At 41.1% G+C, this 72,089-nt stretch overlaps 3 protein-coding genes across 4 annotated transcripts in view; all 3 read right to left on the bottom strand.

Annotated features, from left to right (window-relative positions):
• Nucleotides 1-20,253: 20,253 nt before the first annotated feature.
• PPP1R36 (protein phosphatase 1 regulatory subunit 36) lies at nucleotides 20,254-46,526 on the bottom strand. Its single transcript, XM_069465053.1, has 10 exons — nucleotides 46,473-46,526; nucleotides 40,350-40,436; nucleotides 39,731-39,828; nucleotides 39,565-39,631; nucleotides 37,300-37,398; nucleotides 32,090-32,224; nucleotides 21,740-21,782; nucleotides 21,240-21,418; nucleotides 20,962-21,153; nucleotides 20,254-20,437 (listed from the first exon to the last, which is right to left on the bottom strand). The coding sequence occupies exons 1-10, from the start codon at nucleotides 46,514-46,516 to the stop codon at nucleotides 20,254-20,256; spliced, it is 1,128 nt and encodes a 375-aa protein (XP_069321154.1). The 5' UTR covers nucleotides 46,517-46,526.
• Nucleotides 46,527-53,002: 6,476 nt separating this feature from the next.
• On the bottom strand, nucleotides 53,003-55,526 carry HSPA2 (heat shock protein family A (Hsp70) member 2). Its single transcript, XM_069465052.1, has one exon. It carries the CDS (start codon nucleotides 55,416-55,418, stop codon nucleotides 53,496-53,498), a length of 1,923 nt encoding a protein of 640 aa, XP_069321153.1. The 5' UTR covers nucleotides 55,419-55,526; the 3' UTR covers nucleotides 53,003-53,495.
• Nucleotides 55,527-63,640: 8,114 nt separating this feature from the next.
• ZBTB1 (zinc finger and BTB domain containing 1) overlaps nucleotides 63,641-72,089 on the bottom strand; it is a 23,345-nt gene continuing 14,896 nt past the window's right edge. Inside the window, exons 2-3 of one of the 2 annotated variants that reach the window (XM_069465051.1) lie at nucleotides 70,576-72,089; nucleotides 63,641-63,677 (exon numbers count right to left, since the gene is read on the bottom strand). The exon at nucleotides 70,576-72,089 is cut by the window's right edge and continues 401 nt beyond it. In XM_069465051.1, the coding sequence (XP_069321152.1) occupies nucleotides 63,641-63,677; nucleotides 70,576-72,089 (1,551 nt within the window). Of the gene's footprint in view, nucleotides 63,678-70,272 lie in introns of those variants that run through there. The other variant, XM_069465050.1, reaches the window with a different exon arrangement.

The raw sequence follows: 72,089 nt of genomic DNA, 5'->3' as shown, positions 1-72,089 counted from the left end.
GGGCTGAGTCCTTGGGCTGCTCTCTTTGCATAGTAACAGGTGTAAAAATAGCAGGTGATAAGTGCCAGGCAAAAATGTCTCAGGGACCACAGCATTTATAGTTTGGGGGTGTGGGGGCTGACCTGGGCTTATATCCAGCTCTATGGTTTACCAACTATGTGGCCTTGGGCAAGGATGATGTTTCTAGGCCTTCATTTTCTCACCTGCACAGTACGGAAACAAGAGAGATTATCAAAAGTTGAATGAGTAAAACATAGAGACTTAAGTATTATTAATATATATTAATGATATTAAGTGTTATTAATATATATTAATATATGTTATGTAACATATTATATTAATATATATTATTAATGTATATACAGTTGTCCCTTGGTATCCATGGGAGATTGGTTCCAGGACCACCCCCTCCCCCGTGGATGCCAAAATCCATTGGTGCTCAAGTCCCTGATATAAAATTGGGCAGCGTTTGCATATGACCTATGCATATCATCCTTTATACTTTAAATCATCTCTAGATTACTTATAATACCTAATACAATGTAAATGCTATGTAAATAGTTACTATACCATATTGTTTAGGGAATAATGACAAGAAAAATAAGTGTATACATGTTCAGTACAGATGCCATCTTTTTTCTCACATATTTTCCAATCCGTGGTTGGTTGAATCCACGGATGTGGAACCCATGGATACAGAGGGCCAACTGAGTTCAAAGTTACAGTGTTAACCAATGCAATGGAGGGAAAAATAGTAATTTAACTATAAAGAAATGTGAGGAGGGTGGTCACAGTGATGGTGACATATCTAAATCCTTGTCTATAAGAGAACAACAGAAGTTAAGCATATTATTTAGAGATAGGAGGTAGCTCCCAGAAGCAGTAAAAACAGAACAAGTAAAAGTATCTACCCTTAGGGTTTGGGACGTAAGGTGGGGAGAGAAGCAGCTGTTGGTTTTCAATACTAGACTTTCCAAATATTTTACTTTTTGATCCTATTCATATATTGCCTTGATTCATTTGTTTTAAAAAAGAAAATAGCTATGCATTATATTAGCTAGATTTCTAAACTCTCTTAAAAAGTTAGTTGGTTTTGTTCTTTTCTCTGAATTTGAGTTTACATGCCTTGCCATGGGGACATTGCAAATAGTTTATTTTTATAGCTCTTGTGTCTCTGTAAGTTTCTGTAGCTCCTGTTAAGTCTGTTTTGTGTGTCTCTTGATTTATAAGATGCTGGCGAATCATTCCAAATAAAGCCTTCTTTCTTGCAAAAATATGTAAAGAAATAGCAACGGATGATTCAGCGTTTGAAGTGAGTACATTCATCTCTGAAGTACTAAGCTCTGAGCTGGGCAGCAAGCAGTGGCGGCCGCCCCGACCGGCACATTGCCTGTGTTCAGCTGAGCCTGGCCCTGACCCAGAACCAGTCTGCCTCCTGCTTGGTCCTCCCCAGGAACCCACCTTCCTCCTCCGTTCCCATCTCCAGGCCAAACTGGAAATCTTGGACCCATGAACCTCAAGTTCACAGGCCTGCAATGGGCCTATGGACAGGCTGCAGGGGACCCAGTTTTACACTTGCAGCTCCGAGTTTTTCTGGGAAGAATGTTCACACAGTCATCAGATTTGCAGTCTCCAGGACCCTAGAACTGAAAAGGTTTAGCTGTACATAGGTCTCCAATACTCCTGACAAAACACTTGAAGTGGTTTTTACACCACAGAAACAGTAAAGACTGTGATTCTCTATCCCTTATCACGCCCCTAACGTAGCATGCTGACTAGGAGCCCCACCTCGGGACTAGACTGCCTTCATCATTTCCTAGCTGTGTGACCTCATGCAAACTGCCTAACCTCTCTGTGCCTTTGTTTTCCCAATTATGAAATGGAGTAAATAATAGTACCTACCTCATTGGCTTGTTGCAAGGTTTAAATGAGTTAATATAGGTAAAGTGCTCAGAACAGAGCCTTGCACCAAGGTGGTTTTTGACCCTTCTCTCATGCAGACGGACAACTCACAAATGGTCATCCTCAATTGCTAACTGGGTGGGCATCTTCTGTGTGCTTAGGATGTACCTGAAGCACGGCCTAGGGGCAGTGCAGTGCCTTGGGAAGGCTCTAAATGCATAGATGACGCCACAGGGGTCCCATGGAGAAGAGCAGGAACCTCCAAAGGTTGTGTAATCTGTGTGGGGGGGGGTGCAGGTGATCATGGCTTCTGCATTGAGCAACCCCCGTGGCCTCCTGGGGCTCCTTCATCTGCTGGGCCAGTCCTTATCATCACCCCATCTAACACACTCTCCTCTCTGCCTACGTGACCAACACCCACTCATCCTTGAACACTTAGCTTGGGTCCCTCCTCTGAGAAATCTTCTGTGACCACTGCCTCTGCATGTGACACTCTGCTCTTCCTTTGCAACCCCCTTGTGTTTACTGTGTTCTCTGCATGCCGTGCCCTGTGTAGAGCGAGCTTCGTGCGTTAGCTATTTAATCCTCACAACCACCCTGTGACAAACAGAAATGACCATCATCTCCCTGTTACAGATAAGAAAATTTAGGCTTAGAGAAATGCTTAAATCTCAATCTGTCTGAGGCCGGGGCCCATGTTTTATCCACTTCCCTAGACTCCCTCTCTGATTCTGCCCAACTCCTGCCACAGTTTTTAGCCTCTCATTTGTTTAAATTCTCCTGTGACCCTCTTGAAGACAGGGATCATTTCTGATTCATTTCTGCATCCCAAGCATCTATCATTGTGCCTGGCATACAGTAGGCACTCAGTAAATGTTAAATGGATGGAGTGATCTTGAATTGGGCTCTGCAAAATTTTTGCCATGGTTTCCCCGGATTGCAACTTTTTAAAAAGGTTTCTAGCCTGGATCAAGGTAAACTTGTACTTAATTCAATAACCAAATATTAATATTGGCCGGGCGCGGTGGCTCACGCCTGTAATGCTAGCACTCTGGGAGGCCGAGGCGGGCGGATTGTTTGAGCTCAGGAGTTCGAGACCAACCTGAGCAAAAGCAAGACTCCGTCTCTACTAAAAATAGAAAGAAATCATATGGACAACTAAAAATATATATAGAAAAATGAGCCGGGCATGGTGGCGCATGCCTGTAGCCCCAGCTACTCAGGAGGCTGAGGCAAGAGGATCGCTTGAGCCCAGGAGTTTGAGGTTGCTGTGAGCTAGGCTGATGCCACGGCAGTCTAGCCCAGGCAACAGAGCAAGACTCTGTCTCAAATAAAATTTAAAAAACAAAAAACAAATATTACTATTTATTTAGTGCCTACTATGTGACAAGCACCAAGGATACAGCAGTAAATAAAACAGCAACCCCCCCTTGTCCTCTTCTCATTCAAGAAAGCTTCACGGGGCACCTCCCCCTGGCAGTGCCATTACGATGCCTCTTGTTGGGGAGAGAGTGGTGAAGAGGGCAGACGTGCTCTCTTAGAGCTACATTCCAAACAAATAAATACACAGATATAAATAAAAAGCTATTCCCACACTAAAACCAAAATACAGTGGCTCCCAGCTCGCAGGCAGGTTGACAGTCCCAGGGCGGCTGTCTCAGGTGCACATTCTCCTGAGCAGCCCTTCTGATTCAGGCGGAGGCCCTCCCCGCGCAGGTCACGCTGGGCTGCCTCCTCCTCCCTGCTCCCGACCCAGGGGAACAGCCTGGGCAGGCCCAGCACGCCCCAGCCTTGCCTGGGCTGCTGTCAGCATGGGGATTAAAAAGAGAAAGAGCAGCCAGTAGTACGGGGAGGGGAAGCCGGCAAGCTAAGGTGAGGGCCGGCTCCGGGTTGGCAGCGACTGGGACACCCCAGGTCAAATGCAAGGAAAGATCACAAAGGCTGAGAGACTGACCAGGGACCGAAGGTCACAGAACTCACCACACAGGTCCTTCCTGTTATTTTCCCTCTATGCACAGGCTTTAAACTATGAAATCCCTTGCAGCTGTGGAAGGGAGGGCAGGGAGGGTCTGCTGCCTCAAAGAGAGTCCCCCCCCCACTCCCCACCCCCCCCTCGTCCTCCAACTACTAGACCATGTGGGAAGGAGAATCTTGCCATTGGATTACAAAGGCTTGACACAGAATTCAGAGGGTAGATTAAATCAGCTCTTGACTCTTTCCTTCCATTTGCCTCTCTGCCTACAAGACAAACAGTGGTCTGTTCTTCTGACCTCAACCACATGACAGTCTCGGCACAGATCTTCCGCAGCTCTCTCTGGGGTCTTCCCCACCCCCTCACTTCCACCCCGACTTGCCTTGGGCAATCAGTGGTGTCTCCCTCTGTCCCATCCCCCCAACACCACCCCAGCTTCTGAAATTAGCTATTCTTCCTTCAGTGACTATATATGCATGGATTGTGTTACTTGGGGAGCTGGGATTTAGGGACTTCTTTATCTTCAGGAGTCCAGATCATCTCTCGATTTAGGGGTAGGCCTGCAGACTAACAGGGTTCTCTTACTTGGCTGTACCTGCTGAAGGAGAAAGGCAGGAAGAATTCCAAAGGAAAGGAAAGGACCACAGCGTCACTTTCCTGAAGTGTAGGACAGCTTTGGGTCTTCCCTCCCTAGCCACCTAAATACCTCTTCCCTGATTTTTAAGGTTCAAAGGTTCAGTTCAAATATCTCCTCTCCTAGTTCCCCTTTACTGAGTCCCCCTGCCCCCCGCCCCCAGCGCCGTCCACAGTGGCATCAAGTTGCTCTGAGTTTGAAGAGCTGCCACTGTAAACGCAACAAATTTACTTTCGTGTTGCTGTGTGTCTTCCCCAGGTTGAGAGCTGCTCTGTTCCTTACTGGCCACATGGGTCTATGCGGAGAACACGTTCTGACTGCATGCTCTAGGTGCTGAACTCACTGGGGCAGCGGGCAGGCCTTCACCTCCGTGACCCTCCCACAGCCTCTTGGCATGTTCACGGGTGTGTGGTAAACATTTGTTTCCCTGTTGATTGATGGATGATTAAAATGGAAACTTGCTCCATCATTTGATTTACTTTCCTGATAAGACAGGGAGGTAGGTGGCACTATATGTACCTTGTCTGTTCTTTGCCTGATGTGCTGTTTCAACAAAAACTGAGACTGAACAGAACTCCAGAGGAGTGGAAACTACAGGGAAGGTTGTCCTTTTCCAGGTTCATGTTCCAAAGCGATGATAAAACATCCAACTACACTTCCATTCCTAGCTCAGAAACCACAACAGATGGGAGCGGGTGTGGGCAGTAATTAGACACAGAGGAGGGTGAAGAAAGCTGTCCAGCAGGCCCAGGAAAACCTCATCAAAGAGAATCAGCCCAGAGAATAAAGGCTCCCTGGGTTTGCTTTAGAAGAAAGGACAGGGGATTATGTCCTGGCTCCTACAAGAACTAGAGACCTGGCACTGAGTTGGACCATCCAAATAGTAAAACCAGTAATTACGTGTTGTGGGCAGGGCCAGCCTGGTTTCTCAGTGCCACATCCATTTCCTGCGGTGGGTGGCAGGTCTACAAGGAACAGCAATGCCAGGTTTTCTTAGCTCTCTTCTCAACGTGGAGAACTTAGAATAAAGCCAAAGAGCATGGTTTGGAAACACAAAGCAAGCCACTGTGAAGATCGTTTGAGCAAGATGGGCCAGGTTTCAACCAGAATGGCAAATTCCTCATGAATGGCGAGCCAAGCCATGGAGCGTGCTGCAGCAGTGGAGCAGTCCGGGTGAAAGTGGATCTCCTGGATCTCTCTGGAGGCAGAGGGCAAGAAGTGGGTGAGGAAGCACCTGCTCGGATTTGGGGCAGAGAATGGTTTGCCCCGTGTCATGATCATTCCCAAAGACCACACAGGAACATCTGAAGATTGCTAAACCCTGTTTAGGGTCACAGTCCCTTGGCCTTGGCCTCAGCACCCTCTGTCAAAAGAAATGGCTCCTTTCCCTTTGCCCCACCAAATCAATTTTTTTTTTAAAAAATGACCTCATTCAGTAAAGTTAGTCATTGGTTACCTTCACATATAGCAGCTATCAGAGGGGGCGGTACCAAAGAAGAAGTTGTGGTCCCCGCCATTTTGGAGCTCCAGGAAGGAGATGGCCATGGGGGATGCCAGCTTTGGGAATGTGCCTCTGAAAAGGACTCCTTCCTGGTGTCATCTACCCCATGGAGCGTTACTCCAGGGTGTCCGTTTCCTTATGCCCCTGTGACTGGCTAGCACACATGCTGGGGTGAGGAGGTGGTGAGGTGGTCCTCTTGCTTCAGCCTCCCGAGTAGCTGGGACTACTGGCACACACCAGCATGCCCAGCTAATTTTTCTATTTTTTTTTTGTAGAGATGGTATCTCACTCTTGCTCAGGCTGGTATTAAACTCCTGAGCTCAAGCTATCCTCCCACCTTGGCCTCCCAAAGTGCTAGGATTACAGGCGTGAGCCACCATTCCCAGCCTCTGCCCCCCTTTTTATTTTTAAAATTGAGATCCCATGGTATATGTATATATGTATATATAAACATGTGTACATATCTGTATATATGTATAAATGTATATTGTCTTGTTGATTTTACTATAAATGAATACCTGAGCCTGGGTAATTTATAAGGAAAATATTTTTTTTGGCTCATGGTTCTGCAGACTGTACAAGAAATGTGGCACCAGCATCTGCTTCTGGGGAGGGCCTCAGGCTGCTTCCACTCGTGGAGGAAGGTGAAGGGGAGGTGGCATGTGTAGAGATCACATGGCAAGACAGGAAGCAAGAGAGAGAGGGGAGGGAGGTGCCAGGCTCTTCTTAATAACCAGCTCTCCTGGGAACTAATGGAGCAAGAACTCACTCGTTACCTGGACGACAGCACCAAGCCATTCATGAGGGATCCACCCCCTTGACCCAAACACCTCCCATTAGGGCCCACCTCCACAACATGAGGTTTGGAGGAACAAATATCCAAACTATAGCATATATATACATACACATATAATAAACAGCTTTTCTTTAGTTACATTGCGAGTAGTGGCAAAAAATATTTCTTTATACACTTATAGAATCACTACCACAATCAAGATATAGACTATTTCCATTACCCCCCAAATTTCTCTTGCATACTATCTCAGTCAATTCCCTCAATCCCCAGCTCAGGGCAACCACTGCTCAGCTTTCTGGTACCAGAGATTAGATTTGGTTTTCTAGTGTTTCATATAAATGGACACATATAATATGCATTCCTTTTTTGTCTGCTTCTGTCATTCAGCATAATTTTTTGAGGTTCATCCATGTTATTTCAGGTGTAAGTGGATCATTCCTCATGATTACTCAGTTGCATTCCATTGTACGCCTACTCCACAGTTCATCCATTCACCTGTTGATGGACATTTGGGTTGTTTCCTGTTTGGAGCAATTATGAATCAAGCTACTATGGACAAGTCTTTGTGTGGACATGTCTTCATTTCTCTTGACTAAATACCTAGCAGTGGAGTTGCTGGATCATAAGGTATATATACATTTAAATTTTATGTATATATGAAATGTTCAATTGTTTTTCAAAGTGGTTGTACCATTTTACAGTCCCGCCCATCATGTATGAGTGTTCCAGTACCTCCACATCCTCACCAACACTTGCTATGGTCAGTCTTTTTAATTTTAGCCATTCTATTGAGTGTGTCATTATATATAGCTCTAAATTCTATATTTTAAATTTAACCTTAGATCATGAGTGTTCCCCATGATATTAAACATTCTTCATAAATGTCATTTTTGTGGATGCATTATATCTCATTATGTGGATGAACCGTACTTTAGTCAAGTAAAATTCCCTGTTGTTGAACATTTAGGTTGTTTGTAGTTTTCTCCATAAATAAGGCTGTTAAAACACCTTTGTCAGAATAAATGGTTATTTTCCTAGGATGGATTATCCAAGTAATTCTGTCTTTTGGTAGAAAAATTCAGATAAGCAAAAAGAAAACAAATCATCTATAATTTCATCACCTTGAGAAAACCATTGTTAACATTTTGGGGTATAACTTTCCAACCAACTAGCTAACTAGCTAGCCATCCACATTTTTTAAAGTCCATCTTCCTGGATTAAACTGCATCTTGAAATAAAATATATATATATATATATATATATATATATATTTAAGCTATCTTCACACACATAAAAAGGATTATAATGGAATATGAACTGTTCTACAGCTCTTGGTACTGTGAACTAAAATAAAATTTTAAGGCTCACCCCGTCACTGGCTGACTGAATGGAGCCCCTCGCCAAAGGAATATCTAAAACTAAATTGCCTGACAGGAGGAAGGAGGTCAGACATGCCTCCTCTGCCCCCCTCCCTTCTTGGGGACATCCTTTGTAATCCATTAACAGGCCTAAGGGTATGCAAGACAACCCTGTAGGTCCTAAATTTACACAACAAATTATGTCAGGTGGCTTATCTCTGATAAACAGCTCCTTATGTTAAAACATCCCAAACCTTTAGATAAAACTTCATGTGTTTAATGTTTAACCAATTACAAGCCAAAGAATCTTTAAATTCACCTATAACCCGTGAGCACAACACCTCTCCCCCACCCCACTCCCCCAGCCCCCACCCCCGCCTTCGAGATGGCCCACCTCTTCAGGCCAAACCAATGTATGCCTCCCACATATCGATTTATGACTTTACCTGTAACCCCTGTCTCCCTGAAATATATAAAACCAAACCGTAAACCAATCATAGAGAGTCCACTTATTCAAGGCCTCTTGGGCGTGGCTCTGGGTCATGGTCCTCAAATTTGGCTCAGAGTAAATCTCTTTAAAATTATTTTACAGAGTTTGGTCTCTTTTTTTCCATTGACAATACATATTACCAAGAGATTATCTGTGGCATTTTGGTTCAACGAGAAGGATTCTATCATTTCAGTCTGTCTAGCGAGTGGCTTTGGATGCTTCTACTGGAAAGGGTCAGAAACTTGAGGATAATCCCCTGAAGATCTCAGGGGAGACTAGAGATAGCGTCTCTACAGATCTCAAATGAAGCTCCAACCCTCTCTGGAAGAAGCTGAATGTACAAAACTAGGAAATGAAAAACAAGTGGCCATTTTCACACACCATCCTTTCCTCTGCCAAATACATATACAGTACATGTATATTGTATGGAACATTCTATGGAATCCTCCCATTTCTGAGCTTTGGAAAGAATGCATTGCTAGACACACCCTCTCTGGATCCAGGGAGGAATTCCCTAGATGCTGGGTGTGTGCTAAAAGCAAAGAGCTGGACTGTGGGGACAGGCACATACAAGAAAATGTCTCTATACTACAAGCTGGTGAGGACCTGGTGAAGACATAAAGGGCAGAAACCACCACTCAGCTGGGCGCGGTGGCTCATGCCTATAATCCGAGCACTCTGGGAGGCGAAGGCGGGAGGACCACTTGAGCTCAGGAGTTTGAGACCAGACCGAGCAAGAGTGAGACCCTGTCTCTACTAAAAATAGAAAATTAGCCATGTGTGGTGGCGTGTGCCTGTAGTCCCAGCTACTCATGAGGGTGAGGCAGGAAGATCGCTTGAGCCCAGGAGTTGGAGGTTGCTGTGAGTTACGTTGATGCCATGGCACTTTAGCCTGGGCGACAGTGTGAGACTCTGTCTCAAAAAAAAAAAAAAAAGAGTATGAACTTGGACGCCAACCAAACCTGCATTTGGAACTTGACTCTACCACTACCTGGCTGCATGGCCTTTGTCAACTTAACCTCTTTAGGACTCAATTTCTTCATTTGTAAAATTGGGATGATCATTACTACATTCCAGAGTACTATGAGAATCAAATGAAAAGTTTATTTGAAGTACCTAGCATAGGTCCAGAATATAATAAATGCTTACTTAATGTTATTTGCTTTCATTTTGTTTGTTTATTTGTTTTCTATACAGCTGTGTTTCTAAAAGGGATTTGAGCACCACCAAGGAGGGACATACCTGGCCTATTTATTACCCCTTCTGTGTCTTCTCCAGCTGAGAGCAGACATCGCTAATCAATCACAGTGCTGTTCCTACATAAACTCAGGTACAAACTTTCTTTCTTTTCCTTCTTTTTTTTTTTTTAATGCATAATCTTTCTCAACATTATATCAGTCAGAGATTGGCCATAGTAAAAAACCTATCTGCCACCAGGGGCTAACACATCAACCTACTTAAAGTCTCTTTAGTACATTTGTTTTTTTTTTTGAGACAGAGTCTCACTCTGTTCCCCGGGCTAGAGTGCCCTGGCGTCAACCTAGCTCACAGCAACCTCAAACTCCTGGGCTCAAGCGATTCTCCTGCCTCAGCTTCCCAAATGGTTGGGACTACAGGCATGCGCCACCATGCCCAGCTAATTTTTTTTATATATATATTTTTTAGTTGTCTAGATAATTTCTTTCTATTTTTAGTAGAGATGGGGGTCTCGCTCTTGCTCAGGCTGGTCTTGAACTCCTGGCCTCTAGCCATCCTCCCACCTCTGCCTCCCAGAGTGCTAGGATTACAGGTGTGAGTGACCGCACCGGCCCCTTTGTTATTTTAATTGGGTGAAACCCCCCTCTCCTCTAACATTTTACTTTGTTCATTTACCAAACCCTTCTCTAAAGGTATTGCAAAGGAAAACTTCAGTTTGTTCAGCTCCAGTGATCCCAACGGCTGAATCAATGAAGTTTTAATTTGGCATCTGTGAAACCAGACTCCAAAGTAGGGGAGTAGGCCAGAGGTCAGGGGCAGGGCTGCATTCTCATTTTAGGACCTGATACAAGCATGTGATGAGGGCGTGGTATCTTGTGACAGGTACCAACTATTCCTCCTGGGGCCTCGGGTATCATTTAGCTATGGATGGACAAAGGACGACTTGTCGAAAAAGGCCGTGACCTTGTATCATAGGAAAGCACTGAACACCCTTTATTCAGCTGCCTCTCCCCAGCCGGCTCTGAGAAGAATGACTTCCTGTTAATAATGCTGGGGCTGTTTGCTGTGTCCAGAGATGGGCCCAGGAACATGCATGCAGCTTTGTGCCCTCAGATCCTGAGCCTGCTGGGCTGCCCTTCTTCTAACCCCAGGAGAGGCTAGTTTACCATAAGATTTAGGAAAACAACCTCGAGAGAACAACCATGCTGCCTGAAGGGAAATTATTAGAAGAGCTTCTAACCACCTCTCAGCCTGAATCTGCTGGGACATCTGGTGTCCTCGGCCTCAGCTCTTTCTCCTCCTTGTTTTCTGATTTCTCCCTATCATGAAAAACTTAGTAACAACATTCAGGGGGTGGGAACTTCTCGAATTGTCCAATGCTACTTGCAAAGTGTTCTAAACTTTCACCAATTCAGAACATAGAATAAACTGGAATGAGTGCCTACCTCTAACATAGTTCTGTGATTTGGGGTGATAGTATCAGAACCCTTAGAAACGGCTTCAAGGAAAGAGCTTCCTTCTACTCCATTTATCATAGATAGGACATCCTGCTCTGGGATTTACTATTTTATTGTTTAGAAAAGGGTCTTGGTCCAAATGTGTAAGAGTGGTTGGAAATACACACACGTGCACGCACAGAGCAGGATTAGTATTCTGAAATCCTCTGCAAGGACAAGGTACAGCTTTAACCCACGTCCTTGGAGTTTTTCTTGCCACACATTCCACTTCATGTTAACGTTCACCTGGGAACAGCTCTATGCCAACACTACTCAGGCAAAATAACAATGGCAACAGTAACGAAAACCTCTCAAGTGTTAATAGAGCATCGACTTTATGCTGGCTGCTTTCAAACGTAATCTCTCATACCATCCTCACCCGGGTCCTCTCAGAGCCGGGCATTTTAAGTCGTTCGGAAAACTTGAGTGCCAATGAACAGCCTCCCCAGGGTAATGCAGCCCCTAAGTGGCAGGGCTGGGATTTAAACCCAGGCCTAGAACCCGACTCTAAATCTACTGCTTGTTCAACTCCTGATACATAAAAAGGTGCATTACTTCCCTAACACCACGATTATGAAATGTGGATTTTTTCCCTCTACTGGAAGACGGAGTTCATATAACTTACATGAGTAAGAAGGAAGAATAGTCCGCCACAGTCGGCCCCGGCAGTAAATGGCCCCCCTCCTCTTGGTGGGCTCCTCTCCCTGTGCCACCACGCTGGGCACACCAGCCATACTGAGTGCCCGTCTCTGGGCTTAGCAGAAACTCTCACTCGCTAGAGCTCCTTTCTGCTTCACTGCAAGAAATGCTCTCCTCTCCCCTGCCTTTCTTCAAGGCTCATTTAAGTGTCTGGGCTTCCACAAGCCTTTAGTGATTTCCCAGGTAAAACCACCAATTAACCTCTGGGCTTCCATAGCAATTTGTATCTGAAATATGGCATCTATCACGTGATATCAAAATGAACCATTTTTATTTCTTTTTCTTTTTGGTCTGCGAGGTCTCTAAAGGTAAGGAACGGAGTCATTTGTCTTTCTAAGGGCCTAGCACAGGTCCTCAAAAATGTTTAGTTGAAGTAAATGGAATTATTTGCATTAAACTCCCTCACTAACACAAAATCCAGGCATGGATATATTCCATGGTATGTTATGAATAATATTTGTTAATTCCTCTGTAATATCAAAAGGCCAAGGAGCAAATATTCTCATGAACCATGTCCAGGTTTGAAATCCATGTGATGAAATATGTGTACTGTGTACAAGGCAGCCACAGCTGGGTGTGATATCAAATTTTACGATATAAAAAATGATAGAATGAGGTCCTTTTCAAATTATGACTCAAATATTGTGTCAGTGAGATGTTAACATGGACAGTGTGTGTTCTTGACAGAGTTGACTCAAATTAGGACTACAAATTTAGCCATAAATTTGAGGCAGTCTTTTAAAGGTCTAGGAACAGACTCAAGGATCCTCTCCAAGGGCCTGTTCTAGAAGTTTCACCATCCTTAGTGATCAGCCAATAATCACACACTCCTTGGGGCTTTGCCTATATCATCTCATACCATCCTCCCTACAACCTTATGAGGCAGACACTATTGACCTCCCCACTTCTCGGATGGGGAAACCGAGGCAGCTTGAGGTTAAGTAACCTACCCCAGGCCTCATAGGTGGTAAGTGGCAGAGCTGGGAGGTGAGCCCAGGCAGTCTGGCTCCAGAGTGCATGCTCTGTACACACCATGGACGGCACCGACGCACCCAGCACACCAATCTGCCTCAAGCAAGATCTAGCATAACCAGAATTATCCACATGTAGCCCTTGATTTCCAGTTGTGTGTCCTTTGTGGAAGAGAGAAAAAGATACTCAGCACTGTCTGTATTTGAAGACAGTGTTTAAGCTGTTTTTGAGTTTTCCTTCTGTAGTTTAAATAATTCCAATTTGCTTAAAATTTCTCCATGAGATCTCCCCTCCCCCATCTCTTAAGTCACCCACGTTTTTCAGGATACACTTTATTTTGGGGGGGAGACTTCCGAAGTTACAAAGCCCAAAACTGGATAGAAGCGTTCTCCACGTAAGGCCTGACCAACATCAGACATGGGAAAAGGGTTCTGGAGTTTGGCCTGTCTTTTCATCATTAATATTCCAGCATCGTGTTCTTTCGTTTTCCTAGTAGTTCTCTGTAGCTGACTAATTTTGTACTTGTGACACAATTGCTAACTTTGAAAACTCACAACATTTTTTCCTTTCTTTTCTTTTCTTTTTTTTTTAGCCTAGCCAACACACAACATTTTTTTAAATGATAGCTCTTATAAGCCATTTCTCATCTTGTATTTGTGGTATGGATCTTTTTTTTTTTTTTTTGTAGTTTGTCCCAGCCAATCTGAAAGGGTCATATTAATTCTCAATGTCTGCGATGTTAGCAGCTCCACCTAATTTGGTATCATTCGCTAAACACAAGATGCTTGTTCTCAACTCTATCATGTGGGTCACTGAAGAGAGTATTTATACAAACCTCTTTTCCCATAAATATACATTTCTGGCTTCCAGACAGCCTGGGAGTGGTGAGCTGAGTTCACATTTTAATATTTTCCAAGAACTGTAGTTGATTACTGAGTTTTATGCTGTCTATGAAGAAACAATCAAGATTCATTTCCAAATCTGAAGAAATACTGCTGTTTGGCCTCAATTCCTGGAGGATAACCAGAATTGAATTTATTCTAAATACAGGAGGGACGGCAATGTTCTTTGGAAGCAAAAGCTTGGCCTGGATATCTGGAACCTGCTGAGAGGGCTCTGTCCCCCATCCTGTTCCTGGACTGGCATTTCTTTTAGTTACTCCCTAGCAGAGAAAAATTACAATCTGGTAGCAAGCCAGGGCAACTATAAACTGAAGCACTGGAAGTTTTTAAACACAGGTTTTTGTATTATTTATCTTATATCTTGTCTCCTAGAAAAGTAAAGATAGGCCTTTTTTCAAAAAGGAAGTTCTGGGTCTTCTTGTCTGCTCGAATATTGGTAGCGTGATCTGATGTACTGCTTATGTCAAATAAATCCCAGACCTGGCTGACGATTAGAATCACCTGGGGAGCTTTGGAAACTGCATGTGGTCAGCCCCTCCCTGAATCTCCAACATGATGGCAATGGTGGTGTTGGGAGGTGGGGGCAGGGCATCTCCATTTTTTAAAACCTTCCTAAATTGGTTAAATAGATTATGGTTATATCCATGTAATGGAACATCAAACATCCATTTTAAAAATGAATTAAATCTAAATGTGCCGATATGGAAGGATCTCACATTAGCCATTCAGAAAGTGTAGTGTTTCCATTTGACATGAATATGTTATGCTTTGTCCAAAGTCTTAGTCTCCACCTTCTCGCCTGCCTTTCTCTACCCGACCCATTTCAAAAGGGCTCCACACTTACAAGCCTGCAAAGTCAACCTCCACGTAGCCAAATCTGATGGTCACTTCTGTTCTCATCTTACTAGTTCTCCCTACAGCATTTCTACCTAGCTGCCCACTTCCTACTTCATGACACTTTTTTTCTTCCATGACTCCTCATGCTCTTGGTTTTCTTCTTGCCTTGGAAGTTGGCACATTCTGCAGTTGATTCCTGTTGTTGGAGCACATGAGGGATTTGGTGCGTTTTGCTCGCTTCCTCTCTGCCCCTCCTAGCATGTGGAGTGCTCTAGGGCCGGGTCCTTTGGCTTCTGTCTGCTTTCTCTTCTTGGGTAATCTTGTCCAGTCCCATGGCCAGTTACATCCAAATCTACATTCCCAGCTGTAATCTCTTCCCACAACTCCAGATCTATACAAAGACCCACTCATCCTACTTGGGTGACTAATTGGCATCTCAAACTTATCAGTCCAAAACAGAACTCAGGATTTTCCCCCTCAGCCTGTTCCTTACCCACTTTATAGCAACACTGAATACTCCATTGCTTGGGCCAAAAAGTTGAAAGTTATGCTTTATCTTTTCTCATCCCCTGTTTCTTAGCAGCAAATCTTATCAACTCTACCTTCTCCAGAATCCATGCCCATCTCCCTTCTCCTCAACCTCCTCTGCAGTCTCTAACTGATCTCCCAGCCTCCACTCCGTTATCCACTTCCCTCGTCCTCAGCCCATTTTCCACACAGTAGCCAGAGTAATCCTTTAAACCATAAATTGGATCATGTCACTCTTTTGCCTAAAACCCTCCATCTGATTCTCAACTTAATTGGTGTAAAATCCCAACATCCTACACACCTACAAAGTACAAATCACCTGGTCCCTGTCAGCTCCCTCTCATGCCTCCAGAAGGGCCTGGACCATGTCTGCCTAGTCATAGGGGGTATTCTCAGGGCTTAGTGCAGCAGATCCATAATAAAATTTGTTTGTGAATCAGTAACCCAGTGATTTAGTAAGATAAACTTACAATTCTAGGCTGGTAACAACAGCTCTGAACCTCAGGGTCCCACCTTGAAAAACCAGCATCTATAACCACCACTCTTCCTGGTTTGCTGTGAGACGTATTGGGGAAAAAAATAGTCTAGTTCTAAAAATCCACACAATAGTTTTGTTTTGTTTTGTTTTGTTCTTTTGAGACAGGGTCTCACTCTGTTGCCCAAACTAGAGTGCAGTGGTGTTATCAAAGCTCACTGCAACCTCAAACTCCTGGGCTCAAGTGATCCTCCATTTTATTCTTTGTATGCAATGACACAAGACTCTGGAGTCCTTAAGCAAATGCTCGCTTTGTGTCTGCATCAGTGTGTGATTGTCAGCGTGTATTAAAGGATGTGTGTGAAGGGGAAAGGGTGAGTATGGGGGAGGAGGTAATTATTCCCAAGTGAAGCAACAGCGTTTGGGTAGCATCCAGCGCGGTTACACAGAGTCAGTGGCTTAGAGAAGCCACACGAAGGAACACACTCCCCCGAGGTAGGAAGCGGCTGCAGACCCGCGGCCACAGCCACGTGAGGCCTCATCGCCCCGCCGCTGGCACAGTCTGAAGTTGAGTTGTCTGAGCACGTAGAAGATTTACCACATTTTGTTATTTTCTTTTTCTTGAGGATGTGTTTTTTTAGCATTCCCACACGTGCTTTGGTCTACACTTGTTGCAAAGTGAAGCAGTTGGGGAAGAGGGTGCAATCCTCACATGTCAACCCGAAATCATATCCTAGTAGTTTATGAAGACTTTGTGCCAGGCACAAACTGCATAATCACATTGTGACAACCCCCATTGTCCTTAAGTGTACCCTTCATATAATTTTTTTTTTTTTTTTTGGAGACAGAGTCTGCCTCTGTTGCCCGGGCTAGAGTGTCATGGCGTCAGCCTCGCTCACAGCAACCTCAAACTTCTGGGCTTAAGCGATCCTTCTGCCTCAGCCTCCCGAGTAGCTGGGACTACAGGCGTGTGCCACCATGCCCGGCTAATTTTTTTCTATATATTTTTCGTTGTCCAGATAATTTCTTTCTATTTTTTAGTAGAGATGGGGTCTCACTCTTGCTCGGACTGGTCTCGAACTCCTGACCTCGAGTGATCCTCCCGCCTAGGCCTCCCCGAGTGCTAGGATTACAGGCGTGAGCCACCGCGTCCGCCCTTCATATACTTTAAAATCTTCCACAATGGAACTGTTGCCTGCCCTCCAGCCACATCTCACCCTTCTACCTGTCCTCTACACCTGCAAGGGCCTTATCTCAGCAACCTGAAGGAGCTCTGCTTCCAGCCTCAAGGCTCTCACTTACGTTTCCTCTGCCAGTGTGGCAGGGACCCCCCCCCCCCCCCCCCCCGCCAATCATCCTCACCTCCTGTATTCACCGGCCTGTGTGGTCCCCTCCCCTTGAGTGTGGACTGGACCTTGTGACTTGCTTCTAATGAATGGAATAGAGCAGAAGTGATGGAACAGCAATTCAAATATTAGGTTGTGATTGTAACTTCTGTCTTTCTCGCATACTTTCTCTCCCTCTCTCACTTGCTCACTCTGACGAAGTCAACTGCCATGCTGTGCGATGCTTGTGGAGGGGCTCAGGTGGCCTTGAGGACCTGAGGAAGGCCTTGAGCCAACAGCTCATGAGGAGCTAAGGCCTCAGTCCAACAGCACTTAAGGAAATGGATCTTGCCAACAACCACTTGAATCATACTGAAAGCAAATCAACCCCCAATTGAGCCTGTAGATGACTTCAGCCCTGGTTGACACTTTGTTTGAAGCCTTGTAGGAGACCCTGAGTCAGAGGGTTCAGCTAACTGCACCCAGACTCCTGACTCACAGAAACTGAGATAATAAATGTTGCTGTTTTAAGCCACCCGGTTTGGGGTAATTTGTTATGCAGCAATAGACAATGAAGACAGCCGGGAACATTCCCGTCCTCACTTCCCACCTCTCCAGCTCCTAAGTGTCTTCAGGCCTCAGATTTAAATGTCAGTCCCTTAGGGATGACCTCCCCTCCCCCTGAAAGTCCCCTACACAGTGGCAGGTCTCTGGCTGCACACTCTGACAGCATTCCCTTCCCTTCTGTAGCACTCATCACCATGCACTTGGTCCATGATCTGAGTATGTTCCATCCCTGTTTCCCCCAAGACTGTCAGCTCCAGGACAGAGTGGGCTATGTTCTGTTTGCACGGAATTCCCAGCACCTGACATAGCACCGAGCACAGAGTAGGGACATAGTAATTGTAGAGGGAAAAAATGAATAAACGAATGAATAAATGAAGCACACCAAAGCCTCATAGTTCAGAAAGCAGAGAGAGAAAAGCCTAATAAAGGTAGTTATAAAAGTTTCACAGTTCCCAGGCTTTCTTTTGTAAAAATACTTATAGAGAACCAAAACCAAAAAAAAAAAAAACTCATGTTAACATAGTGTAGATAAAAATTTGTTATGACAGTGCGTTATAACAAATTTCTCCACATAAATAAAAAGTCCAAGCAGGATTAGCTGACAGTCCAGGATTTGGATGAAAACCTTTCTGTGTTAGCAAGAGTTGGGACAGGAGTTGACCTGGATGATGACGGGTGAGGGAGGAAGGCAGAGTGCATGTTTGACAGACGCTGCCCACATCCACAGGCTGGAACTGGTGTTCCTCTGCCCTTGGTGTCAAGGCTGGGAAAGGTGTCCAGGATTTTCTATGAGGCTGAATGCCAAAAGGAGGATTGTGAAGTCTGAGATAAACCTGTGGCCACGGAAAGGCAAATTCAGTCCATTGTTTGAAATGACTAAATTCCATCCCAGTATAGGACTTTAAAAATGATATATTATCAGCAGCTCTGTATTCCATCTACTGAACTGGTTTTGGTTTTTTTGTTTTGTTTTGTTTTTGAGACGGAGTCTTGCTCTGTCACCTGGGCTAGAGTGCCGTCAGCCTAGCTCACAGCAACCTCAAAGTCCTGGGCTCAAGCGATCCTCCTGCCTCAGCCTCCCCGGTAGCTGGGACTACAGGCATGCACCACCATGCCTGGTTTTTTTCTATTTTTAGTAGAGATGGGATCTCACTCTTGCTCAGGCTGGTCTCAAACTTCTGACCTCAAGCAATCTTCCTGTCTTGGCCTCCCAAGAGTGCTAGGATTACAGGCGTGAGCCACTGTGTCCGGCCATGAACTGGTTTTGTTAGCAATTCCTAATCTTCACTGACTACCAAATAACGTCCAACTTACTCCCTAGCTGGACATTCAGGGCTCAGCTGATCTTTCCTGCCTGCCCGTCTATGGCTCCCTGTTACATACACCATGCACTTGACATTCCTAGTCACAGGGCACACTTTCTCATCTCGGCGCCCTTGACATGTTCTTCCACTGACTGCAGGTCTCCCTTCAGTGCCACCCAAGACCCTCAGAAGCCAAATCCAAATCAGAACTCTCCTGGTCCCCTCGGAAGTGATGGTCCCATGGCTCTGTCTTCTCAGGGCACTTTGTGTTTACCTCTTTTATGGCCTCTAACCTATTCGATACTGTATTGTGATGATGTATTATTTTATTTATCCTTTCTATTACACAGACCTGGAGGATAGTCTTTGTCTTGATCTTTTCTTGCTATCCTAGCACAAGGCTTTGTATGGAATGGGGGCTCAATACATATCTGTTGTTAAATGAATAAATTAAAGAATGAATGAAACATATATGTTAAAAGGCTTTTAAATGAATTAGATACACTTTATATCCCAATGCCAATAATAATATAGCCATAGAAAGAGATTTAATATTAAAAAGTCTTATTTTTTTTTTTTTTTTTTTGTTGAGACAGAGTCTCACTTTGTTGCCCAGGCTAGAGTGAGTGCCGTGGCGTCAGCTTAGCTCACAGCAACCTCAGACTCCTCGGCTTAAGCAATCCTACTGCCTCAGCCTCCCAAGTAGCTGGGACTACAGGCATGCGCCACTATGCCCGGCTAATTTTTTTTATATAGATTTTTAGTTGTCCATATAATGTCTTTCTATTTTTAGTAGAGACGGGGTCTCGCTCAGGCTGGTCTCGAACTCCTGACCTTGAGCGATCCACCCGCCTCGGCCTCCCAGAGTGCTAGGATTACAGGCGTGAGCCACCGCGCCCGGCCTAAAAAGTCTTAAATTGCCCTTTTGACTATGAAATTCTGTTTCCATGTATACCAAAGATGCTCTTCTCATAAGTCAAAAATCAACTTAGAAATGAATAACAGAATATTTCTTCACTAGTACACTAGAACACCAGCTCAATGTTCTAATACATTACCCTAAGTAGTCACATAGAATCAATAAAATAAATAACAAAGCAAACCACTAAAAATAGGAAAATGAGCTTTTCAAGAGCTTTCTAGAATTATTTAATAGTCTACTGCTGAACTTTTAACAAAATAATTTGAACAATTTTAAAAGCTTACTAATAACAAATATTAGTCCTATATAAAGTGATTAAGTCAAAGCAGTTTACTTCAAATACAGGTACTTAATTACAGAAATGGAATGTACCAGATTATTTAGGCCACGTCTGAGAGGACAGTGCCTTCATGACTAAGTCCAGCGTATGCTGAATCTTTATGTTATTTCTTTCTACCAGGGAAGGATGTTTCCCAGACGGTTTCACATTTTCTTCTATTTCAAGGGGGAGGAGGGTGTGGGGGTTGAACATACACCGAGGCTCCCCCAAGATGCCAACTCTGTGAAAAGAATTATTGGTATAGCTGAAGCACGGAGGCCAAAGACTGAGGTGGGCGGTTGTGACTGTGGTTGTGTGTGAGTGTGAGTGTGTGTGTGTGTGTGGACACTAAAGCTAAGACTCTTTTTTTTAAAAGTTTTTCCTGTTTCCATGAACCATCACTATGGTCTTACATATGAGTCCAAAACTCAATCCATAGCAAGATTTTGTACTGGCCCCTTCCCACATTTCCCAAAGATGATTCTTCTCATAGAAGAACATCAGCCTTTAAAAAAAAATCTTTTACTCACCCCTCCAGACTAGAACTGTTTGGAACCTGGCATAACTTTCTGGGCTAGATGGGTGTACCTCGTGCTGTTTTGGAAGGGAAACAGGGAGAGGAGCGGGGTGGAGGCGGGAAGCTGGGCGGCTGTCACCCTGGCTCAACACTGCGGCAGAGGTATGGTGCCCGCGTCACTGCCCTTCCCCAGCCCCCCTGGGAGGCCACACTCAGGCCTCTCCTGTCTCTCTCCCTGGTCCACTTACACTGGCATGGGCACAGAGTACAGACTTTCCACCTCCTCTTGCATCTGGGCTGGGAGTTTGACACCTGCTTGATGATACTTTTTCTCAAAGACATTCTGAGCTTTTTCTCGGAGCGACGGCAGCAGAGTGGACATGACCGGAGAGCGCATGTTAATGGCTGTTTTAATCGCGGGGCGTTTTGCCATCATTCTCCTGTGGGGGGAACGAGGTGACATTTAGGTCACACGATCCCGTTTTCTAGAAATGTCCTTGAGCTTAGGAAAGGCAAAAGGTCATACCTGAATTCTACTAAAGTCATGCGTTTCTTCTCCCCTCCAGATTCTTTATCTTCGCGCTTCCTTCGGGGAATGTTGAACATATTGGTACGAAAGAGCCTCCCTATCTCCTCCTCAATCTCTGTGAAGTGTTGACGTCGGAAGACAATCCAAGCCACGTATGTGCAGAAAGTGTAAAAGGACTACAACAAAACGCGGACGAGAATCACAATCCCCGGCTGTGAACTGGAAAACTCCCACCTGTCTGAATAACACTGCCAAGCAGAGGCAAACCCAGGTGACCCAATTTCTCAGTATTCCTGAAACGCAGTACAAAATTATACACGTACTCACCTTTGCAGGAGGGAAACCAGACCAAAAATTTAAGGTGTAGTATATAGCTTGTTACATCCTTTTCAGAAAGGACATTAACTAAAAGTAAGTGCCTGACAAACAACTACTGTTTATTGCTATACATCATGTTTCATATCACAGAGAAAAGCCCTAAAACTTAAGTGACTCACCTCAAAGAACTTCCAGTCTTTCTGTGTATCTGATATTTTCTCCCTGCAATATAACAAATCACAAGTACAGGTTGAGAGAGAAGTTCAATCTTCCGCTGATCTAGTACTTATCTTCCCCAAAAGGTCGGGTCATAACCTGTGGCCCCAAGACTATTTAGCTGTAAAATGCTATCAAAGGCACTGATAAGGAATCTCAACACCTTTTTCGACTTTCTAGGTTTCCCAGATCAACAACCTGAGAGTGTTTGGTCAAAAATTAATCAATATAAATTCAGGATAAACAAGCCAGTGAGGAAATGTATTCTTCCAAATGCTTCCGGAGAGGTAAGGAGAGTAGAAAGGTGGGGAAGAGGTAACGTGGGGTGTTTAAGCAGGCATGGAAGTACACAACTAGAGGGTGAGTCTGCAATGAAAAAAAAGAAAAGAAGTCTTAAATAATGGTTACGGCTTTGGGTGCAAAAAGAAACGGAAACAGGCCGGGCGCGGTGGCTCACGCCTGTAATCCTAGCACTCTGGGAGGCCGAGGTGGGCGGATCGTTTGAGCTCAGGAGTTCGAGACCAGCCTGAGCAAGAGCGAGACCCCACCTCTACTAAAAATAGAAAGAAATCATATGGACAGCTAAAAATATATATAGAAAAAATTAGCCGGGCATGGTGGTGCATGCCTGTAGTCCCAGCTACTCGGGAGGCTGAGACAGGAGGATCGCTTGAGCTCAGGAGTTTGAGGTTGCTGTGAGCTAGGCTGAACGCCACGGCACTCACTCTAGCCTGGGCAACAGAGTGAGACTCTGTCTCAAAAAAAAAAAAAAAAAAAAAAAAGAAACGGAAACAAAATCAACAAAGGTCTATGCCATGAAGTCGACAGCCTGAGAACAGGGGTGTGCCCCTCCTCTGACTGACGCAGGTAGACTTGAGCCCTGCCTCTTAAAGGCAGGCATTTGCCCGGGAGTTCTTGCAACACAAATTCAATGTTAAACATACTGTGCCAGCATGGGCGCACTTAGTGAGCTTGGCCTCCCCTCCTGACCATTCTTGTTCTGATTCTCAGCCTTGGGAAAGCAGGCCTGGCCCAGGATCCCTTGAGCATTGACAAAGTGGGCTGTGTTCCTGCAGTCACTGACCAGTCATGGTGGCCAAGGCCAGACCCAGGGCACTCTCAAGGTTGGTCCTGGTTTTGCCTCTGCTTTTGCTTGGGCCCTCCTTGTAGTAACTGTGACTCCTAGGATTGGCCCTGGGCCCAGGCTCTCCAGAACCATCCTGAACCCCCACAGTCTGGGGAAGATGACCCCAGGACCTCCAGCCTTCTCATAGGGACTGCATGGTCAGCATGGAGCCATCTGAAGGATGAGGCTGGAGAGACGGTTCAGCTTTTACAGAAGCCTGTTCCTCTCCTCTTGCAGACTCTCCCCACCATATACCAGTTTCTTCACCACAAGTCTTCAATAAAGAGTTAAGGCAATAGTAACTACAGTGAGCATTTACTGAGTATGGACTACATGCCAGGTACCACGCTAAGCTCTTTACATTTATTATCGTATTTAGTCTTCATAATATCCCTGTGATGCGGTCAACATTATTATTCCCACTTTAGAATTGAGGAAACTGAAGTTGAGACTGAAGTCCAAAAACATACAGTGGCAGATCCTATACCAAAACTCAGGCCTGTCAGATATCTACATCTGTCCTCGTAACCAGAATGCTAGGGAAAAAAGCTTTCTCTTTAAAATAGTTTGCAGATAAAAATATTGGACAACAGAGCTCAGTGGAAAGTTTTCAGTGTTTTATCTGTGTCACCTGAGGTTTCCACCTGAGGGGTGTGTTTATGTGGGATTTCCGCCCTTTCGTGTCCTCTGCCAGCTGAAACCAGAGACTATACAGAACCGCCAAGCTGAAGCAAGAAAACCAGCCAAACTGTTTTTGGAACACTAAGTTAGCTTGCATTCTGGGAGAAGGTTTAAAGCAGAGCTCACGTTAGCACAACGCAGACCAGCACTATCTTAGCAAGGTTTTAAATGAGAGAGTGATTACCCAGGAAACACACACTTTCCTTGTTTTCTTTGTGTTCTTTTTTTAGACATTAGAAGAGAAAGTAACATTGAACCACCTCCACTTTCCCTCAAATTGCTATAAATACTTGAACTCTCTCTTAAAGCCCAAAGCAAACTGATGTAGCCAACACTGAAGAAATTAAGTACAGAATGTTGTGGGTTTCCTCTTGCCATTCTGATTTAGCTCTGCATATGAAACTGAAATGAGTCTAAGACATAGATGCACAGAATGAGTACATTTGGGGACCTCAAAGGGTTTTTTTTTTTTTTTTTTTTGAGACAGAGTCTCACTCTATTGCCTGGGCTACAGTGCAGTGGCATCATCATAGCTCACAGCAACCTCAAACTCTTGGATTCAAGCAATCCTCCTGCCTCAGCCTCCCGAGTAGCTGGGACTACAGGCACACACCACCATGCTGGGCTCATTTTTCTATTTTAGTAGAGATAGTGTCTCATTCTTGCTCAGGCTGGTCTTGAACTCTTGAGCTCAAGCAGTCCTCCCGCCTCAGCCTCCCAAAGTGCTAGGATCATAGGCGTGAGCCACATAGTTTAAATCTCTGTAAATTTTTTTCTTGCTGATAAATTTTGTCATTTTCCTGTCTTTTTCATATTTTATGATCTTTATATTATGTACACGATACTTAAACTGATTATAAATTTAGAAATGCATTGATTATAAATAACAAAATTTAAGCCCCAAATATCCTCTGCAAATTGAAACAGGGTTTATAACAGCACAATCCAATAAAAATATAATGCGATCTGTAATAATTTTAAATTTTCTGGTAGCCACAGTTAAAAAGAAACAGGTGAAGTTAGTTTTCATGATATTTATTTTATGCAAACACTCAAAATGACATTTCAATATATAATCAAAAATTTTAAATAATTGAGAGATTTTATTCATTTTTAAACTTTTTTGTGCAGAGTATATTTTACACTTATGGTATGTTTTATAATTAGGAGTAGCTACATTCCAACAGCTCAATAGCCCCATGTGGCAAGCCACCATGCTGGTCAGCAAGACATTATACGTTGTATGTTTCGGGGCACAATCCAAAGGAAAGAGGAGAAAGCCAGCCAGAGGTAAACCCAGAAATTTTTAGTGGCCTGTTATGATGATTTCTTATTTCTTCTCTACCTTAGACTCTTAGCTCCAGGTCAAAATGAGGAAAACATATTATATTATATACCATTTGTCATTCCTAAAGGGGATGCAAAGCCTAGAAGCCAGAGTTTGGCGCTAAAGAGAAAAAATAAGTTGTGTTCCCTCACTTGTCCCCTGCTGCAGTAGGTGAAATCAGGTTTAAATGAAGGTCAAGGCCTGCTCTGTGCTAGAGAAGAGAGGGTTCCAAGGGATGTGTTTGTGGGATGAGAAAGAGGCTTTGGTGCATGTGACATGGCGGGGAGGGAGGGAGGGAGAACAGGGAGCAAGGATGATTTATACACCTGAGCTTCAGAGAGACCCCCTTCCTCCCCACCTTTCCTCCCACCGCCAGCCTCTTTGGTCACCTTTCAGGTGACAGCTGCATTGAGAGCAGAGAAAGAAGGTACAAATCCTAGGGTGGAGGTGGGGTTGGAGCCAGAATCGGCCATAACCAAAGAACAGATCTAATTCTGTGGCATGTGCCACAAAGGAGGTTTTTGTATCTATCCTAGAAAACACAGAGAACTTTTACTGAACACGTTCATCAAAATTTTGCCAAATATTTGGATTTCACAATATTTAGAATAGAAAGGCATGTCCTCCTACTTCTCAAAAGACATAAAAGCACTAAATTAAGGGGGGCCCTCAAATTGCTAGTTCTACTGAAATCTTTAGTATAACCCTAGAGATAAATAGCATAAGGTGTTCAAGTCCAATATTAAGTGTGCATATATTAGAGAGAAAAGTCAGAAATACACATGAAAATACTAGTTGGTTCACTTTGGAAAGAAGTGAAATAATGGTGTTAAAATCAGTTAATCACTTATAACTGGCACAAACATTGTCCTCATCATCTCCTACATAAAAACCACCAAAATAACAATATAAACTCCTGAATCAAGGACATGATAATCAATACCCATGGCCAATTAACAACTTTTACAGGCAAAACCCTGCAATGATCTGTTTTCCTCTGTCTTTTGTTCAGCTTTTGACCTGTGTGGAATTGTTATGTCCACAGTGGGTGGTGAGCTCTGCGATCATTCTCCCAACTGCTATCCAGCAGGCAGGACAAAATGCAGGTGATGTTGCATACGATGGAAAAGAAACTGGCACCACCTGGAAATGAGCCAGTGGTAACCAGAGGTGATTACCTACTTTCAAACATAACAGGTTCCTTTAAAAGTACATATAGAGGGCCGGGCGCGGTGGCTCACGCCTGTAATCCTAGCACTCTGGGAGGCCGAGGTGGGCGGATCGTTTGAGCTCAGGAGTTCGAGACCAGCCTGAGCAAGAGCGAGACCCCACCTCTACTAAAAATAGAAAGAAATTATATGGACAGCTAAAAATATATATAGAAAAAATTAGCCGGGCATGGTGGCGCATGCCTGTAGTCCCAGCTACTCGGGAGGCTGAGACAGGAGGATCGCTTGAGCTCAGGAGTTTGAGGTTGCTGTGAGCTAGGCTGACGCCACTGCACTCACTCTAGCCTGGGCAACAGAGTGAGACTCTGTCTCCAAAAAAAAAAAAAAAAAAAAAAAAAAAAAAGTACATATAGAAATTGTACCATAAAAAAGACAATTACTTAAGTGGAGGTTCTATACCCAGGGAACTAAAAAATATGATAAAGTCTCTATAATTGTTGTTAGTTTTTTAATCCCCAAATTAGTTTGCAATGTATATATGCTTTTAAAGATTAAACATTAAGGCTGTGCACGGTGGCTCATGCCTGTAATCCTAGCACTCTGGGAGGCCGAGGCGGGAGGATCGCTTGAGGTCAGGAGTTCGAGACCAGCCTGAGCAAGAGCAAGACCCCCGTCTCTACCAAAAATAGAAAGAAATGATCTGGACAGCTAAAAATATATATAGAAAAAAAATTAGCCAGGCATGGTGGCACATGCCTGTAGTCCCAGCTACTCAGGAGGCTGAGGCAGAAGGATTGCCTGAACCCAGGAGTTTGAGGTTGCTGTGAGCTAGGCTGACGCCACGGCACTCTAGCCTGGGCAACAGAGCGAAACTCTGTCTCAAAAAAAAAAAAAAAAAAAAATTAAACATTAAGTATGGGAAATAAAATTGTTTTTTAAGAGTAGGTTTTTTTAACCTCAAATTCTAATTTTCTCAGCTTGAAGTGAACCTTTGAACACAAAAGGAAAGTAGAGTCAACGTTAAGATGAGAAAAGGTGATTTTACAAGAGATTGAGTAGAAAACTGTAAAGATGACTATAATTTTATCATAACACTTTTCTTGAAAATTTTGTCAAGAGAAGAGAAAACACCACCTCTTCCTAAATAACAGAGTCTGTAGCAAGCTGAACCTCTACCAATAGCTCTCAGGACCCGCAAAGACCTCCTGCATTTGGATCACTGGCATGTTTTTTGATGCTAAAATGTCAATCCCAATTTTAAATACCTTGCCTGTTAGAGATATCAAATAATTCCATTATTTTACACACGTTTTGTGCTTTGCGGTAGAACCCACACTTGGCCTTCTTAAGTCCCAGGAGCATCAGACTGCAGCTAAAGATTCTCTGCAGATGTCCAGTGATTCCTAGATTTGAATTAACAGTACTATGAGACACTGGAGTTTTCAATTTTCCACTTATTTTTTTCTAAAATAAAAGGGAAATTCAGTAATATATTCAAGTGGTCCATAACCATTTACCCAAACTCCATAATTAAAACTGTTGCTGGTTGACAGGTAATGCCACGATGTAATGGCTTGAAAAGTTTGATCAAAAGCATAAATTCTTATGAAAACATAAGAATGTGGCATAGAAAGGATGCTGCATTCAAACTCTTTTGAGTATAATCCACAGGAAGAAATGTATTTCTTATGATTATATGTATATTATTAAATGTATTTATTGAGTCTCCGGTACACACACACTGAAACAAAAATCTTCTGAAACAATACTTACTTTTACTTTATATGATGTACTCTGATTTCTTTAATTCTGTTCTCTTCAAGATTTACTAAATTGATTTCAAGATCCAGTAATGTGTGGTGACTTACAGTTTGACAAGTACTAGTTTAGTTGCATTACTGTAAGAACAGGCTTGCAGAAAGCTGAATGAATAAAAGATGAGGACTGACTGTACTTTTGAAAGACACAAGAAGTAATTATGACTGTAAAACTTAAAAATTCTATGATGATGGATATGTTAGTTCCAGACCTTTCAGAATCAGATGCCAAGACGAGACGAGACAAGCAAGAGATTCATTGGAGGAGATGAGTGTGACAGAACATGAGGCGAGACCTGGAGAAGGCAAGGAGAGCTGTCACATCTCCATGCAGGTCTGACCCTGCGAGAGAGGAGAGGCCGCAAGGTCTGGGTAGGAAGAGTCTCAGACTGTGGCACAGCTCTAGGAAAGTTTCTACCAGGCCAACGGGGAGCCCTCAAGCCAAAGTCAGCATCAGAGTTCCGTGTCTGGTCCTGCTGCATGCAGACATTGGCTGCAGACAGCCCAGGGGAAGCATGGTGCGGTGCACTGGATGTCTGTGTGCCCTCAAATTTCACATGTTGAAATCCTAACCCCCAATGTGATGGTATCAGGAGGTGAGGCCTTTGGGAGTAGTTAGGTCACGAAGGTGGAAACCCTATGTATGGGATCAGTGCTTTTAGAAAAGGATCCCAGAGAGCTCTTTCTCTTTCTGCCAGTGAGGATATCATAAGAAGAAGTCAGCAGTCAGTAACCTAGAAGAGGGTCCCCACCAGAACCTGACCATGTTGGCACCCTAATATTAGACTTCCAGTCTCTAGAACTGTGAGACATACATTTCTGTTGTTCATAAGCCACCAGGTCTTTGGTACTTTGTTATAGCAACCCAACAGACCAAGACACATGGCCTCAGTGCAAACCTGGTGGTGGATTCAGGTTGTAGCCGTGGGGCTGCTCCTAAATTGCACTCCCTGCAGGAGGAGGTCTGAGTGCCACATTGACATGGTGCCAGGCTGGAAGACAGAGTCAAACTTGTCAACTCCATGAGAAAACTGAACATAGCAGCAGAAACTCGAAAGGGCAGAACTGATACAGTGGAATGAAGAATGAATGTTAGGCCGGTAATCCTAGCACTCTGGGAGGCCGAGGCAGGTGGATCGCTCGAGGTCGGGAGTTCGAGACCAGCCTGAGCAAGAGCGAGACCCCCATCTCCACTAAAAATAGAAAGAAATTATCTGGCCAACTAAAAATATATAGAAAAAATTAGCCGGGCATGGTGGTGCATGCCTGTAGTCCCAGCTACTTGGGAGACTGAGGCAGGAGGATGGCTTGAGCCCAGGAGTTTGAGGTTGCTGTGAGCTAGGCTGACTCCATGGCACTCACTCTAGCCCGGGCAACAGAGCGAGACTCTGTCTCAAAAAAAAAAAAAAAAAAAAGAATGAATGTTGCTAGGGATACATTAAGAGGGTATTCCCAAATCATGGAAAAAATCACATACACAGTGAATCAGATCCCAGAGATGGTGGATCTGGGCCATGGATCCACTATTATGGACACCGGTGCAAAAGAAGAGAAATGGCCAACAATGCCAAGACATAACCAAGAGAGAAAATGAGCCTGGACTGAAAATACATTGATATAAATATCAATAAATATCAAGTTCCATTTGAGAGAAACTTCATGTTCATGTTTGTTTTTCAACTTTATAGAGTAATATAGGTCCTTATAAGTAGCCAAAAAGAAATGAGAGAAGGTATGCCTGCTTCTTAGATCCTGGAGTAACTTGAAGAAAATCGACCACAACCAAAGAATGAAGTTAACCAAATACAGTCTCTGTCCTGACTTTTCTTTTTGAAGGTAGAATGAAAAGGTTTGAAGATCCAGAAAAACTTAGAAAAGAAAAAAATTTTTAACCATACCCCATATTTGTGAAATTCATTATATGGAAGGGTAGAAATCTAAGCTCAGATGAGAGACATTAAAATACAGATAAAGTAAAACATTTAGTAAGAGTTAGGTAATGATCAAAATAAAGTAAAACAAATTAGAAAAACAGGATGAGAACAACAAAGTATAAATATAGAATTTCATGAAGCATTTTAGATCACCAAACTATAACCAAAAAAAGGCAGGGTGGGGTGGGAGGACAAATCATAGAGCCACAAAAGAGAATGGGAAAATAGTAAAAATATATTCTATATCTCAAAAGATCTAGCAATTTATTTGATAATGTAAGACGTTTTGAAAATAACCCATACTCCCTTTACTCTAACAAATTATATTTTTCCATTTATTTTCTTGTTCATAGTAGCATCTGTTCTTGGATAAGACTCAAAATTTATACATGATGTAGTATATTTAAATGTGCATACTCTTTGACCCAGGAATTCTTATTTAATGAATCTATCTCTGAGACAAACCAGAAATTTATCTCAATCAGGCAAGAATGTCAAATACGTTTCTGAAGGTAACAGGAGTGAACTCTTATTATTGGATGCTAAGTCACGCCCTTTGCAGCCTGACTCACTTTGGGGGTGCCCATTCTGTGTCTACACCTCTACTGTACTGGTCAGCAATCTTTGGTTTCCTTTCCTGATGACTTCTCTGCTAGACTGTACCCACGCCTTGAAGACTGTATTTTCTTTGTACTCTAGCACTTAGCACCATGCCTACCACAGAGAGGCACTCAACATGTGTTAAATAAAATTAAAGCAAAATACAAACTGTACAGTTCTGTGTTTAAAACACAAAACCCGATCAATAAAACTGAATAGGACTTCCTCAAATTGGGTTAAAATATTAGAAAACTTCGGCATCTAATAAATAAGAAATGTTGCAGTGAAGAAAAAAATCACTAATAAATATTGGAAAGTTGGATATTATTAAGAAAAAATAGATTCTTATGACCAAACCTTGCAATGGGATATATGTAAAAAAATTATACAAATGCTCAGTTTCCATTTGGTAGATGGTTAAAACTAAAAGGACAGCAATAAATTATTTTACACAAAAAAGGAGCCCAGACTTCATGGTCATGAAAGGTTTGAAAGTCAATAAAACATCTTTAAGCTTTTTATATACCTTTAAATGATCAAAAACATTAAAGTAATAAAACCCAATACAGACAGGTATGCTTATTGCTCATGGTAATACAAAATGTCTTAACCTTTTTAGACAAAAACCTGGCAGAGCTATAAAACTGTTTGTGTCTTCCAGGTAAATACATTCTGGGTAATAAGCCACAAGGAAATACCCCAAATGACCGAGGTAATTTGTGTGAAGATATTTAATGCAGAAATACTATAAAACAGAAAAACTGAAACCACACAACTATACACAAAAAGAATGGTTAAGCAAATGAGTACGTAACATAACAGAATAACCAGAGCTGCTATTCAAAGTAGTAAATGAAATTATGTAAGCAGAATAACAGAAGAAAGTACACAGGGAATGTAGAACACACCAAATGTATATATTAACAACTGTATAACTAAGCTCATTGACAAAGCTGATTTTTGAAAACGTGGGGAATGTAGAGAGAGATACATCATGTGCTGGGTTCTTTTCCGATCCAGTTTAACAACAAAAGTTCCGGCTATGACCATGGTGTGTATCTTGGACCTGTTGTGAAACTGCTCAGAGGAAAGTTTGGGTTAAGAATGGAAGCTTTCCATCCTGTGATCCCAAACTTTCCTGTGATGAACGAGACTCCTTCTTAAATGTTAATTATAGTAGTGTTAAAACTGTCATCCTGAGGTAACAATGATCTTCCCACAAACAGAGTCACCTTATAACCCCCACCGCAGCAGCCCGTATTCGCAACTGTTGTTGCTGCAAAACAGGCAGTGAAAGGGCGAGGAGACACCCGATCCCCCTGCAACACCGGTCCCCACCAGGCCTCCCGCCCAAGCGGCACTTGTCTGGCAGCAGGAATCCTTCCTGGTTGAGAGCAAGATTTCACTGCAAGAACAAGTCATTTAATCCCAAGCGGGGCAGAGTTTTTAAAATATCAGCTGAGACGCCAAGATTCCTTCCATACTTACTCGGCGCTCTCAAAGGAGACATCACAGGTGTCTGGGATAGATTCCCACCTGAGCCTAATTACAACAGTAAAAGGAACACTTTCTCAAGGTCCCAAAAGTCAAATGGAGCGTTTTAAGGATGTGGATATACAAAGGAGGGATGATCTAACGCGATCTTGAGTGTGTGCTTACTTTCCACAGCACATGTGATGCTTATCGGGCATGCCCAAACCCAGCACAAGGACACAGTACTTCTGCGCCAAGTATTTCTGTGCGGCTTCTAGTTTACTTAAGACCAATTCCATCTCTTTTTTCTCTACGAGGCCCCTAGGTGGTGCAAAAAAAAAAAAAAAAAAGACAATTTGGATTAATTTTGGCAAATGCCTACCTTAATTAGCAAAAGTCACATTTATAAACTATTTTGAAAGAAATACAAATGAGTCAACAGACTTCACTTACCAATTTTATTTTATTTAAGCTGTGGCATAGTCCCTTGATATTTAATCACCGGAATCAGCATCTCAAGTTTACAGTGAATTTTTGCTTTTTTATGGATTCTTTATACTTTATGCTATGTACCCTCAATTTTATATATAGGAAGTCCTAATTTATACAGAACTGTTCAACTAACTAATTACCTATACCCACTTTCCTGCTGTTTTCCTAAAACCACCGTGGAGACTATGCCACCTCAGCTTCCCCGAGGTTCCCTGTGTTACTAAGCTTGGGGCTCAACGTTTGAACATAGGCCTACTTTCAGTTCTAAGTTTAGCTGTGTTTGCTAAGGAGGCATTTGTAGACTACTACTTTGGGAACTTTGGCATCAGTTACAATAATATTGCTTCCCTGTGAAAACACGGCTCCAGTTCCAATTGAATTGCAAATGAAGTTTCAAATAGGCAATCCATTCTTAGCTTGCAGCATGCCTGAAGCCTAATTTTGAAAGTTTCTGCAGTATAATGTAGTAGGAAACAATACTGCTGACGGTACGTTCCACTGTACTGCTGTGGAAAAATGAAGTGTCACTAGACACCCAATGAAATGCACTCTGACGGCCTGTTCTAATGTTAACCTCAAGACTGACTCCGTGAAGATATGTAGAGGGGGTGTATTTAAGGATATTATAGATATTTCAGAGCATAAAATGCTATCACATGTGCTGACAAAGCTTGAGTCATTGGAATAAAATGGGTTTCTAGAATAACTAAAGTGGGCTCCAGCGTTAAGTGCCCAAAGGTCATAGAATCCAAACACACCCCAGGGGACACTCCCTGTGCCTGTCTCCCTGTTTCCTGCAGCAGCCCCACCCTCACCCCTCACCCTACTCTGACAGAGCCGCCAATACCTAATATTCTTCTTTTGCTGTGGAAAACAAACCAAACCAAACCAAAGCAAATCACAACAATCAAGAAATGCCTTGCAGCTTTCAGGCCAATGGGTCTAAAGTTTTAACAAATGTAAGAATCATAAAAGAATCGCCTGGAAAGCTTCCTAAAAGTACAGATCCCCAGTGCGACTCCCTCTCCAAGATTCCGGCTCAGTAGGTCTTGATAGGGCACAGGAAATTTAAAACAATCTCCCCAAGTGATTCTGAGGTAGGTGGTTCTTGGACCATATTTGGAAATATACACAGAGAACCTACGTGTTGAAATGGAAAAAAAGAAAAAAACTCTGGGGAAAAATTGTCAAGGGAAACTAACCTACATACAAAATTCCAGGCAGATCTTCATTTGAATTAACAAACATAATCTTTAAAAACACAAATGATAATGCTGACAAAGTTTTGTTGAAACTAATGTACTTAACACATTTCGGAAAATTGACATAATCCTTTGAAAAAAATATTTGGAAAAAATTTCAAGACCCATGGAAATGATCGTAAATTTTGATCTAATAATATCTCTTCTGGAAATTTATTATTTTTTAAAAAAAATTATCCAAAATTAGGGAGAAATTTTTATGCACAGATATTCAATGCAATTATTATGTATCTATCAGAAAAACCGGAAACTGCCAAAATATATAAAATAGAGGGATAAAAGGAGTAGTAATATAGTCAGTTACTATTTAAGGACTTGACATTTATTAACCTAACATATGAGTGAGTCCCAGACTGGGACTGGATTTAACCCAGACATGAAAATCTGTACCCTTGACCACTATAATATACTGCCTCTTAATAGGTAAGTCAATTCACAAACGCTGGCCTGATGGAAAGTTATGCCACCGTTAAAAATTATAATTATGAAGATTGTAGTAACTTGGAAGATGCTTATAAGAGGTTTAAAAGTGCATACGTAATTGTTCAAAAGCTATACATTCTAATTATGAGTGGATAAACTCTGGAAAAGAGAATGCAGTTGGCCTGGCGGGATGGCTCACACCTGTAATCCTAGCACTCTGGGAGAGGAGGTGGAGGATTGCTTGAGCTCAGGAGTTCGAGACCACCCTGAGCAAGAGAGAGATCCGGTCTCTACTAAAAATAGAAAATTGGCTGGGTGTGGTGGCACTCACCTGTAGTCCCAGCTACTCTGAAGGCTAAGGCAAGAGGATCTCAATTGAGTGAGACTTTGTCTCAAAAAAGAAAAGAAAAAGACAAAAAGAGTGCAGTTGATTGGTAGGAAGTGCTGGGCATGTTGCCCAGTAGTTAAGGCACCAGCTTGGGAGTTAGACAGAACCACATTCTAACATCAGCTCTACCACTTGCTAGGTATGTAATCTCCAACACACTATTAACCTCTGAGTCCTAAATTCTTCATCTGTAAAATGGGGCTAGGCCACTTCTCTGGAATTATGGCTTTTAATCATCTAAAGTCATCTAAGTGTATCTTTGACATCCTTCTCCATCCTCTTCTGCTCTCCTCTCCCAGGCTGCAGGCTTTCCTCCCAAGTGCCAAGCACTGGTTAAGATAATATAAATGGCCTCATTTAATTCTGCACAATAACCCTGTGAATTAGATACTATTATTTTCCCTATGCTATACCTTACTATTTTACTGAAATCAATTTTTTTCTTCTGTGTAGACATCTCAATGCAATCTATATTTAATTCGATTATAAGAAGTAAACAAACTATTAGAGGCCTGAAAGTAAAAAGTTATTATGATTTTTCAGAATCACCCCATAGAATCAATCATTTTAAAATTTAGATTGGTTCTTTTTGTCACTCTGTAACTGATCCCTTCTAAGGAACAGTCTGCCTTATACCACTATGTCCTGTTCAGTGCATCTTTAAAATAACTAAGAAACCTTTCTTCCTTGTTATTTATTCCTATAAATTAAGAAATGAAACAAATCTCTTTGTTAGATTAGCAATAAGCCTCAGAATCAGAAAACACCATATAAACTGTAACAAGTTAAAGTGCCACCAAAGTCTGACGAGTTTCTATTTGAGACTAATAAGAATCCTCAAACCTTCTAAGCCCACAGCTGGCATTAAGCCGATCTGCTTGCTACCATAGAAACACTTTATGCTCTGGCTGCTCTGCTGTGAAATGCAGCCCCAAAATAACACTGATGTTGCACCTTATGATGGCTTTACAGGAGCAGCAGTGTTTAAACTGTTTATTTGGTTCTTTAGAAAACTGGTGACATTTATACATTTATCTATCCATGAAATGATTTTCCAACCCCTTGATTGTATACAAGGGTTCTGCATTTTGAAAACATTCTGCAGCAACAAGTTAATGACTCCACCCAGCATTCCTAACAGCTAAATCACTGGGTTGGTTCCACATGAACTGGGGAGGGCAGGCTGGGCACTTGGAAAGTTCCTTCCATGGCTTGCAAAAGGTCACCAGGCCTGAGAGGCATTGTTCTCCTCTGGGCACTGAGTTCCCTAATTCCTGTCCTGGTATACACCTCCGAGCCACCTCTGCCTAAAGCACTTAAATTATTTCCAAGTAACCTAAGAAAACTTGGTTTTTTTCCTGTGTTGTGGAAAGAGTCATTTTGGCTAAATTTGTTAATTTTTTAAATTCTTAGAATTTTAAAAATGAGATGCTTACAAGCCCTTTAGCAAGAACTTTGTAAGCATAAAAAGCATACAGACAACATCTATATCTGCTTAATATGGTAGTCACCAGCTACATGTGGCTATTGAATATTTAATATGGCTAGTCTGAATTGAGATATATTATAAGCATAAGACAAACACCAGATTTCAAAGACTTACTAAAAAGAAGTAAAATATCTCATTAATAACTTCCTGACTATATGTTGCAATGATAATATTTTTGAGTCATTGGGTTAAATAAAATACACTATTAAAATTAGTTTCAAGCAAGACCCTGTCTCTACAAAAGATAGAAAAGTTAGCTGGGCATGGTGGCACCCACCTGCAGTCCCAGCTACTGAGGGAGCTGAGGCAGGAGGATCGCTTGAGCCCAGGAGTTTGAGGCTGAAGTGAGCTATGATCATGCCACTGCACTCCAGCCCAGGCAACAGAGCGAGACCCTGTTTTGATATCTTTTTTATGATATGGTTACTAGAAAATTTAAAATTAGATATTTAAAATTTAAAATTAGATATTTGACTTTCATTATATCTCATTATTGGGCAATACTAGTCTATATGAGTTATAATTTTTTTTTTTTTTAGGTCTTATTATGTTGCCCAGGATGGTCTCCAACTCCTGCCTCAGCCTCCCAAGTGCTGAGATTACAGGCATCGGTTAGAATATTTTGTTACTGGAAGATCCACATGAATTTTTTTTTTTTTTTTTTGAGACAGAGTCTCGCTCTGTTGCCCGGGCTAGAGTGCCGTGGCATCAGCCTAGCTCACAGCAACCTCAAATTCCTGGGCTCAAGCAATCCTACTGCCTCAGCCTCCCAAGTAGCTGGGACTACAGGCATGCGCCACCATGCCCAGCTAATTTTTTCTATATATATTTTTAGTTGTCCAGATAATTTCTTTCTATTGTTAGTAGACACGAGGTCTCACTTTTGCTCAGTCTGGTCTCGAACTCCTGACCTTGAGCGATCCTCCCGCCTCGGCCTTCCAGAGTGCTAGGATTACAGGCGTGAGCCACCACACTGGGCCCACGTGAATTATTCAATGAGCTTTAAAACCTGGCAAACTCCTCCCATGTGAAATGTCTTAGATTTAAAAATTTCCATCATTAAAACTAGGCATTAGCTGGGCGTGGTGGTGCACACCTATAGTCCTAGCTACTTGGGAGGCTGAGGCAGGAGGATCGGTTGAGCCCAGGAGTTTGAGGTTGCTGTGAGCTATGATGACGCCACTACACTCTAGCCCGGGCCACGGAGTGAGATCCTGTATCAAAAAACAAAACCTAACAAAAAAATAAACACAAAACAAAAACCTAGGCAAAAGTTAGTTTTAAGTTAGTTAGTTAGTTAGCAGTGATAAAACTCTAGAGCACACCACAAAATCTTACTTACACCATATAGCTTTGAGGTTTCTTTTCCAGCGAGTTTTTTTCCAAGTAATGAGATAAATAGTACAATAATGCCATGAGGAAATTATCAAGATGCTTATTCCTATGGGAAGATTAGAGAAAAAAAGAAATCAGCACTAACCTATTTCAAATGTAAGGTTTCTCAAAAAAATATATGAGCACATAAATAGAAAAACGTTATTTTACCTATCACACAAGTAATTTACCGACAAAAATTCTATGTACTATACTCCTGAAGATATAAGAAATCTGCTTTTTGTAATCAAAACTTTTTGAGCGGTCAAACACTAAATTCTTATAGTTGTGCTTACTAATTAATTTTAATTTTTAAACTTTTTATTATACAAGTAATATATTTCCATTGTTTAAAAAATGCACAGAAGTGTATCTAATAAAAATTTCTCTCCTCCCACCCCTCTGACACCATCCGACTCCCTAGTGGTAGCCACTGTTAAGAGTTTGGTGTGCATACATCCTAAACTTTCTAAAGCATAGACAGTCACATATAACAGCAGTCCCCAACCTTTTTGGCACCAGGGACCTGTTTCACGGAAGACAATTTTTCCACGGACACGGCGAGGGGTGGCAAGGGGTGGAGAGGGCGGGTGGAGACAGAGCCCAGGCCGTGATGTGAGTGATGAGGAGCATCTGTAAATAGCTTTGCTCCTGCTGTTCACTTCCTGCTGTGTGGCCAGTGGGTGGGTGGGTGTTGGGAACTGCAGCTCTGCAGGATGGGTGGAGTTTCATGGAACAGAATTTTTCCATAGACCAGTGGGGGGTAGCGGGGTGGGGGGCAGGGGGAGCCGGGCTCAGTACCCGGCTGCAGCCAGGAGTTGAGGACTACAAAATAGCATCCTCCTCCACTGACATATATATATGTGCATCAATATATGCCTTAAAATAGTTTTCAGCAAATAAATGGGATAATACTGTTATATATAATTCTTTTAAATTCGCTTTTGTCACTTATCTGTGTAGCATGGACTTCTTTCTATGATACTATATATAGATTTTCTTCATTCTTTTAAATAGCTGTGTAGAGTATTTTATATCTCATAATTTCTTTAGTCCTCTACTGATGGACATTTAGGTCTTTTAAAAATTTTATAGATTAAAGTGAAATTGCCTGGACATAGTATATATGCATATTAAATTTTCATGTCTTGCTCTCCAAAAAGACTGTACTGATTTACAATGCTATCTCGTTTGTTTTTAATTAAGTCATTGTTTTTTTTCTAAATATTCTTACAAGACTTTTGCTGCCTTCTTTGTAGACCCCAATGGAAATTCGTACTCTGGCATTCTTTCTTTAACTATACCTTTAGAGCAGGATGAAGGTGATCATTACAGATCTTTTTTTCAATATATTAATAACTACCAGTCTCAGGTTGGGTTCCCCAGAAAGACCCTGAGACAAAGCTTTGAGAGTAAGTAGTTTATTTGGGAAGAGATCTCAGGGAACATTAGTAGGAAAGTAGGGAGATGAGACAGGAAAGGAAAAGAAGCCAACACAGGGAGTGATAACAAGTAAATGTAGTCAGTCCTGCAGAGACTCTGGGAGACAGTGCAGGAAACATCAGAGTTAGCTACCAACTCCCCTCTCCCACAGTGCTGACTGAGGGCTGCTCCTAGGGGCACTGAGGCCCAGTGCTTGCCCTGTGGTCAGGCTGAGTGTGCCCCTGTGGTGGAATAAGGCCCTCAGGCCAAGAATCTCAGAAGTTTGCCAGAAGCAGTCTGCATGTGAATGCTGAGGGCTTTGGGCAGGGGTGCCAGTACTGGGCACCCAACTCTCACTGAGCACTCACAGTGTAGACCCCATGCAAAGTACGGCCACACACAGCCATATAAAGGAGACAGGATTATTTCCCAGTTTCGTAGCAGAGGAAACTGAGGCACAGAAAGGTCAGGAAACTCATCCAGAGTCAACACACCTAGTGCATGTTGGGGCTGCCAAACATGACTAGTGTCATGAAGCTGATCTTCACTCAATGGGTATGTCCTTTAACCGTTATACAAATACAGTGCAGCGCATGTGGGGCCCTGACAGCGGGCTCTCCGTGCCCCTCAGGTGGGCCTCCCGTGACTTCTGGCTTCCTCTCCCAAGCCCTCTGGTCTCAGTCTCTGAGGCTGAGTCCTGAGACGAAGGCTTGCATACAGCCAGCCTCATGCTCTTTTTCTAAAAATCAGATTTGTCATCACTTATCAATAAAGGATAAAAGATCTAGAATGTCTCACCAGCATTACATACCTCATAAATGTTGCAAAAGAACAGATCCGCTGCATCTCAGTATCTTGTAGCAAAAGCAAAGCAACGACTGAAAGGAGAGAAGATGGACAGTTGGAGGAGGGACGAAGAGCCGCCTTAGAGGGTCACACAAGAGAACACGTGCAAGGCTGAGGAAATGGTTACTCACACTTAACATCATCTAGCGTAACGTTGCCATACAGACCTCGTTTTTCTAGAGATTTAGTTGACTTATCATCTCTTGCAGCAAGCCTTTTATCTGTGAACCTGTTTTGGAACATAACAGTTTCTAATAGTGTTTTAAAAGGTTTTAGTTGTATTTAATCTATCCTGATGTGCATGAAGCATTTACTATAAAGTAATGAGAGCCCGAGTGTCATGCATGGGTTTTGTTTAATGTAAGATCATTTTGGAATGCATTTTATTAAACATTATATTTATTTTGCTGAGGAAGAAGGAATGTACACTGCCTGATATAAAATAGAAATACAAATTCCATCCAAAATAGATCACTTAAATAATCTATTCCGGTGTAGCCATCATGTGCAGATTTTAAAAGCTATAAAGTTGAAAATGTGCTAACAGCCAAGTTATCACAGGGATACATTTACAGGGACTGTTGTAACTCCCACCATAATTCTGAAATAGGGCATGTTCTTTCCTTGATGGGTATTTCCATTTCACCCTAGGATAATGGGAATGGCATTTTCTTAGAGCTTGTAAAGGCTTAAGCCCTCCCACAGAGAGGTGCTATCAGCAACACTGGCATGATTGACAAGTTACACTACCTGTCTGCAGCTGGACCATCAGTTTCAGCAAAGTGAACTGCTTTCCCTTTCTTTCCTTTTTCCTTGAGTTCTACTGCAGGTGTAAAACTGCAATAGAAACGAGATAATTAGGAATTTAACCTTTTCCCAGGGGAAAGTGAATACTATCATGACCATAGCTCATGTAACCTTCGCTCTAGCATGTATTATGAGCACAGGCTGAAGAGAATCTGAGGCGTAGCAGCGTTCAATTCATATGTTTACATATGGAACAAGTATCTAGAGGAAGATTAAAACTTTGGAGTTTACATTCAGCCTCCAGCCATCAGCAGCCACCAGAATATCACTATACACAAAACATTTCTGTCTGAAAATCTTGTAATAACTTCACAAGAAACAGAAAGCTCATGATAGGTCTGGAAGTAATGAGCACCTATTATGCGCCAAGTGCTTTTAGGCACGATCTCATTTAATCCTCATAGCAACTCTATGAGGAAAATATTACTATTATCATCATTTTTACACATGAGAAAAATGGAAGCTTAGGAAGAGATTAACTTGACTAAGATCACGAAGCCAGCGCTGGTACCAGGGTTCCCTAGCCACAGAGGCGTGTGCTCAGCCTCCAGGCAATCCTAGCTCCCAAGCACCCATCTCGGTATTGACTGCTGGGGACTCTTCTAAAGGCCTCAACCATTTCCATCTCCAGGAAGGTTTCGGAACCTTCTACTTACCTCAGGGTTTCTTAATGTTCTGTGCAAGTCCTACTAAGCAGTAATGGATCCGACTAACAGGGAATCGCAATTAAGCAACAAACAAATATATAGTGAGTCCCTACTATATGTTAGGAATTGCTATGACATTGAAAATGAGATAGTATCTGATTAGAGCCAATGCACAGACTTTTAGCAAATACTAGTAGGAAAACAGAGAAAAGCATTTTGAAGACCAGCAGTACATGGTCCTGCCTATATAGAGTGCATTTTCTGGAAGAATTGTGGTGTCTGCCAAATCCATTGGTTTGGTAGCGGGTCATGGGTTATGACTTTTATTTGTCTGGCTGAGACAATGTCACATTGGTAACACAACCCAGAAGCTTAACCTCTGCCCAAACTTACATGTTTATTAAGCTGAAATGTAGATGCAATAATAGAAGCACTTCCCCTTCAACTTTCATCATCCTCTAAAGATGGATATCAATCATGACCAAAGGTCTCTCTTTTGTTTTTGGAGACAGGGTTTCACTCAGACTTACCCAGACTAGAGTGCAGTAGCATAGTCATAGGTCACTGCAACTTCAAACGCCAGGGCTCATGTGATCCTCCTGCCTCAGCCTCCCAAGTAGCTAGGACTACAGACGTGTGTCACCACACTTCCCTAATTTTGACATTTTTTTGTAGAGACAGGGTTTCACTATGCTGCTCAGGCTAGTCTTGAACTCCTGGCTTCAAGTAATCCTCCCACTTCAGTCTCCTAAGGCACTGGGATTACAAACACTATGTGGTGGGTATCTTCTATTGATAAACCATTTAGACAGCTTTTAACAAAATATTCAAATCCCCCGAAACTTTCAGATGTTTTCCAATGGCTCTTTGAAGACCATTCTGCTTGCTGAAAGTATAACATGCAGACTATTACCTCTTGTCCTTACTATAACCATACTAAACAAAAACACAAAGTTGTTTTCAGATTTTTCCGTGGACCATCAGAGTATCTGGACACTTACAAGCCATTGACTATTATTTTCCTGCCAGGCTAAAGGAGTCTCAAGTCTTCCCAGCTTTCCCCAGGGTTTCTCTTCTCCAGGAGACAAGAGAAGATAGAAACGCCCAAGCTAAGTTAATGTCACATTGAATTGTGTCTCCCACTCTTTTCTCAGTCCCATCCCTGTATGTCAAAGTTTCTTGTTATACTAGTTTGCCTGAGATGTTTTAAGATGAGAAAGCCTTAAAAAATTTGAAAGGTTACATTTGGGGCTATTTTACAGATAAGATATATGAAGTCAGTCAAATTAACTTGGAATTATAAAATCATAGAATTTGGGGGTTAGAAGACATCGAAAAGATCATCTAGTATAAAGCTGTCATTTTACTGATGGAGAACTAAGGCTGATGGAGAGGCTGACCCGTGTCCCAGTGGTTGAAATTGGTGGTGGGCAGTGCATTTGCCGCTAAACTTCTCATCCTCATGCTCTGTCCTCTAGACATGCCTTCTCCATTTCATGCTTGTCTGAGCAGCTCTCACTTGACTGAAGTCATTCTCTAACTCAGCTGGCGATACAGGTTCCATTCTGTGAGTGCCCCGCCATAGCCCTAAAGGCAGCCTATGTTTACAATGCATTCGGAATCACCAAGAAGCAAGACTAGTAATAGTGGAAAATTGCATTTGGAATTGCACCTCTGATCGGTGTCCAAACCACAGTCTGGGCTAGTCTGTATCCTCCTACCGTCTCCACAGTCCCCCCTCAGTCTGGCCACCTATTTAGAATTGAGTCCTCTCACAGACAGCAATTGGTGGATGTGCTTTCCTCATATCACAACGTGATCATGCCATTCCCTTTGCCCTGAAGTAAACAAGAAAAAAACTCATGCTTTCCCTCTAGAACTCATTACTTAAATGCAGTGAAAGTGCCAGCCGCTCTTGCCTTCCACACAAGTTAGAGCTCCTCGGTGGCTATTGGTGTCTTCCCCTAGGCAATGATAAAAGAGAAGTCTGGAGCTGTCGCAGGGGAGTCAGTGACCTTAGCAAAGACTGAGGGAGACTGCTAGTTCTCTCGCCACTTGGAGGAGGGGCACTTGCAGGGACAAGACTGCAGACACTACCTCAGAGGAAGAGGAGGAGATTTGAAAAGCTATATACCTAGATGTTAACATGTTAATAGCTACTCTTGCTGGGTAGAACTGTAAGTTTAAGTTTTTCATTTGTTTTTTGCTTATTGTTGTTTTTCTTCTTCTTCTTCCTCTTTTTTTGAGACAGGGTCTTGCTATGTTGCCCAGGCTGGAGTGCGGGGTCCATTCACAGGCATGATCACAGCACACTATAGCTTCGAACCCCTGGCCTCAAGTGATTCCCACATCCCACCCCCAGCCTCACCCCAGCCCCTGCTCAGCCTCCCAAGTAGCTGGGATGACAAGTACCCACTGATTTTTTTGAATAGTATGATTTTTAGAAACTTATTTCATAATTTTTAAAGGTATATATTTCCTAGGGTTCTAGCCTCCGTCATTTCACTTCTCACTATAATTTTGCACTTGCCGTTCTCCTGAGGGCCACACTCCTGCTTACTGGATTCTTGATCTAGAGGTCCCACAGGCAGGCACCTCAAATTGTGCATGTCTAAAAAAGTAAGCATTTTACCTCCTGTCTCCTCCACACACTTACTGGCTCTCCCACTTTGCTCATCTCTCCATTCTCCTGCCAGAGTTCATCTGGGTCCCAGGCACTCCCTGCATAATTTTCTTGTGTATCTAGTTCTAATCTTGCTCCTTCTTGCTACCATGGGAGGGGCTTTCTAGAGCCTAGCCACAGTCATGCCAGGTGTGCTCGTAAAGGTGTGTGGAGTGATACTAAACAAACCCAGCTGTGAGAGCAGTCACTGAACAGGATGCTCACCCTGCAGCTTCCATCCCTACCACCGTCTACTCTCAGTCACCTCTGCCTCAGCCCTGTCCTTGCACCATGAACTGGAGTGACGTGAGTCTCAGCAGCCTTGCCTCTTACAAAACCAGCGTGTTCCAGCCCAAGAGTCTTCTCTGACTTCAAACCTACATTTTGAAATTTATGATAGTATATGCTCAGACTAACAAGGAATCAGTAGCTATATTTCCAACAAATCCAAATACTAACTGTGACCTAAAATATACAAAGGTCTGCATTCCTCTAACTTAGTACCGTCCCTAGCAGCTGGTAGGATAATCCAAGGTACTCCTGACACTCTAGGTTCAGCACATTGAGTTGCAAAGCAGCTCCACCACAAAAGAGCTGCCCCCATTCTATTCTTCATAGAGTTCCTTTCTCCATCTCCCCGAACTGCCCCCCAATTTGTGTAATCCACATAGTCTCGAGTTTGGGTTTTTGTTCTGTTTTTTACTTTCTAAATTGGGTTATAACCTCCACGTAGTAAAGTATACAGCTTAGTGAATTTTTTACATATGTATACACCCATGTAACTACCACTCAGATCAACATATAAACCATTTCTGCCACCTCAGAAGGCTTCCTAATACCTTATACCTTCCTCCACCCCTCACCAGTTGATAACCCCCCAAAGGTAACCATTAATTTTGACTCCTATGATTGCAGTTCTTTTTTGTCTGTTTTTTAAAACCTTTATATAAATGTAACCATACAGTATTTACTTGTCTATAGAACAAATAAAAGTATGGTCCAATCTTCCTTATAAGAAGACTGAGATAGCCTTTAAATATATGTGAAGATATGTATATATAGATAGATGAGGAAAGAAAATGTTGGCACTTAAAATTTACACCCACATTGTCTTGTGATTTAACATGTATTTTGAAGCCTGTGATTACCTTGTCTGTCTGGTCCCAAAGCTATCTCACTGTCTACCTCACACTCACTGAGTGTCATGTTTCAGAGCTACTGAACAGAATCCTGTGACATATCTGAGAAAAAGAGTGAAATTACTGCTTTGAAAATGACAAGTTAGAAATACTGAAATAAATATTCTATGAAATATAAACTTTTGATTTTGACTCTAATAAAATATTAAGCCTTTGAATTGTTTGACATTAAACATGTCATTATATTTACCTATAAATTACATCTGCTAGCCAACTCCTATCCTGACCTCCAGCGCCATTTGTCCAACAGCCTGAGATGTATCCATGTGAACAAGTCATAGCAACCGCAAACACATCACTGGTTTTGCCTCTTTTCTTCTGTATACAGGTGAAGGGCAATTGCAGCCACACAATCACCCAAGTCAGACACCGAGAAGACCTAGACACCGGCTTCTCCCTCTCCTTTCACATCCAGACCCTACATCCTACCAATTTTATCCAAACATCCTGTCAATTCCATCTCTTAAATATTTCTTAGTCTTTCATCCTTCTGTCTGTTTTTACCAACATGGAGTTCTGACTCGCTGTTTCTCACTGGTTTAACTATCTGTATGCCTATTACAACTAGGTTCCTAGTTGGTCCCCTACCTCTAATCTTCCTCTGCTTGAATCTATTATAGATGGTTTATCGAACAGCTCAGTAAACATTTGTTGAGCACCTACTTTGTGAAGTTCTGTAGATGGCTCCAGGGACATGAAGATGCGTGAGACAGCTCCTGCCATTGAGGGGCTTACAGTCTAGTCAAGGGAGACAGTGTGTACAGTGGGAAGGACTCTGGCATCAGACAAATCTTGGTTCAAACTGTCAGTTCTGCTACTTACTGGCTGCATGACTTTGGTGCAGTGCCTTGATCTCCCTGAGCCTTGATTCTTCATCTATAAAATGAGGATATTAATGCTCACTTTCCATAGCCATAGAATTAGAAAAATACGCAAATGTCTGGCACATAATATGTGCATAACAGATAGTGGCTAGTGTTATTAGTTTAGCTATATTCACTTTTTTAACAGAGTCAGTGTTTTCTCAATGGAGATTAAAATTAGTTTTTTCTAATCTAGTAATTTTACCTTGTAAGATTTCTCATCTATTGCAGCAAGTGTAATATGGTCCCAGTATTGTAAAACTGTATTTCTATAATGCAAATAGGCAGATTTATACAGTAGTTAAAAATATGGACTCTGAGTCAAACAGACCTACATTTAAATCATTCTTAGCCACCTCTGAGCTGTGTGATTGGGCTAAGTAAGTCACTTAGTTTTCTGCAAATCGCTTAATGCTTTGAAACCTCAGTTTCTTCATTTGTAAACTGGATAACAGGCAGCTGTTTCAAAGGCATAGTAAACTGATTAGCAGTGTCTGGTACACGGGAAGCAGCTGATAAGTGTTAACAAAGTGATGTCTGAAAGGCTGTTCACCAAAACGTTTATCTCCAGATGGTGGGGTTTCAGTGGTATGTACTTTATTGTTTATATTTTCCTGTATTGCTTGAATTACTTTTTTACCCCAAGCACACGCAATTTTTATTAAAAACGCTAATAAAATTTTGTTAAAATTTACCTTCTGAATTCAAGACTTCTGGTTTCATCTTTCCAGTACCACATCCCTAATCGTAATCCCAATTGCTGTAAAATGAAATGATTGCAGCAAAAATAATAAGTTCAATTTACAATCCACATGCCACAATAAACCTTTAACAATAATTTCTCCTAGTTGCTCTTTAACTCAATAAAAATGTAAAATCTTAGTGTGTTTAACTTGAAGCCAGGATTATATCCTTTTGATTGTTTTTAGGTGTGATTTCAGTAGACAGGAGGGGAGGAGGGGCGTAGGGAGGAAGGTAGAGAGGAAAGTAGGGAAAGAGGAAAGAAGAAAGGGAAGAGAAGGGGGAAAGGAAGTAAGGAAATTCAGGCACGTAGCCATTTACCAATTCATTGGAATTCGGACAACAGTTAAGTTGACGCCCAGGGCAGCCTCAGCCTTTAGGCTGAGTGGGACACTCCTAATGGAGGCGCCCGCCGGAACCCTGAGCCCGCCCTCCGTCGGCAGCTGGCAAAGCAGCTTTGCTCACGCCGCGGGGTGGTAGCGAGCACCCCGCCGGCTTTCATCGCCAGGGATCCTACCCAGGGCGGGACGGCTTCTCCCGCGGTGGGGCTTATTTTGCAGCCAACCAATGAGAATTGGTGAGGTGGGATTTCATAACTATCTAAATACCTGCGTAGGGAGCCAGAATTCAATTCTGACCGTTTGCCGAATCCACCTCTAAAGTTTTGTTTTTATAGGTGAATACGCCCATGTCTCTTTGAGAACCGCTGCCCCGGGGCAAAGGCGACGACCCGCCTTTGGAGGAGGGCGAGGGGCGCAGCAAAGGGAAACGAAGGCGTCCCGGCCCCGCCGCGGGGCTATCCCGGGCTCCCACCCCGGCTCCCGCGGCGCCCAGGGCGGGCTGGGGCCGCAGGGCCCGCCTTCCCCCGGCCCCCGGAGCGAGGGCGACCAAGGCTGCACTTACATCCATCTTGGAAAGTGCCTGCCCGTCCAACCGCCTCTTCATCGTGTAGGAATCGGGCACCCGGTAAATGGCCTCACCCCGGCCGCGCCCCAGCGTCGCCCAGGCCACCGCCCGGCGCCCGCACTCGGCGGCCGGAGGCGCGGGGCAGAGCGGGGCCGCGGGCCGAGACCCTTCTTCGGCACGGGCCGTGCGGACGGTAGCCGGATCCCAGCTTCTCCGGGGATCCCGAAAGCCCCACCTGCTGCCCGGTCCCCCTTCTTACAACCTTCGCTGTGGCAGCTGATTGGCTTACTCATTGTAAAGCTGCACAGGGCTTAATTCTTCATGGTACTCCTACCGTGAACGTGAAGTAAACCGCTTCACCGTTTTACTTGAAATAACTTGCTAGATTCAGTCCTATACGGAAGCTGTATTTGTTCCAAACTTTAATGGTTAGCACTATTAAGTTTAAATCCAGGTTGAATCTAGCTAGGTTGATCGGGGGTGTTCTGGAGAGGAAGCAGGGTAATCTAGTGGAAGAACATGGGCACCATAAGGTTTGTGAAACAGTTCTGCTTAACTAGGTGTGGAACCTAGGGCAAGACAACTCTGATCCTGCTTCTGAAAATACCCAAATCGGGGGTTATGAGGATTTTTAAGAAGTAATGTGTGCAAAGCACCAGCCTTAAGTACTCAAAAATAGTGTTGCTCAAAACAAATTTGCTTTGTGTCAATGAGTATTCAATTGATATTTTTACATTTACACTTTTCAAATGCTTTTTAATTCCTTCTTGCAACTGAGTTGATATGCAGATTCTGGTTGATTTTTTTTTTCCTTCCAACATTATGAGCAATGCTAGATGATGCAACATGATTGAGAATGCCTAATATACTCTGCTTTTGTATCCTCACAGCTTAATTGGCATGAGAGGCTCAGTAGTTACTGATTATATATTCCTATAAACTTTAAAATTATGGCAACAGACATCCCACTGCTTCTACCCTCCCCCCCCCCCCCAGCACCAGTCTCACTATTTGGTAACACACGATCACTGGTTATAGTGGTATAAAATTGTAATAATCTAGATTTATGTTCTAGTCACTTGAGTCCATTCTGGTAGCTGTTCAGGTTGGCCCAGATATATGGAAACCTACCTACGCACTGGCAGTGCTGGTTTGAGGCTGTGACCAAGGCTTGTTTATTACAAGATGAATATCTTGAAAAGGAGTAAGATTATCCCAGATGCCAAGAGCTTTTCACCAAGCAGTGTACATAACTTGGGGTGAAGAGGACAGGTAAATGATGAGGTGAAGCTCCAGAAAAGATGGAGAAAGACCACGGAATCTGAATAGAATTCAATCACCTCACAGTCGTTATCAGGAAGACCATGCTAGTGGTCAGTAAACCTCTTCAATTTTTCCCAATAATGTGTGGAGAAGTGCTAACAGAAAACTGAAGATCTTATATACCTCATCATAGAATAACTTCAAGTTGTATAATGTACAAAATGTAGGTAAAAATAAGAGTTATTGAGAACCCAAAACAATTATATACTTAAAAGTTACATGACAAGTTATTTCACATGTATTGAAGGAACTAATATTTAAAGGAAAGTTTCAATAACTCTGAAGGGAGAATCTTATACTTCTCTAGCACCTTACTCTAACAAAAAGGGAAGATTATTTTTATATCTCTAAATTATTACAGTACTTATTCTAAAAAGTGACCCAGCCATTTCCTAGAGTAGATTTTTCACCAGTTAGTTTTCTTTTCAAATGACATTAGAAACTTACAACCAAAACTGGAAACCTCGTTTTTCCCTTAAAAAACAAAAACAACAACAACAACAAAAAAAACAATGTGCCTATAGTCCCAGCTACTTGGGAGACTGAAGCAGGATTGCTTGAGTACAGGAGTCAAGCAAGACTAGACCAGCTTGGGCAGCATAGTGAGATCATCTCAAAAAAAAATTAAATTCATGATGTTATAAAGTAGGGATAAAGTTACCTTCTAAATATTTAATAATTCCAAGTGTCCTGTGAGGAAAAGATTTTTTTCCTAATTAAGACAAACTCCTCAAGGTTATATAACTAAGAGCATACTACATTATAACTAAGTTGGTAGCCTCAGATTTTAGTCCCTGATATAATGCATGCTAATACTATGAAAAAGTCATAATGGACAGATTTCATAGTGTTATAATTCTACCTTAAAAAATTAACTTTCCATAAAAGAAAACAGCAATGCCAAATTTTGAATTAGTAACTCCATTTTTGGTTGCTTATTTACCCAACCTCCAATTCACAAACAACTTAATCTACACTAAAAGGCATGGAGGAAAGGGCCTATGACATCTTGATTTGTTTAAAGGGAAAGACATTTCAACATTAAGTATCACCCTTTTAAAATTCAGAAATGCATATACCCTAAACTATTTCCATTTCAAGAGCTATATCGATAATAAATACCGGGCTCTTTTTCTGAAGATCCGTAATTTTTCTTGAAAGAATGAAATTCTGCATCTAATTTCTAATTCTGTAAGTAATTCTCATACCTATTTATACATTAAATACACAGAAGCAACTGAATATTCCTGTTTCTTAATCTAAACATATATATTCCCTTAGCAATGGTCTTGTGACGTATGGATGTGAGTTTTTTTTAAACTCCAATTCCAGTGTTCAAAAGCAAGGGAACTACACCTCACAACACAACTTTTATAAACTACATTCAATTCAAAGTAAGAATGTCTTAGGGGCCCATTATTGGAACTTCATAAAAACAGATCTTTTGATTTCCTCTAGATAGCCAGATTGTATTCCTGTTTAAGATTATACATAAGATAAATAATTAAAGAAATACTTATTTAGTCTCTTTGTTTTTTTGTTTTGAGACAGAGTCTCGCTCTTTTTGTCCTGGCTAGAGTGCCATGGCGTCAGCCTAGCTCACAGCAACCTCAAACTCTTGGGCTCAAGTGATCCTTCTGCCTCAGCTGGGACTACAGGGCATGTGCCACCATGCCTGGCTAATTTTTTTCTGTATATATATTTTTTTAGCTGTCTAGATCATTTCTTTCTATTTTTAGTAGAAATGGGGTCTCGCTCTTGCTCAGGTTGGTGTCGAACTCCTGAGCTCAAAGGATCCTCCTGCCTCGGCCTCCCAGAGTGCTAGGATTACAGGCGTGAGCCACGGTGCAGGCCTTAGTCTCTTTGATATATTGAATAGGTGACACAGTAAATATCCTTTTAAGTTTAAAGATGTAAATAGCACTGATATTTCCTAATATACAAGTTTTAATGCATTTTAATTTACTATAAAAAATTTAAAGTGAGCTTGTTTTGAAATTTCACTCATCTCAAATACTGTAAACAACCAGTTATGTCTTATTTTGACAGGTGTCTAGATTTGTCCCCTCACAACAGGAACTGTGTTAATCAGACATCCAAATAAGAATTTAAATGCCTGAGAAACTTTTTCAATCCCTTAGCATTCTGTATAATTGCATTTGCTTTAGTCATGACCGCAAGTCCCTAACATAACTCACTACTTTCAAGTTCAAGTGATGCTAATTATTCCTGAAACTGTAATTTAGCCCCATCCTAACATCAAGTATTTTTTCCACTGTTATTTGACTATGGCTGATCTAACATCTGCTAAGGAGTTCCCAGGAGTTATCAGGTTACCAGTTTCAACTGACCCCTGGAAACATCAAATAGCTACTTTGGTGGCTTTCTTTTAGTAATATTCAAATCTAGGTAAATTTGAAAAGAGAGAATTAAATTAAAAACACTCAAGAAGGCTTGCAGTTTTACAAATTACTTTTCAAAATAACAGAAAATGTAGTTATCTACCCAGATTGATGTTAGTGTTATAGCAACTTACCCGAAAGCCAGGCCATAGGATCAAAGACTACTGTGGGTCATTTTCTGATACTTTAGAAACCAGTCTCAAGTGAGGTCTAAAGTGAGTCTTACTAATACCAAATTGCACTTATAGAAAGACTCCATTACGTTTTGAAATGAGAGCAAGGGACACTTTCAACAAATAAAGGACTAATAAAAGGGTAATAGAATGGATATTATCTTGGTCAAACTCATGTTAAAAAAATTCATTTTAAAAGTCATTCTAAAGCCACTATTTACCTGATTCTGTTAGTACCATGGTAGTTTGTAAAAGATTTATGTAATGCTATTTGTAGTCCATGAAATACCCTTAAATTCTCCATGCTGAGAACTTTCCACTAATGTGACACCAGCACTGATAAACCTGAGTTATCTTCAGCTTTTCAGAGTATAAAAAACAATTTCCTTTAAAAAAATTTTTAAAGTTTCTTTTGAAGCAATTTCACAATTGCCAATTTATCTTCCTCCCCCCTACCCAAGTGAGACTTGCTAAAAAGATAAAAAAAAAAATCTTATTTGTATCTAAGGGTCAACTCTTGTGTGAGAGGGTCATTACCAAAGACTAATATTATAATATTAACTTGTTCCCTAGTTTTTATTACTCAATCTATTATCCCCAAAATTAGTCTCTCTTCATGGCACAGAATTGGCCCACTTACTAAACTGAAAAGCTTTTACAGCTTTTACAACTATTATCTTATGAACAAAATGAAGCAAATCTATATATATCTTTAGGAAAAAGATATCAAAATGTCTGAATGTGAAAACATTAGGTTAACTATACATTTTCCAGTAAGTTTTACTGCCTTTCTCCAAAGCTGCCCTTAAAGAGAGTAAATTAGAACAAAGTAGCAATGGCATTTCACTAAAAAATAAAAACGAACTCCTTTCTCCCAAGGATGTTTTAAAGCTTAAGCCCAGGACAGTGGATCTCCAAAGGGCTGCAGTATTTCCATCTGTAACAATCTCAAATTGGATATAGGAAAATGGACAAGCTGTGTATTAACAAAATACAGGACTATCTTGTGCATTTTGCCTTTAAAAAAAGAAATCTGTTGTGATTTAAGGCAAGTATTTAAGGCAAGTATTGCATTATGATCCTCAGATCAGGAAAAAAAAGTTTCCCTACCCCACAAGTAACTATAACTGTTGGAAACATGTTCTTATAGAATTTGCCATATGCTCAGAAGCTGAGCTGTTTTACTAGAAAATTATACAAGTCTGACTAACTTTGTACTCATACTAAGACGCTTTCAAGCTTGCCTACTGGGTTTTATTTCAAGCACCTGTTATGTCTCAAAAAGCAACTTGTTTCCATACTTCCTTTGGCTATTATGAGAAGATAATTCCTGCCCCAGCTTGTGTTACTTTGGAGAAAAACTCATTTCATACTTAACCCCAGAATATAGCTCATATTCTCCTGGAATATTCAGGTAGATTTTCACTTGAACACTTAAGCCAAGTCTTAGGAGTTTGGGTACACTAGAAGAGCTCAGTCAGGTTTCTGTATTTAATGGGGGGGAGGGAGGAGTTTAACCAGATTCTTCTCCCCTTAAGTTGTTGGTAATTCAAGGCAGGAACCTCATCTGGGAATTAGACAAGATTGGGTTAGATAAATTTCACATATTAATAATATCTTAAAGACCAACATAGGTAAAAAAAATAAAAAAAGTAAAATTGAAAACTCCAAGACAGTAAATTTGAGATCAATTTCAGCTTTACTTTAAATCTGCATTTATGCATTTGTTTGCAAAAAGTATACCTGTCCTTTACATTACTGCATTGTTCACTTTAGTCTTAAAGTAGTACATAAAAATAAACAATTCAAGCTTCTATATATTTTATTGTTTCTAAGCTTCTATAGGACAGGTGTGCAAACTTTAGGTTTCTCATCTCAAATCACCACACACAAACTAAGCTAACCAAAAATGCTAGTCAGCATACACGCAAAATGCATTAAAGAGAAACCTCAAATAATGTTTTTTAAAAATCAAACTTGAGAACTAACCTTTTATAATTAAACTAAGTTGTTGCACCTTTTCTTTCATATGCATAAACCGGGCTAAAGACTTCCAACAACAGACCTCGGACTTGGCACACGGACATCTCGAAGAAAAAACAAAAACAAAAGGGAAAAAATGAAAAGGGAGAGAGAGAAAGGAAAAGAGGTTTTTGCTGACTCGAGTGCAAGCTTAGTCCACTTCTTCGATGGTCGGTCCGCCAGAGGCTCCAGAACCGCCGCCGCCGCCGCCGCCGCCGCCAGGACCGCCTTGGTAAAGTTTGCTGATGATGGGGTTGCACACTCTTTCGAGCTCTTTCTGCTTGTGTTCATACTCATCTTTCTCTGCCATCTGGTTTCGGTCGAGCCAGTTGATCACCTCCTGACACTTGTCGAGGATCTTGTTTTTGTCCTGCTCGCTAATCTTGCCCCTCAGTTTCTCGTCTTCCACCGTCTGCTTGATGTTGTAGGTGTAGGACTCCACGGCGTTTTTGGCTGCCACCCGGTCGCGATTAGCTTCATCTTCCGACTTGTACCGCTCCGCCTCCTGCACCATCCGGTCAATGTCGTCCTTGCTCAGACGACCTTTGTCGTTGGTGATGGTGATTTTGTTTTCCTTACCGGTGCTCTTGTCGGCGGCGGTGACATTAAGGATGCCATTGGCGTCGATGTCGAAGGTGACCTCGATCTGGGGGACCCCGCGGGGCGCTGGGGGAATCCCGGTCAGATCGAACTTGCCCAGCAGGTTATTGTCCTTGGTCATGGCCCGTTCGCCCTCATACACCTGCACCAGCACGCTGCTCTGGTTATCCGAGTAGGTGGTGAAGGTCTGCGTCTGCTTAGTGGGGATCGTGGTGTTCCTCTTGATGAGTGGGGTCATGACGCCGCCAGCTGTCTCTATGCCCAACGACAACGGGGTAACGTCGAGTAGCAGCAGGTCCTGCACATTCTCCGATTTGTCCCCGATAAGGATGGCCGCCTGAACCGCGGCGCCGTAGGCCACCGCCTCGTCTGGGTTGATGCTCTTGTTCAGCTCCTTACCGTTGAAGAAATCCTGCAGCAACTTCTGGATCTTGGGGATGCGGGTGGAGCCGCCCACCAGCACAATCTCCTGGATCTGGCCCTTGTCCAGCTTGGCGTCGCGCAGAGCCTTCTCCACCGGCTCCAGGGTCCCGCGGAAGAGGTCTGCGTTGAGCTCCTCAAAGCGGGCGCGGGTGATGGACGTGTAGAAGTCCACGCCCTCGTACAGCGAGTCGATCTCGATGCTCGCCTGTGTGGACGAGCTCAAGGTGCGCTTGGCGCGCTCGCAGGCCGTGCGCAGCCGCCGCACGGCGCGCTTGTTGGGCCCAATGTCCTTCTTGTGTTTGCGCTTGAACTCCTCAGCCAGGTGGCTCACCATGCGGTTGTCGAAGTCCTCGCCGCCCAGGTGGGTGTCGCCGGCCGTGGACTTCACCTCGAAGATGCCATCCTCGATGGTCAGGATGGACACGTCAAAGGTGCCACCGCCCAGGTCAAAAATGAGCACGTTCTTCTCGCCACCTGCGCAGCCCTTCTTGTCCAGGCCGTAGGCGATGGCCGCCGCCGTGGGCTCGTTGATGATGCGCAGCACGTTGAGGCCAGTGATGGTGCCCGCGTCCTTGGTGGCCTGGCGCTGCGAGTCGTTGAAATAGGCCGGGACGGTGATGACCGCGCTCTGCACCTTGCCCCCCAGGTAGGCTTCCGCGATCTCCTTCATCTTAGTGAGGACCATGGAGGAGATCTCCTCCGGGAAGAAGGTCTTGATCTCCCCCTTGTACTCCACCTGCACCTTGGGCTTGCCTCCCTCGCTCACCACCCGGAACGGCCAGTGTTTCATGTCTGACTGCACCGTGGCGTCCTCGAACTTCCGCCCGATCAGCCTCTTGGCGTCGAAGATGGTGTTGGTGGGATTCATGGCCACCTGGTTCTTGGCGGCGTCGCCGATGAGGCGCTCGGTGTCGGTGAAGGCCACGTAGCTGGGGGTGGTGCGGTTGCCCTGGTCGTTGGCGATGATCTCCACCTTGCCATGTTGAAAGACCCCCACACAAGAGTAGGTGGTCCCCAGGTCGATGCCGATAGCTGGGCCGCGGGCAGACATCCTGACTGAAAGACAGGCAAGCGACGTTAAAACGAGAAAACCAAGGAGAAGAAATTCGCGGCGTCAACTAACGGTCGCCTCGCACCAGACTCCGCGAGCGAGACCAGCGTTCCCCACTCCACCCCCCTTTTCGGGCCCCGGCTCTTATAGCCGCCTTCTGCAGCCTCTGGAAACTCCCAGAGCCAATCCGCTCCCGGGACCGCCCCCACAAACTCTTCTAGCCCCGCCACAGGTTTGCCTGGGTCGGAGTGACCGCCCGGTGGCCCAACAGATTTCAAGTTGCTTGAGGGGCGGGACCCGGGTCCGCGCCTGGAGACTGAGGGGCGGCCGTTATGCAAATGAGGCTCCTCCCTGTTGCTCGGCGGCCGGGCCCCGGCGCCTCGCGCGCCGCCTGCTGCTTAGGGGCGTTGGGATCGCGCCTCTGGGCCAGGTATTCGCGCTTTTGCGCGATCTTTGCCTTTTCTTAGCGGGATTCGTTGATGTCCATCGGATTGGCAGGGCACGCGGCCAATGAGCAGCACGGACTCTCAAGTGGGGTGGGGAAGGCTGGGGCGTGGCGCGGGGAGGAGGCTGGAAATTGGAGCCGGCTGAGGGGAGCCACCTGCATGGGTCGCTCAGTTCCTGCAGCTTAAAATGCAGTCCGGTGCCAAATGTCCCGACTAATTTAGTGCGCAGGGGTGGGCGAATTCATTCTGAGTTGGTTACACGGAAGAAACATGGGTGGAACCGACTTTTGTGGCTGCGCCATCCAAGGAGGGGGGATCGGGAGTTGGGGTGGCTGGGGCGTGAGGGCGGCTCTTCTGGGCAGGGACCAAAAAAAAAAAAAAAAAAAATGAAAGTGACGTTGCTTAGGTAGGCGGTCGGCCTCCGGGGTTTTTACTTTCGTGCTTCGCGGCGTCTCGGTGTGTGTGAGCGCTCGCTAATAACTGCCTGGCGCGTGGGGAGAACCCGAGCCCGCCGAGAGACCGACCGTTTTCCGCGCCGCGCAGGGGGCGGCCTGCCGGGCGGGGGACTCGGGAGTGGCAGCAACTCGCCCTCCCAGGAGCCTGCGTTTAAACTTCCTCTACCGCACTTTTCCTTTTCTCTGCTTGTGCTACCACTTTAAACTTCCTGGTTTCGCTTTCCTTATTTTCGGTTTCAAGTTCTTTACGGGAAAAACTATAAATTAATCTAATCTTGCACGTTAAAAGACCATAAAATAACCCAGTCTCGCTCTTGCACGATCCTCTTCCCGCAGCATACACATAGGCGTCCCTGTTTATGACCTAGTCCTGTTTATAACTGCGCTCAATTCAATGAGATTGTTTTCTTTAGCTATGCTGAAATTACATTAGGGGCATAAACTCTCAGAGAAGGTAGATGAAAAGGCAGCTCATTTTCTCATGTTTAACGGGAATATGAGAATAGGTCTGGAAAGTACTATCCGGCACCAGGGGCTAGGAGGTAGAAGCAGGCTCCTCCTATAAATGGAATTCTGGAGGAAGACAGTAACCTGTAACACAGACAGCGACAACTTCACCTTATGGGGGGAAGCTGGGGACATTCATCCAACAAGCTTTAACAGGTACCTGCTACGTGAGAGTAAAAAGACAAAGGAGATGGTCTGTCCTTAAGAGGTTGAGTGTCTAAGAAAGAGGTAAAGATACTTAGAAGTACTGAAAAAAGGGCGCTATGGGAACAGAGGAGGGCACACCCAGACTGAGGGAAAAGTGTGTTGGTTGAGGGCTACCTGGAAGAGATGAGTGAGCCAGGTGCTGAAGTTTGCCAGCAAAGAGAATAGGAATGGCATTCTTTATGTAGGTTGTAGTACAGGCAAAGATGAAAGCAGTGTTGGGGACTAGGCGTTCCTACAGATTAGTGTCGCTAGAAGGGCAGGGGTACAGGCAAGAAATAGTCTCTTCAGTTGAACAGGATACATTTAAGAGCTTTTTGTGCCATAGTCTTTCCTGAGGCTGTGAGAGAGAACCATCCTTTGAAGCAGGCTAGTAATGTGTAGCCCATATAAAAGTTACATGAGACAGTGCTGGAGAAAAGTTGAGAAATACAAAAGTTATCTGTGACCAAAAAGTAATGTTGACAGAAGTCATAAGGTCAATCAATGAATATTTAACATTCTTTTATCTAGTGGTACATGTCATTTACAATTTTTAAGAACACAATTGCTATTAATTTCTTAATCTCATCAGTTAAATAGTACTGGTTTTAACCACAATTCCCATCCCCTTTTCCATGAAGTTGAAGAAAATATTTTGAAATAGGAAACCTTAAGAAAATATTAGGAAAACAAGGATAAAACCAAAATTTTTCTGATTGAAGCTGTCATAAATTTTGGGTACAAATCTCTTTTATTTTGTTCTTGGAAATTCTTTTTTATGTAGTTTTTTTTTTCTTTTTTAAGATAAAAGGGAATTAGTGGTCTGGAAGCAATACAGAGATATGATATGATTTAGAGATAGGGTCCCAGCTACGACTGAGAAAGAACTGTGAGAAACAAACTCTTCAGATCTCTTGTTTTTATGAGCCCGCACACACTTACCTCAAGCAAAGCAAGATTGCAAAAAAGCAAGCAGGCCAGAGTTCTCACACAGAAACACTAAAATTAGAGCTTTAGAAGGGAGTTTCTTTTGCATAGTAACTGTGTGCTACTTCTGTGCACAGTTATTGCAAACAAATCTTGCAATCTAACTACCACATTCATCTTTAACACAGCTTTCTGAAATCACAGTAGCAATTATACCCCAGCTTTCTTTAGCCATATATATTTATTTCTGCTCCATCTTTTCACCTAGTAAATTGATGTTTCATATGTTCCATACTTTAAATGGCAACCTGAGCTTTTCCCAAAAACAGTGTTACTTGCATTTTAATTTTACATGAAAGAAACTTGCAGTTATAGGACGTCACATACTGACCATTCTTGGAATTTTTATGTTTTCTCTATTTGTATTGATTTTTTTTAAAATCTTCTTTTTTTCTCTTTGATGACTGTGGCTCAGAATCCATTAAAAACATAGTCCATTGGCCGGGCGCGGTGGCTCACGCCTGTAATCCTAGCACTCTGGGAGGCCGAGGCGGGTGGATCGCTCAAGGTCAGGAGTTCGAGACCAGCCTGAGCAAGAACGAGACCCCGTCTCTACTAAAAATAGAAAGAAATTATATGGACAACTAAAATATATATAGAAAAAATTAGCCGGGCATGGTGGCACGTGCCTGTAGTCCCAGCTACTAGGGAGGCTGAGGCAGTAGGATCGCTTGAGCCCAGGAGTTTGAGGTTGCTGTGAGCTAAGGCTGACGCCATGGCACTCACTCTAGCCCGGGCAACAAAGTGAGACTCTGTCTCAAAAAAAAAAAACAAAAAAACATAGTCCATTGAAAACGGTCACATTAGCAAATTTATCATCAAATAGTATTCATCAGTGCCATCAACTGTGCAACAAAACAGGTAAGCTCTACCAATGAGAATGGAAAGTAGTACAATTTTTCTGGAGGGCAATGTGACAATATTTTTTCTTTACCTTAAATATAATCATACCCTTCATTTAGTAGAGCTCATTGTGGGATTGAATACTTTGGGAATTATTCGATTGAATAATTGAAACAATTGCATTATTTCTAAAGAAATAAGAGAAAATTTAGGTAGTATTATTTATGTTAATAAAAAGGAAATGGCTTAAATATTCAACAGTAACAGAATGATTACCTAAATGATAGTACCTGCAGTGATTATGCAGCCATAAAAATTGTTTACAAGATTTTTAATGATGCAGGAAAATGTTCTTGATATAATTAAATGAAAAAAGAAGATACATGTCATTTTTATTTTTGGAGACAGAATGATCTTGCTTTGTTGCTCAGACTGGAGTGCAGTGGCATAATCAAAGCTCCCTGTAACCTCGAACTCCTAGGCCCAGGGGATCTTCCCACCTCAGCTTTCCCGGTAGCTGGGACTGGGGCTGGGCCCAGGCTACCACACCCAGCTAATTTTTCTATTTTTGTTTAATGGTAGAGATGGGGCCTCACTATGTTGCTCAGGCTGGTCTTGAACTGGCCTCAAGCAGTCCTCTTGCCTCAGCCTCCCAAAGTGCTGGAATTAACAGGCGTGAGCCACTATGCCCAGGCTGTATCTTCTTATATGTAGGATAATCTTATATACATGAAAAATGTATCAGAATTTATCTCTCAGTGGTAGAATTATTAGTAATTTTTGTACTTTTATAATCGATTTTTAAGATGGCTATTAACATTCAGTTGAAACAATGTTTACTAAGTTCTATTATGTACATAGAAATTACTACTGATTTTCAACAAGTGAAATTTCTGTTTGGCATATTATAAATATTAGGGTGTTTCAAAATATTTTTGAAATTCAAAGACTGAGTTTCCACACAAATTAAATGGTGTAAAAAACAAGAGCATTAACATATGTCAAATTCTGTCTAATTAATTCCCAGCACTCAAAAGAGTACCTGGAAAGCAGTAGTAAATCACTAGCTCCATGTTTACTAAAAGTTAACTGAGGTACATCATTTAGCCAAAAAACTGAAAATAATTTCACTGTTTTCCTGTATAAGAGGAAGATCCTGGCTGGGTGCAGTGGCTCATGCCTATAATTCCAGCACTTTGGGAGGCTGAGGCAAGAGGACTGCTTGAGGCCAGTTCAAGACCAGCCTGAGCAAGAACGAGACCCGTGGTCTCTACTAAAAATAGAAAACTTAGCTGGGCGTGGTGGTGCATGCCTGTAGTCCCAGCTACTCCAGAGGCTGAGGCAGGAGAGTCACTTGAGCCCTGGAATTTGAGGTTGCAGCGAACTATGACAATGCCACTGCATACTAGCCCAGGTTACAGAGTGAGACCTCTTGTATTTCTGTGCCAAATGATACTACAGAGACCAAAAGCTGAAACAAATTCACATGTGAAAATATTTGTACTAAGGAAATAAAGGTGAATACGATGAGGTCTAAAATTATGTGTATGGCTATTAGACCTGCCCTAAGGAAACTAACTGAGCAAGAATAAATTTTTGCAGAATTACTAGGAAAGAAACAAACTTGTGGATTTTCCTGAAACTTTCTCAGTCCCCACTCAGGCATAACCTGCGTAAAGGTTGTGGATTATTTTGAGGAGGTAATGTTGGTCTACAGAAAAAGAGGAGTGAGTAACAGCCTATAATTTGAGGACCTTTGAGCAAACTGGAGTTCAACTGATGATTATATTTAAGATATCTGTAAATACTGCTGTTTTATAATTCTTTGAAAGTGCCCTATCCTAAAATATTTCTCAATCACCAATCACTACAGGAAAAAATTCACCATTTGTTTCTTTGAGTCTTAAAAAACTCAGTTACAGTTAAACTATAGATACACAGTAAGCTGGGATAAGACACTACCACTCATGATATGAAAGGCCAAGAGTCCCGAACCTGGAGGAAGGCTTTTCCAGAAGAGAAAATCTGTGACAATAGCAGACAGATTGTGCCTACTTAAATTTTTAGTGCTAACCTTAAGAGTAAGACCGTGTGGAATAGTCTGAAATAATCCAGAGGAAGTGAGGCTGTCCTGTACTTAGAGAATCAGACTCAATATGCCATTATTATTAATTCTTCTTAAATTCTTAAAATGAAAAATTTAAAAAATGAATTATACTGGCAAAGCAGTTATTTCTCTGAATAGTAAATTATGTTTCTTATTTTGAAAAATGAATTAACCTTCTGAAAGAGCTAAATACTATATCAGTGGGTTTTTATAAATAATTATTTCTTTGTATTCATATATTAGGAAGGAAACCCAACTGATTTGTTGCCATCTGTGTTTGCCATGAGATATAGTACTTTTCCAATAATTCTTCTATATTGAAAGAAATTAGAATTTGGCAACAAGAATTTTAGCTTGTTGAATTTTCTTTGTGTGCTTCTTAAGCTACTTGGGAATGCCATAATTAGCTATATCAGACACTTTATTATTTTGGTATTAGAGGATGGGAGGAGTTGATAAGTTTCAGACCAATAATTTTTTAAAAGGGCCAGGTTGAAAAAATATAGTGTAAATAAAAGTAATGTACAGACAATTTAACTTCTGAACATAGAGGAGGAAATTTTATTAGATAAAAGCAATGGATTAAAAAATGTAACAGAAGTACTTTATGTAACCCAATAATTCCATTTTATACTACTATACAGAAAATAATCACATTATAGAATGCATTTATACCATTTATAATTATTGTAATTCATTACATTTGTAGTTAGTACAGTCAAAATTTAAGCCATTTTTCTTTAGTAAATCTAATTCCACCAGTCAATCAAAAATTTTTTGTTGAGTCATTACTGTATTGATCTGGCACCTTTAATTATTGGTAATATTCTTTTGTCTTTTCTATTTCCTATTTATTTTTAGAAGGGCTTCCTCACATTCCCAAAAGAGATAAACTCTAGTATTTTTTAGACTCTAATACCTCTCTTGGCTTATTTGTTTTATTTCTCTTAAAGCCGTTGAATTCACATGTATTTGAACTCTTCAGTGGATTTCTCTTCTCCCTTCTTTCCTTCTACCCTCTATCACATTGTAATTAACTCTTTCTCTGATTTCCAGTGAGTCTAATTTTTAGAATGAACATTCAAGTTATCATCCTACTTTATAGCTAGGGTTTTTAAATGACATAACTTCTGCATATCCTATTAAGTATACTCTACATTAGATCTCTTTGTGCAACTCCTTATTAAAACATTTGAAGAAATAGGCATAAAAATAAAGTCAGCATTTCTGAAAATATATAACATCTTGATATTTCACGAGAAACAAAATATAATAATAATAATAAGGAATTGGGTACATAGTTAACCAGAAGTAAAACTACAAATATATTCACAATAAGTAAATTTGACTATAAGATTCATGTGGTTAAGAAATGTATATATGTGCATATATATATGTCTTTGTGTGTGTGTGTAAAACAAAGCATTTGTAGTCAAGTTAAAATCTCACCAGATGTTAAATTTATCCATGAAAGGTTTTGTTTGTTTGTTTTTTGTTTCTTTAGAGACAGGGCGTTGATCTGTTGCCTGGGCTAGAGTGCAGTGGCACAATCTTAGTTGATAGCAGCCTCAAACTCCTGGGCTCAAACAATCCTCCTGCCCCAGCCTCCCAAGTAGCTAAGACTATAGGCACATGCCACCACACCCTGCTAATTTTTTAAATTTTTTTGTAGATACGAGTTCTTGCTATGTTGCCCAAACTGGTCTCAAATTCCTGGCCTCAAGCGATCGTCTTGCCTCGGCATTCCAAAGTGCTAGGATTAGAAGCATGAGCCACCATGCCTGGCCCATGAAAGGTTTTTAAAAATATCTTAGCTATCATTTCATTCAACACTTAGTTAAATTTTATTTGAAATTTGAAAGCTGAGAAGCATGGCATTGTACATTAATATTGACAGAAATTAATTCTGCCTTATTAGGTTATATTGCTAATTTCAGAAGAAAATAATGTGTGATTTGTGTAAATCTTACTACTATGGAAGTAATACGAGTTCTGTGCTTCCTTCAAGATAACAGAATTGAAAAGAAGCTTCATCAATATCAATAAAGTATATGATTGGTATATACAGTGGAAAAGGAAGAAGGGCAAGTGTATTACAGTCAGTATCAACTATACTATCTTGTTAAAATATTGGTCTTAAAATTTTTTGCTCTGTAACCACTTCTTTTTACTTACACTCTAAACTACAAATTTTGGGATGTAACTTTTTAAATTGCCTAACTACATTTCATAACATGTAAGCTATAATTCTAGTTATTTTAAGTTTAGAATTATATGTTTTTATACACATTTGTGATTATCTTCTTTATAATATATGTACAGTAGCCTAGCAAGCCCTTTTATTTTAGAAGGGAGCCTTGAAGATAATTAGCATAATTAGCATATAAAGTTTCATTTTAGTGTAGCTTTAACCACGATGTTGTATGAATTTTTTAGTTACGTTTCTTTAGCATATTTTCCACAAATATTAGGAGAGTCAGCATGAATCAATTTTGTTACAACAAAGTGATTCCAAAGTGATCTTTACTGAGTTTTCTTGGATCTTTGCAACTGGAACTTTTGGGGTTGATGAAGTTTGTCAGGAACACAGAAAAGATGGTGCCACTTCAGATCTGATATTCCTGGGTCTGCACTTAAAGATTATCTGTTGAAGATTGATTCTTCCCCATGTCCTCTCCAAATTCAGATCTCTCACTCCTCCAGAGGTTTAGAAGGCCCTATTTCACCACTGCCACACAGAAAAAGACAAAACTCAAGAAAAATAATATTACAAGTTGACTGCTCTACAAGAAACAACATAATTCTTAGGTCAGAATTTCTTGGCTTTTGACACTTAGACCAGCATACTATTAACAGAATAGAGAATAGGAACCAAGGCATAGCTCCTAGAATTTAAATTTATTTAATTACTTCCCGAATGTGACTCGCTGTACCTTTCAAATATAAGGTGTTCTTATTACTAACATAATTCTTCAGCTATAGGGGCACATTTCACTTTGTTCTTGAATGGTCTAAGCTAGAATGGGTAGGGCACATAAACATAATATAAAAAAGGTATGAGGTCAGACAGGGTAGAGGAAAGTAGGGAGGAAGGAAGCAGTTAAGTGTTTTCCTTCAAATAATTTTACAATGTACTTTAACTTGTTAATGGCAAATCTCTGAAACATAGATCTAACAAATTTAAAAATTCATATTCTTTTTACTGTCTTCAGCCATCATGCTAACACTTTCTTCAAATATTAAGTTCTGTGCACTCTGCAAATGAAAATGAAGTATGCACAAGCAAGCACACACACACACACACACACACACACGTAAAATAAGAGAAGGGGTTTTTCTTCAAATTCCTAGCCCTATAACCCTCCTAACCTGTCCCAATGATTCTGGGCAGAATTATAGTTTTTGCAGCAATGCTTTGCCCCAATAATAGTGATGCTAAATATCTTAAAAGTGTATTTTAAATAAAAAATAATTTGTCTCTTAAAATGTTTTTTCTCCATCAAAGAACATAAGCATTTGGAAGAAAAAATGGTTTTCATAATGTGGGTGATTAGAATTATGTTTCTATCACCTAAAAATGAGCTCTGCTAATTTTGATTGGTATGAGCAATTTGGTTTAAGTAGAATAAAAAACAACATAGTAACTTTTAAATAAAGTTTAAGGGAGGGGGCTTTATAGGCTGTATACTTAACTCTATTCCTTTCTCAGATAGGTAGGGAATTACATAAATTCTCTCAGATAAAATTATTAATATTCCTGACTCTGAAATGAAATCATGTTTTAAATTTTTTTCATCCTCTGGCCCTAGAGTTTCCTGTGATTTCTCACTTAGTATAATGATGAGAGCCAAGCATTTAATTATAATCTTCATGCCATCTTTTTTTATCAGCAAATGAGTAATGAGAAATTATAATGGCTTTCTGTCCCCTAGCAATCTGTGGTGGGTTTTGATAGAAAGGATGAACAATTCTGACACTACTGATTGACCTTAATGATTTGGTTCTCCTGAATATAATAAGGGAACAACTAAAATAGGATTTAAGCTTTTTAATGCTAAATTCAAGCATGTGCGTATAAACATGTAAATGGTATTAAATTGGTTCAAAATTAGCATGAGTTTACAAGCTGCTATTGTCATTAGCTTATATTTACCGCTTAAATGATTATATAGACATTGTCCATGGAATCTTCACCATATCATTCTTTTGTTCTCACTTGAAAAGTAACATTTGGCAGATGGTAGCCAGATCATTAGAGTCGTAGGTTTAACATAGTATAGAAATCATGTAACAAATGCATAAAGTTAAAATAATATTAGATAGGGGGGATTGTTTCACTTAAACTATTAAATAATTGTTTGTTTGTTTGAAGTTTGCTGCCAGGTTCCGGTGGTATGTACTTGTCTATCATTTCCTGAAATTATCTTTCATTTCTTTTATAAGACTGTCTTTGTAAGTTTACCCTAGAAATCCATACATATTTTTTGGAAATTGAATCTTTTTTTTTTTATTATCTTTTTTTTTTTTTTTTACTCCACAATGGCTCAAGAGGTATGGAAATTGAATCTTAAGTGCCTAGAATAACCAACTGTTGTTTTTAAACAAACTTACATTGCTCTATAAATCTTAATCATATCAATCACAATATGGTAACTGGGGAAAAGGGTTCTTTTGTTTATTAACCAGAGAACTGATGAATTTCTTATTCACATCATGCTAAGGCAAAAAGAAGAAACTGGTTATTCTTTCATCCTGCTTTTTATTGGGAATACTTATTTTCAAATGATTTGAATCCTTCAATTCATCAGTCTCATAACCATGAAAGGAAGTGGAGATTGGTGGGAGAGATTAAAACATAAAGTACAGGAATAGGGGAAATAAAGGGAGGAAAAGTCACAGACATAGAAATGTGGAAGTTGAAAGCAAATTAATTTTTAATTGAGCTCCTACTATGGGCCCAAAACATGGCTGACAATACCACTAAATGTTTTAAGTTTAAATGAAGGAACAACAAAACACATATGAACATTTAATATTTCTTTCTAAAACATCATTCTGAATGAACCATTTAAATAAATAGAAATTTTTATTTTCCACTCATGTTTTCATGCTACTCAACATGTTAATTGGGTATCCATGATTACCAGCTACCTTACCAGGCACAGCAGTTGACAGATGAACAAGGAGCACAGTCTCCTAGGAGCTTTATCACATGTGTTCCTAGGCTGAAAAGGCCCTTCTTTGTACTTCTTGGTAGGTAGAGTATGTAGCTTAGTGGTTAAGTACAGGAATGTGGAAGTCAGAGGTATAGGTTCAAATTCCAGGTCAATATATTAATAGTTGCTGTGTGATTTAGGAAAAATAATCTCTCTGAACCTCACTCCCTCAGCTGGAAAATTAGTATAGTACTTACCTCATAAAGCTGTGAGGATTAATAAGAATTTTGTATGTAAAGCACTTAGAGTATAGAAAGTGCTAAATGGATGCTGGGATTAAGTGAGAGCCCTAGGATAGATGGATCATGGGTTTCCAAATCTGGGATGCAGCTTCAATTTCTTAACATCAAATATAACTCTATATTAGCTTCAGCTTCCTGGCATTCATCCTTCCTATCACTCCCGGAGTACTGAACCTCAGGAATCAAGGATATGGTAGGGATTCTACAAGGATATGTTTCCCCAGAGCTTTTTGGTACCCTGCATCCTAGATGTTAATGCTAGGATACCTGCAGAGCACTGGCATTTATCACTGAGAAGCATTTGTTACAAAGGAGATGGGGGTGTGAGGAAAGTTGAGGAACTGATCAAAATAGATTAATGGCAAAAAAAAAAAAAAAACAAAACCCACTAACATTTTAATTCATGAAAAAACCCAGTTAAAATTAGGTATACCAAATTTCTTTATTTTCAACTATGTGTGCACATACACATTCAGGTTTTTTATTTTTCTTTTGGTACTGCTTTAGCTTTTTGTTAACAATAATGACAAGTTTTATTTTTAAATATTAAACCTGTTAACTGGTTTTGGGGGGATTTCCAGAGATCTATTAAATATGTAAATTCCTTAACTATTGATATAGAAGAAAAAGTATTAACCAAGGAGAAAGTTGCCAATCACCACCAGCCTCTCTTTCTACTTTATTGTTAGAGTATGAAAGTTTGTAGCGCAATTATTTACTTAGGCATCTTTGGCATGTTCTTAACAATTGTTCCATTAGGTATTCTATTATAATTAAATTATTTTAATCCTTACTAATCTCACCTATAATTTTCAGGTCTGTTGATTTTTATTCAATTTTTATATCCTGTTCATATATTCTTTTAACTACAGTAGAACATGGCTTTTCATATGTATTATTTTTCCTAATTAGTGAATTGACTGCTCTAGCAAACTCTGTCCTTATTTTAACACTTTTATTTTTATAACTAGCCCCTCGGGAATCCTTCTTCTAATTTAATAATTTTTGTCTGTACTCAAACTGTTAATTAGTTTACACATTAGCCATATACCTTTCTACTCATGTGGGTTATTTCTCTGAATATTATTACTTTAAGAATATGAGAGAGATTTAGACAAATTTCTGAGTCCTGATCTACTGCTGCCTAGGTTGTGCTTTATTAATCTGAGATTCTTAGTCCTACTCACTAAAGAATTATAGAACACACTGCACTGTAATTGATGACAAGCTTGTTAAACATTCCTCCAGGTTTTCTTGCTGTTTAGAATAAAGGGGCCTTTAAGCAAAAGGGTCTCACTGTGTTTATAAGACAGAAAGAGGAACTTGATTCCACTATATCCAGGTTTTCCTTTCATTTTTCAATTTGGAGCCTAAACACGTAAAGTTACAAAGGCAGGAGGAACAGGCAGCTTTCACAACCTTGGTTCATTGCCTTCAAACCCTGGGAGGGAATAGCAATAGCAGAGTTACAGTTTGTAGCTCCACCCCAGGAAAGAGAGGAGGGAGGTGAAAGGAAACGACGTTGGAGAAAAGTGTTTTTCATTCTCCCTAATTTTAAAAGGCAAGTAGCCTTTAAGTGAAGTCTTCACCATAATAAGGAAAATGGTATATTCCCCTTAGAAGGGGAATATAATGTGCTGTCCTGTAGCTAGTTCCAGAACAAAAAGTTGTGTCCTGTGTAACATGAAACTAGGAAAAAACATTCTGAGGTGTGGCTTTCTAAAACTATGAAGATCTCAGTCATGTAAAATTAGAGATAGTTTAATGTTTATATATTTGCTTGCTAATTGTTGGCTGTTAGTACATGTCAAAACACTAACCCCCTTCCTAATGGAATAAATAACCCATTCTTCTAAGAGTGGTAGTATTTAGAAAAAGCCCTATTTCTTTAATGACGGGAAAGCCATTGCAACAGAAATTTTGATGAGGGTCATGGAAAAAAGTAATCTCAAAGAAAATTATGTCCACTAAGATACTGTATACTGTAGTTTGGAAATTTGGTTTGAGTTTATCTTATGTCTTTATAACTACCCTCTGATGGTCTCTGGGTTAGAGAACTTTTATCAGTTCCTATCAGTCATATATATACCATATTTCATTTTAAGTTGCATTTCAGATTTACTTACTTAATAAACTGTTGTATCCAAGACTAAGATGAATCACTTTTCCTGCTTTTTCTGTTAACTATGTAGCTTTTTAAAAACTCCCTAACTTCTAATTTTTTTGTGTGTATTTCTTCCCTTCCCATTATTTTAATTCTGTACCCACTCTTCTGCTATTCCCAAGTTAATACTGCAACATATCCCCACAAATCTCTGAGCTCACGCTGTGCTCTAATAATTTCAACTAAATCTGTACTAGCCGATATGTCTCTCAGTTCTCCTGGCAACTTGTTATTTTATGCAAATTGTATAAAATGCAAATTGTATTTATGCAAATTGTATACAAAAATATGATTTGCATATTTTAAAAATATGTGAACAAAAGGAGCAATACTATTATTGTTCATAATCACAAAATTATATTTTTAAACATAGGAGTTAAGTAAACTCCCTTTCATAATGAAAAGGGTATTACATTTCAAGTAATTCACATTAAAAGGCAATTCTATTCAATAGATGTGTTTATTGGTGGGTCAGTTTTGCCAGTGTTTTAATTCACATGTAATTGATGTAGACCCTATGTCAGCAACTAACAATACTACTTTAATTTAAAAATGATAAACTGTTTCCATGTATATGCTCTGTGATTATTTTATAGTCCTCAAATTTTATAGTCCTTTACAGAAAAAAATAATAAAGCATGGTGATAAACTGCAATTTGCTATAACACATTTTCTCCAAATCTTAGATAGTATAAAATACAAGACATTTTTTGTGCACTCTACTTTTATAGAACAACCAGATTTATAATTGATTTCTTTATTTTATTAGATTTTTCAGTACACATGGCAACTTTCTCAAATCTCAAAGTTCCAAAAGTATGTAATTTTAAAGGTGAAAAATCATTTTCCTTTAGATGTCATATTCCTAGAGAGCTATTAAAGTCTATTTATAAACAAAAATAGTTGATAAACTAACACACTTTATTTTAAATTAAAATATTTTTAATGAATACAAGATATATGTCTTTTTAATTAACTATCATAGTTAAATTTAATATCACAAAACACTAATTTTTCAAGTGGGAGAAAGTCATTGGGACTTACACTTAATATAAGTTTTAAATGTGATTATTAAATGATAATATTTTATCAAATATAGGAAATACTCATTTATAAGAATTTCCTCCGGTTCATCAATCTTTTTAGGCCAAGTTTGAGCCCATGTCAACCTTAAGGGTTAGATTCAGTGCACCTAACTTGCCTAATAAGCTTGTCAATTTAAGAATATGAATTTCATTGATAATAAAGGGGAATAAATAGTAGCTAACTCACTGTTCAACTGAAAAAAAAAAAAACAAAAAAAACTAAAAGTGAATGGGATAGTTTCAAATAATTACTTTAAAGTAATTTTTAAAATATAACCAGGAATGGCCAATGATGTTGGGTTTAAATTTCACAGGATAACCTTTTAAAAAAAACACGTAGAAATAGTGAAGTCATCACCTTATTGATAAAAAAACTAAAGTTTAATAGTCATTGAAGGGGTAACAACCACTTGTAGTCTACATTTAAAAGTAATTTTAATCATAGCTAAGAAAAACTAAAAACAATAAATTCTATTAAGAAACAACAAAAATGATAAACATTTAATGCCTAAAATGTAGATACTTAAGATCCTAAACAAAAATATTAAAGGTAAAAGGGCCTTGAAATTTTTTTCTAACAATTCATCTCATAAAATCAGTTTCTAAATAGCTCATATCCTTTGCTTTGGTGTTTTGTCTGCTATCAACTAAACATTAGTACAGTAGAAAAATCACTTAGGTTCTTTTCAAATGCTTGGCATTATAATGTGATCTCATATCTTTCCTCAAATTAAATTTTGCTCCACATATTCCACATGTATATAGATGAACATCCATGTGCTGCTCCAACTGTTCATTATTTGGGAATATCTGAAAGCAGACCTGGCATATAGTCTCACCAGCAGATAAATGAGAAATCATATGCCGTACATGGTCATGTTTTCTGAAGTTTCCTTGATCACAAATGGAACAGACATACCTGGCCATGCCTTTGTGCATATCATTGTGCAGTCGCAACTGACGTTCTCTTAAAAATTGCTTTCCACATGTCTGACAAACAAACTGTTTCTCCTTAGTATGGACAGTATAGTGTTCCCTTAAGTGACACCGCTGATAAAATCCTTTTCCACACAGATTACAAAAATGCTTTCGTCTGTGATCTCTTTCATTTTCTTCCATCATGGCACTCTTAAACATATCTTGATCTAGGCAACTAGACATATGTTCAACCACTAGATTTTCGGTTTCAAAACGTTGGCCACAATTAGGACATCGAAAAGGACAGGCCGAATGTTTAAATAACTGCTTTTTTTGGATACTGTTTATCTGGTAATGATTGTCCCTAAAATCATCCAACATTTCAACAAACATATCTCTTATTTCAGATTGCTCATCAGGATTCTCTTCCATGTCCATTTTCTCCTCAGTATTTCCTAACCCGTTCATTGTCAGATCTTGGGGTTCTCCACATCTTTGAGCATGTTCCTGAAGCTGTCTACCCTTGACAAGTATTTGTCCACATTTACCACATGCACAGATATTTTCAATGTGTTTGGCTAAGTAATGAGATGACAGGTCCTCCTCAGTTATTGTGAGGCCACACAGCTCACAAGATGCATTTTCAGTATCCTCTTGTACCGGACTGCTATTGTTAGGGGGCCTCATATGTTCTAAACCACCTCTTTCATCAGCATTTATTGACATACGAGGTTTTAGAGTTTTCCTACCACTTTTTTTAATGCCGACATCTTCTTCAACATAGTATCTATAAAATGGTTCTTCAGGTTCATCTTCTAATTCATCATTGTCAGTGGATTCATTACAGTCTTTATCAGTAACTTTAATAATGTTAAAGTCTTTCAGTTCATCTGTAGGAATATCTTCTGGCTCCATCTTGATAATGATTCTTTTCCTCTCAGCAGCTCTGCTTTTTTCTTCATTGGCTATTTCAGACTCCACTGTGCTACTTTTTCTGCTTCCAGTGGTTGAAGTTGAATCATCACCAGCCTGGCTTGTGTCTCCTCTGTATTTGTCCGTCTGTGCAGAAAATGTTTTAGAAGAATCCTTTTCACCAAATTCAGCTTTGATGTTACTGTCTTTTCCATCTCTAATATCGACTATTCTGTGGTAGGATCTTGAGTTTTGGTATGAATGTCTGTTAGTACAGGTTAGCACATGCTCATCTAATAATTTTTCACAACTAAAGCCAAATCCACAGCTATCACAAGTAAAACTCCGTCCAAAGCGTCGTGACACACGTTCTTTTGGAGTAGATAATTTGGACACGGAACTTTTTTTACATACTTCAAATAGTGGTTCAGGAAAACTACCTAATTGTAAAGACTCTTCATCAGGCTCTCTATTATGCGGTGTATTTACTGTTGAACTTGGCTCTGCACACCACCTGTTCGCTTCGTTGCCATTTCTAGCCACAGTATCTTCATACATTCTTACCCCAAATATCATTTTGCTGTTCTGTTTGCTGGAAGCAGA

Source organism: Eulemur rufifrons, chromosome 2 (assembly GCF_041146395.1).
Source record: "Eulemur rufifrons isolate Redbay chromosome 2, OSU_ERuf_1, whole genome shotgun sequence".
Lineage (NCBI taxonomy): Eukaryota > Metazoa > Chordata > Mammalia > Primates > Lemuridae > Eulemur > Eulemur rufifrons.
Note: the sequence above shows the minus strand (reverse complement) of the source record. Positions and strands in the feature narration are given on the sequence as shown.

Coding starts and splice junctions, on each gene's coding strand:
- PPP1R36 (XM_069465053.1), bottom strand. CDS start 46,516: ATGTGGTACTGGAAAGATGAAACCAGAAGTCTTGAATTCAGAAG. Junction 39,829..40,349: donor GATGGTCCAGCTGCAGACAG/GTAGTGTAACTT, acceptor GTTCCAAAACAG/GTTCACAGATAAAAGGCTTG. Junction 32,225..37,299: donor AAACCTCAAAGCTATATGGT/GTAAGTAAGATT, acceptor TGCACCACCTAG/GGGCCTCGTAGAGAAAAAAG.
- HSPA2 (XM_069465052.1), bottom strand. CDS start 55,418: ATGTCTGCCCGCGGCCCAGCTATCGGCATCGACCTGGGGACCACCTAC.